Here is a 72,089-nt window from a genome sequence, read left to right as displayed (position 1 = left end):
AAAGCTCTGAGGCAGCAATTAGATTTGTAACAAGAGACAGTCTTGTCATGGAATTGCATCACCTGCAAAGAGAAACCAATGAGATAAGTAAGTTTGGCAAAACAGATTAATTAAATTTGCCTAACCATCCTGGCATGGATAAGGACATCCAAGAAAAGGTTTAATGCACCTTCCCCTTAAGTAATATTCTTATTTATTAAGGATGTACCGTAATTGTTGCTGTTAACTGATGTTTGCACTGTTAGTAAAGTATGTGTGGACTATGTAAGATGTATAATTTTAGTTGCCGTTTTTAGTTATAAATACTGCATTCTCAGTGTGTGTAGACTTATAAAGGATGAAGATTCAAAGAACCATTTTAAGACACTTTACAGAAACAACTGTCTTTACTGTTAAAAATGGCCAGAGGGAATTATTTCGAATAGTTTTTTCTTTCTAAATTATGTGATTGATGAAAAAAAAAAATCCATGTAATTGATGTAGCTTTACTTTTCAGCCATCCCAAATTTTTAATGTGTGACAGCAACATCTGAAGAAGCATGAAATCATCATCAAATCACACTCAGCATAAACACCATCTAAGAAAAAGGGTAGTTTATGATTATGTCTTCAAAATCCAAAATAGCTCAACTTGGTGAACACAGAGAGGAGTTCCGATAAAATATGAGATAAAGTGAAATAATGTAACTAAAATCACATGCTCCCAGAGTTGTGCTGACTCATGTAGCTGTGGGGTTCAGATCACAAACACTTCACAACAAGCAGTAATTCATGTTCTGTCTCAGCCACATTCAAGCTGGAAAACCACACTGAAGAATGTGAGCTTGCAATTAATGATTTCTTCCACTGAGTCTTAACTGTTTTTGTCCCATATGCCAAACTGGCATATGTCTAAAATGTCTACCCTCAGTAGAGCAATGTGATATGTACACCTAGCTTGGTGTTATAGTCACTCCTGATGCAAAAGCTGTGAACACATTGACATTACATGTAGAGTAGGAAGCAAAGCACTTCGATGGGCTAATAATGTGTTTAGATACTGATTATAAGGCCCCATTTAGAGTGGCAATGAAGAAGATTTTGTAGGCATAAAATGCCTCTTACATAAAGTGCCTCTACGTGGCCAGGTTAAAAAAAAATGTCGGTTCATGCTATTTAGTAATGTTATTTATGTGCTAACAGAACTGTATGTAAAACCGATAAAACTGTTTGGACGTAATGTTTTTACTTAATCACTTGAGGCTGTATTTTACATCCCTCTGTACAGCGGAGCACAGGTGGAATTTAAAGGCTGAACAGTCATTATACACTGAACATTTTATACCGAGTAAAAACCAGCCAGCAGAACTTCAGCTGCCAGGTATTCATGAAATCAGATCAGCGATCAATCAGTGAGCTATTCCTCCGCTTGCCAGGGGGTATGCAGTTTGGCTAAATTGACAAAGAAGGCCATATTTGCATGCTGGAGCGAAGCACAAGACTCATCTTTATGCAAATGACATGGCATTTTCCCTACAAGTCATCCAAAATAAACATGAGGAATAACAAGCAAACAACAAAATACAGGTGAGTCCAGGTCATTTTCCAGAATGACAAGCACGCATTTTCTGAATTGAAGCCACTATCAACAGGACAACATTTGTGTATGAAAAACTAAACAGTTCTCTGGTGTTACGCCTCTATGGTCAAGGTTCAGTTAAAAACTTAGTTAGGATTAGGGAAAGATCATGGTTTGGGTTAAAATAACTACTGGATTATGGTTAGAGGACCTCTGTCATCATAGTTACAACAATAACCACATGGGTATTGCTTACACAAACAAATGCTTATTTTATATTCTCTTATTTTATATTCTCCTATTATTTTAAAGTCTGACATTTTGTAGTCCCATCCAACCACCCCATCCTCTTGCCTTAGTGGACTTGTGGACGCTTTATTATAACGTCAAACTACTTCACTGAAACAACTGATGTTTTTATTTTTCTTTGGAAGGTGCTCTACATTTTCATTAGATGCAGTTAGGTTTTTTCCAGATGAGCAGTTTGCATTATCTCGGCCTTATGCATAACACACCTGACATTGCAGGTGGGCCAGAATACAAAACAATTTGGTCTGAAGGTGTCCTCCACATACTCAGGGCAGCCTGACATCAAAACCAGACATTTGATTTCCCAGAGTTCTTCTGTGCTCAAATGCCATCTGGGCTTACTGAAAGGAAAGACTTTCTTTTCAGGTGAGTGAATAGCCACAGCTCTCTAACTACAGTAAGTTCATGTTCTTAGACTCTTTTTCGTGGCATCTGCTGCAGCTTGTAGATTCTCATTCAATCTGGGATTGAGGTGCTCACAAAGGGGGGTCTCAGGGGAAGGTCTGTCAGCGACCCTGATCACTGTCAGAGACACTGTCAGACCTTCACCTGGCATTTAACCCAATGCCACAGGTGAAATTATGCCTCCTGGTGGCTCCCTCAAGAGTGTCAGACAAAGACCAGCCAAGGACAATGAATGTATGATAATATGACATATCCTACATGTCTGGCAGCTGTTGGTCCCATCATGTCTGAAATGGAATAGTAATGTGGGCTGTGATGCCTTATGCTGTGGCGTGACATTGACCCACATGCACAAGTAGGGTTTTTCACCAGCATTGTCAGCTGATCCAAGCGCTCCTTTACTTCTTCCTCCTGATCAGGGTGTGGAGGAGGTGACTGAGTTAGCCTTACGTCTGGTTGTTCATCAATAGCTTGTGATGACTGATGATGTTGTTTGTCCACCAAAGGATTTGGACAATGATTTCTCTGTGTTGACACATTCCAGTTTAAGCTAATGCATGTTTAACCGAGAGATGAAAACTATACTGTGAGTGATTATAACCCTAAAACAAGAGTGCAGCAAACTGAAGTGGAGATTGTGACGTTGGGAAACTTTGACACAGTTCCAGTTCTATAGCGACCTAATGACTATTAAGTTGTCTCTCTAAATCTTTTACCTATTTTCAGCCTCAGGCTTTTTGCAAGCGTCGGAATTGTACATTATCAAGCCTGGACCTCATGAGACAACTCTCGGGTCAAATATTGTCCATAAAGACAGGAGCAGGTGTTTTCAAAGTCAAATATTGTCTGACGCTGTCTGACAGCTCGGAATTGGTTGAGGTTTCTGTCCATGTTTCAATACGAGGCTAATATCATGCAAATGGAGAGAATTCCAGGAAAATAAGGTTTAAGATTCAATGCTCATTTTTTTTGTGTTTTTACAAGTGTGGTATTGTACATTGAAATGCAAGCTGTGGTCCCTCCATTTTGCATTAAAAAAAAAAAAAAAAAAAAAACTTATTTATGTGCAGAGTGCAGAGGATGAATTGAGAAGTCTTGCAGCCTGAGGGAAGAAGCTGCTATGTAGTCAGGTGGTAAGACTGCAAGTATCGATTGTCAGACGGCAACAGGGTGAACAAGCCGTCGCTGCATGGGTATTGTGTTTTAGTATCCATTGGGCTCAGCGCACACACCTCACCGTTATCACTAATGGATTTTGCCTGTTGGTCTTAAGAAATAGACATTTCTGAGGAGAGAGAGATGTGTGGAGAGTTGTGCCAGTTTGAAACCTTTGGTCTAGACCAAAAGTTTGTGTACACACAGTGCATTGTTTTGTTTTTTTACTGTGTGAATGAATCATCTTTATATAATTGTGTGTGTGTTTAAGGAGACCATTGCTGACCCTGCATCTTTCCTCACATCCGCATGTTACCACACTTCCACGTCCCTTCTGTCACTGTGACACCACCATATGTTTCTCTCCGTCCCTCTTTTCCTCCCCATCCAATTTCACCCCATAATCCCATAACCACTCATAACCCATAGCACTAATAAATCTCTAAATGACCTTCTCCCACAAAGGACGTTAACATGCATTCCAGTCATGATTAGTCGCAACCTGTTTTTGATAATATTTGGCCTATGATATCTACAGTACATGGAACCTAGAGTAGTTATTTATCATGTTCCTGTATACACTATTAAAAAGATTATCCAGGCTTATGATCACTGCCTTTGGCTGCTTGACATTTCTGCAGACCTCTATGATTTCTGAACTGACTGAAATGTATCTTAAGAGTTGAGTATAACCCCATTTGATTTAACAGATGCCTAAACACTGCTGCATTAACTGCAATGCTCCATTAATCACACGGTTGGCAGTTTGACACATTTCCAAAAGTATCTTGCCCATGTATGCTGAACCTCAGTTGTTCCTGATAGTTAATCCTTGTAAGGTGCATTATTGTGTGTGAATGGGCGAATGAAAGGTAAATTGTAAAGTCCTTTGGACCGGACCAGTATATGAATACATGGCAACAATAAGGCTTTTCGGTTACCAAATAAAATGTTGGGCAAGTGAGTTCCTTGATTTACTGAGCATGTGGTGAAAAACTGTTTTTTTCTGCTTTAGTTGTCAGAGTTCAGACAAACTTTACAGTGCACAGTGGTTTGCTCAAGGTCGGATGCTTTGGGAGCTTTTGTGGTTTATTTTGATAACTGACTATCCAATTCCATTAAAAGAAAACTGTACCATGCTCAGGTTTACTGTTGAATAAATGCCAGCAATACATTCTGAGCAAGCTAAGTAGCTGTTTTGGTATTTTAATTCCTCTACTACTCCTTGAAAAGTTCCTCGGTTAATTGCTTGTGCCCATATCAATTCATAGTGTGTTGAAGAAGTGCTTACAATTGTCCGCAGTTAAAGTTTGAGGTTTGTTACAGCTAGTGCAGACTACAACACTTTTTTTGCTTCTCATCTGTCTATTAGAACACATTTCTTCAGTTCTGACTTTGCGAGGTCAGAACCCGGACTGAAGCAGCGTTTAATAGCTTGCAAGTTTTTCAAGGTGTCGGCCTTTGGCTCTTCCTTGGAGCTGAGAGTGAGGTGGGAGTAACCCTTCTGTGATGTGACTCTGTTGGAGCGGGGAGGCTCCAAGGCACGACTTGAGGGTGAAAAGTGAGAGGGCAAGAGGACAAGAAGAAAAGAACAAGACAGCCAGCTCAAGAGAGCAAGCTTTGGCTTCTCCTGTGTTTTATAGTGAGTCAGTAAGAGGGCAGGGACCTCTGCAAGTATTTTGTCCATTGTTTTTCCTAATGAATTGAAAATAAAGAAACAATTTTCCCAAATGTCTGGAAACATGACTTCTTAACAGCTGAAAGGATACCAAACACTAAGAGTAATCAGTAAGAAATAAACATCGTGACTTTAAATAACATGGCAGTGCTTTTTTTTCTCCTTTTTTTGTGCCATAAAGCTTTGCTGGAACGCCTGGACACCAGTAATAAAAAACAATTTTTCCCATCAGCACCCATGTTCATCCAATTGAGTCACACTTGGTGGGTGACTTGCTGAGGACCCAAAGGAGGGCAGTGTCAAGTGTGAAGTCAATCAGCCTGCTCTGAACGGGCATGCACTGCAAACAGGCACACCCCCAGACTACACTGCAAGCAGCAATACTGGGAGCCAAGCAATCAGTCGCGAACAGGCATGTGCCACAAACGGCCATGTCCCAAATGGTCACTGCACTAGTTCACTAAAATGCACCATCATAACTGATAAATCTGTTCTACTCATCATATATAAAGATAATTCAAATAAAGTAGCAAAGTATTCCAGAGAGCATCTCATGTACGTGACTTCTCAAGTGTATGTTCTGATGTCATTCACCACCACATTCCTCATTTATCCTAATTTTCATGTTCTCTGTCTCTCTGTGTTCTAATAACACCAAATTAGGTAAAGTGGTATGACACAAAGACAAAGTTGATCACGATGTTCCTCCAAAACATATGGATGCCATCTTCCAGTCTTCTATCAGTCAGGAGAAATCATCCTCTCATTATTATGCTATAGTGAACTGATAAGACTTCCAGCTGTCGTACAGCCAACAGCTTATCTACCAAATAGGGATATAGTTTCTACCCCAGGCTGCTACACAATCACCCTTGTGGTGGAGCAATTCCTGGTCCTAATCTCTCTGCTCACTCATCAAGCTGTAGCCTATCTTGACGTTTCCTGGCTTGTCACTGGGCACGTCCATCGTCACGTTCATCTTAGCATCTCAACCACACGAAACATGGATGGAATTACATGTGAAGGAGAAGGAAGGACAGGGATAGGAGAAACCTGTGGAGTCAGAGCTAGTTTATGGAAGTTAGAATAGTGAACACAGAACAGCTATATTGTCAATTAAGCATGCAAAAGTTAAGGTGGGCTGATTTTTGGAGTCACTTCCCGACCTGCGTTGTCTCTGCTTGTGTTCTTGAGAACTCTAAGACTGTCCACACTGTTCACATTCAAACCCCAAGAAAGCCTATTTCCTGCGGGGATCCTTAAAGAAATCCTCCAAAAGTTTTCTACCACTAGTAGTGCTATGGAGTAATGTTTCACACTGGTTGGCCATTATCATGGCTGACTCGGACACTTTGTAGAAACATAACCATCATTAAAGTGAACACCAGTGATTTTCTTACTGTAACAAGTAAAAATGTCTAATGTGAAAAAGGCCTGCTTTACTGTTTCTCTGTCTCTCTATCATCATCTGTGAGCTACCGTATTTATTAGAAGAGGCGTATTTATTTTTTAAGTCTTACACCTATTTAAACCAGATTCACCTGCAGTACTTGCTGAACACAACCGTCGCAGTCGCACAAGACTTGCGATGCTTTGCGATGGGCCAGTAATAATGCTGAGGTGAGTCTCTCCGTCGCAGGTCTGTTCTACCAATCACCTAAGCACCATGGCTGCTCACTGACAGCCACAAGGCATCAGTGCTGCTGTCATCAGTTAAAATCACTCCACTGAGACAGTTTGAATGGTTACATTCAGGTTATAATTAAAATGAGTTACAAACAGTAAGACAGTTACAACTAAACAGCGTATTAATCTATTTGTGATAGGATCAATAAAAAAAGAAATTATTTTAGCTGCCTTTGACTGGTTGTGTATTTGTGTCAGAACTGTTTATTTTTGCTTTTCCTATCAAAACATCCATGTCTGATTTATTGATAATGTTGTTCTCCTATACGTATTTCAAAAGCAACAGTACACAGTGCATGTTGGGTTTATTCTGGGTGTTTGCTTGTGAATGCAGTTTCATGTTTACACAAGACTGCAAACACTCGGCACAGAGCAAGTTGTTGAGCAATGAATGCAGAGCTGGTAGGTTAAGAATAAATGAAGTAGGATGTGAGCATTGAAGACCATCTGTTATCTCACAAGTTCACTCAGACTGCTGAAAACCACAGTAAACAAATTTAAAATCAAATTTTTTATCAAAGTATAGATTAGGTGCAAAAGAGACATCTGCTGTATCGCAGAGAGTTTATATTTTGTTATTTAGTATGACTTGTGAAAGGTATACAGTACTTTACATGTGGTTTGCAAATGCAAAGAAAAAACCAAATGAAGTTTCCTGGTATGGTGTTGGGCCACCAAAAAGAGTTTCCCTCACATGGTGTTTTGATGGTGGTAGTGTTTTTTTTCCCCATTTAGGTTTAGATCTAGTGACTGGAGGCAATAACATGTTTCACATCATTTTCATATGCATTTCCACTTGTTTTATTTTTATATAACAAATGTGGTTTTAATTTAGCAAAATAGATATATATGAATGAATAAAATCTTCACCCAATCATTCAGTTCATCAATGAATGTGTTCAAATTGTGAGTAAGATCCTTTGTTTAACCATAAATAACATTTTCACTCTCTTCAAAAGGCACCAGACTCCATAGACAAATACATTCTTTTATTCCTGCCAGGTTATTTTGACTCGCTGACTCACTCTTAGTGGCACATTTCTTGCACCAACATCTGAATGAATACGAATACATAAGCTGGTGCCAGCGGCTTAATGATATCAAATTGCATTCAGTATTCTCAAGGTTCAATCCATATACTCAAGTTTCAAGCACCTGACAATTTCAATACCACAATTTTTGATATTTTATTTAAAAGCCAATATCGCAAATGGGACTATGGATCAATGGTTGCTAGCACTTAACTAAACAACTGCAATCTAATGCAACAGCCCTGCAATAGATTTCCTGAATGTTATAATGTTAAGTTTTTGTTGAAGCCATTTCAAAAGGTGCAGATTTGACTGTAGACTATAATCATTTTGAAGGATGTAGTTTGAGGTGCTTTTGACTGAATTGCATTGTACAGACAGGTGTTTCTGTTATTTAGCCTAACCTTGTTGCTATAAATGGAGTGGGCAAAATATAAGAAACACCTGCCAGTATAACACAGTTCAACAGCACTGCAACCTACATCCTCCAAAATGATCACAGCTTAAAGATGTTTGCAACTATATCTTGCTCTTAAGCTACATGAGATACAATTTTTATCCAAGGGAGCACAATGAAGTATGTATAAGAAGCTTACAACAGAAACATCACACTCCCATTTTCACGGAGGGAACTTAGGGCTATTGTTTATCATGCTGTGTGACTCAGCTATCAGTGCAGCTGGCTTCACAGCCACGAGATTTACCTCTCCCCCACCTTCCCTGCCTGTTTTTCTCAGACAGCCACACTATTTCCTGCCTACCCTCAATCTCTCAGTCACTCTCCCAATCTCCTGCCCTCCCTTTCTCGGCCCTTTTCGCTGTCACCCCTCGTCTCACTCTGTCCACACATCTGTCCATCGCTCGCTCCATTTCTGTGAATCACTCAGACCGCTCAGCTCTCCTGCTGACTGCTTCCATTGATCTTCATCTCCTCCCTGTTCCCAGTCTCTCTGTTCCTTCTCATTTTCCTGCATATTCCTCAAATTCCTTTTCCTCTCTGTTGCATCACTGCACTTTATCTCATCATTTCTCATCACGTCATTTTATCAGCAAGTGTCTCCCACTGGCATCTTACCCATCAAGCAACCCCAAGACACAAGTCTCGGTCTCCCTCTCACTGGTTCATAAACATATATGCACAGGCACATAAACGTACACTTGATCTTGTGTTCACACACACTGGTCCTTTAACACTTTAAGGCTTTCCACCCTGGTGTGTCCTCAGAGGGGAGCACTAACATAACAGTATGTGTGCTCTCCCTTAGCACTTACATAACACGCATCTTATATAACCAATTACAAAACATTTCTCTTTTTTCCTTGTTTCACTCAGAATCAGTGTACACATGATCGAACCACTTTTCTTGCCTTTGCCACTGTGTGAAATTAAGAGACAATCCAAATATGTGGGTTTGTGTGTGTGCAAATGCTGGCACAGTGATTATATGTGTTTTCCTGCTAAAAGTTCATTGCAGCACGCATGGCATGCAATGTATGGTCCATGACTTCTTCATTATGTATGATACATGGAGGCAAATTCCCTTAACAGAGCTCAGCACAAATCGTGAAGGAAACACGATTTAGAGGTATAAATCTTCTTGTCATCCAGCACTATGCGCATAACATATAGTATATATTCTCACACAAGGGCAGACCAGATACAGGTTTAATTACACATTTCTTTTCTCAACATTAAAAATCAAATCAGCTTTAATTCCTGCAAACAATCCATCAATTGCTCTTTAATGCAGAAAAAAAATTGCTTTTTTTCTCCTCAAGCACACCAGTGCCACAGATGTTGGCAGAGAGCTGTTTGGTGAAGTAAATGAACTGTGATGGGCTGATCACACAGCCTAACAAACAGACATGAAGATCAATATGTCAGCAAGAATGATGAATAAGAAGGCAGAGACCATCTGCGTGTGTATGTGGGGCCAGCAGTCTGTGACTGACAGAGTAGCTGATTAACTGATGAAGTTACGACAGCCAGCCGGGTTTCTCCATTGGCTGGTTCTCTTTCAAAATGAATAGGCGCTTGAGTATCGCAAGAGCCTGACTGCGGAGGCGAGCGGGGCTAAGCCAGACATTTTGTACAATTATTGGACTAATCTCCTGCGGTTTACACGGAATGGATCAGCCTTACAGTGGAGTATTTACTGATCATCTGGATTTTGATGTGCACCTATTCATATCATAAATTACCATACCAGTGCTTGAAGAAGCCAAAAGAAAGACTTTCAGCAATAATTTCTCACATATTACCGAACTAGTGCATAGCCCGTTTGGGGTGTGGCCATTTGGAGTGGATGCTCATTCGAAATGGCGGATTACTAGTCTCCCAGTATTGCTGCTTGGAATTTTACATGGCACTAATTGCTAAGTCAGTGGCGTTTAAAATAGCAAAAATTTGCAACAGGGCTAGAGGACATTTTCTGTAATTAGTAGCTTTGTCAAGCTTCCTGAGGTCAAGCCTCTTGAGAAGATTGAACACACACACAGCCAGAGCTTCCTTCCCTTATAGTCAGATAAGGACCAAAACAACCAACCATCTGATTAAACCCTTTCCTCCTGAAATTTTCAGTCGTCTTCAGAATGACCCTGGCTCTGACCCTGTGAAAGTTGTGTTACTGTTGAGAAAATTAAAGGGAAAAATCACCTCAAATTGTGATACATTGACAATTTTTTTTCCAACCAAGCTTTTTTCCCCATTGTATAATATATTGACCAACTAATAAAGGACCCTTTACTTCATTTTGCTAAGTTCTTTTTTAAAATCAAACATCTTAAGACATGAGTGGAGAATAGGACTATTGTTCATGTAACTGCATTTACATTTGGTTTTATGTTCCCATGCCCCAAGTGGTTATGTTTCCTGCAGAGAAAGAAATCTTCTGGTAATAGAAAGTTCAGACAAAGATGGGGAGGTGTAGAAATGGGCTGCTAATTATGTAACAATGTAATAAAAGAAATTAAAAAAAAAAAGAAAGTTATATCAAAGAGCAGTATGTAAATGATACTTTTAAATGTGAATCTTTTTGGTAATAATTTCACTTTCGAGGCATTGTGAGAGATGAATCAGTGTTGCAATTATTTATCAACATAAATAATATTCTTAAAGGTCCCATATTCTGCTCATTCTAAAGTTCATACTTGTATTTGGAGCAGGTTACAGCAGGTTTCCATGGTTTAATGTTTAAAAAATACATTATTTTTCTCACAGCAAGCGTGGCTGCTGCAGCTGTTCTCAGTTTTAGAAGTATAGAAACAATCTGTTGCTTTGCTTTGACATCTTGCATTAGCAGAAATGGGATACAATATGGGACGTTTAAATGAATCCCCTGAAGACTGGAGTGATTTTGGTTACTTTTTGCAAATTTCCTCTGCATTCACTTTTGTATTTGTTTAGACCACCCAAACCCTTCTTCAGCTATAAGTCTGACTTTGCATTTTGTCAATTTAACAAAGCGTAAAGCTTCCAGGACAAAATACACGGAACTGACACAGGTGCCTACAAATTTTTCATCACAGAACTCACAAGGTGCCCAAAACCTTTTGGTCAACACGTTTGCGTGACCTTGTTTGAAAAGGATATTTGATCACTACTTAGATTAATTAGAAAACCAAACAGAGTACAAATTCTCAAGTTTACACTACAGAGTTCTGAAATCAGTACAAGTTGTGACAAGGAGCCAGTGGACAAGATCCATGTGAGAAGAGAATAATGGTGACATTGGAAAAATTGAATAGATAGAGCACAAAGTGTGCTGCCTCATCAAAACATAAAGTATGCACACACAGCGTCTGAAATAAGGCCTTAAGGCTGCAGCCAATAGAAATTTCTGCATTCCTGACTAGAGCTGCTTAAATTATGAATATGAAGGTGAGCAGTAAGAGTGTGATTAAGTATTAAAAGAGTACTAGACTCTTCTGGCATGCTCCAAGAGCCAAAGACTCTGTAGTGAGAGATTGATGATTAATTTCTTCTCAGGGTCACAGAAGAGCTCTTGAAATTCACACTGCACAGTTCAGAGGCACAAAGTATAAATGTGTCTGAACATTATAAGAAAGATCATGCCATTTCCTTTTCATCTCCCACTGCACTATGTCACTTTTACATCACATCACAGAGATGTATGGCTGTCATCAAGGGCGCTGGAAGGAGGAGCTCTGAGGGGCCACTGGTCCCCTATTTAGGTTTAAGACGGGCACAGATTGATCATGATGCAGGTGGATATATCTGCCATCCATGTGTGCGTCTTTTCCTGCTGAAGAACTGGTGCTGTTCATTTGCACACAGTAGCGGGACTAAAACCCTTTTATTATGGATAGATAAATAAATTTTAGCCAGTGTTTTTCATTTTAGATTATTTTAATATGTCCATGATTTAATTTAGGTCCTATGTCATGAATGAAATTGTTGTGCAGTTTGATGAATTTAATGTTTCATTGCAATGTTGAGTACTAATGATTACTGTTTGACATCTTCTGTCTGCAATTACATCCTTAAAAATGGCTTTGCAGACTTTCATTTTCATATATCTTTATTCATACATACTTAACAAGTCAGGTCATATAATGTATTAAGATTTTGCCTTGTGTTTTGAATTAATTATACAGTGTACGAGTAATGAGTGCATTCATTTGAGATGAATTTGAAACATTTTTGGGTGTGTGTATTCGAGGTGTATTGTGTTCAGATAATCTAAATCTAATTTAAAGAATTAATCTCTAAATTGAATTGAGGAGAATGTGTCTTTTGTTTCTCACATTTCTGTTCCTCCCACTGTGCACCAGATATGTAGTTTAGATCATTTTGTTGGTATTGCCGAATTTGTACTCTTTTAGTCACAGTTCATATGTTTGTTATGACATAAAGAAGTTATATTACATCCAAATGCAGGTTCAGACTTATTTTTCTCCTCCCATTTTACACATAGTAATAATATTGTACGTGACAGATTGAATAAGTAGTTTCATTTAAAAAAAATAAATAAAATGTTTTACCCTGTGCTGCAGGCCGCTGAGGTGGCTAATCAGAATAAAAGACAACCATCACATCTCTATCTCTTTTGCAGACACACACTATCAATAATTTTAATAGGGATCCTTTTTTCATGCATGTCTGGCATATAAAGGAACTATTTATGTAAAATTTTTTATTCTATGGTTTGGCGAGAGACATCTGTCACTGTCAAAGTATGACATCTCTTGGATAATAATCTGTTTTTCATATTAATGTGTCTGTGTTTGAAGTAAAAACGTAGTCAGTATGAAGTGCTTTCATGCTGTTAGCTTTGTGCACAGCATCACATCCCTCTCAACACAACTCATTGCCACTGACATATTTGCATTTCTGTTGCAGCTCTATAGAGACAGTTACGTGTAAGACCTTTTTTGCAGTAACAATGGCCCAAGGATATTTTATAATTTCTAGGGAGAAGACTTGGAGAGGTTGGAGTCAGGAGTGAGCGGCTGACACAGAATTTTCTTAAGACTTAAGGACAGTGTACTGGGAAGAAAAAGTGGAGAGGGGACAGAAAATACTGCAAACACTTGAGTTACCATGCAATTCTATAGTACTGTTTTTTACAACCTTGCTTTTCACAGCATATTCTCATCAAAGAAGATATTCAAAAGACAAGCCATAGCTCAGCCTTGAATTCTTGTTGAAGGGAATCAGAAGTGTGACAGAGTGTCATATGTGGGGCAACACTCTTCTCCCAACTTTGCCAAGGACAGTCAGGCAGCTGTGGACCAATAGCTGCTCAGCCTCATGAATGTTACAGATGTTTGGGCATTTAATTTCTAGTTCAAGTTCTATTTCAAGTCCAAAACAAGGAGACCCCTTCTCACTGCATGAAGTTATCGTACTCTTAAGTATTCGTGCTGCTACCTGACCAGATGACTCTCCTTGCATATGGCAAACCTCTCAGAACCTTCTTATGCAAGTCTTGCCATAATGGACACTCAGACTGCGGTGCGCCCTCGTCTATCATAGCTGCAGACTCCTGTGTGAAAGAAGAACTGGTGGCAGCTTGGGACAAAGTGTGAGGCACTGGAAAATTTGGCACCATTCTCGTAGAGACTTGGGAATGCTGGGGCATTTGATTGCTTGATATGACTCGTGGCCACTACAAAGGGGCACTGGACGTCCAAATCTGGAGTCAACCAGTGAAAACTCAGGCAAGCCATGGAGCACCTACATGATATTAGTGGTTGGGGTCTGAGGCTTTTTAGGGAAAACTCTGATAAATTAAACACAAAAAAATTTTAAAAGCACATGTATTAAATTCATTGTCCTTGTTAATTTACTTACTTTTCTGGCAGTGGTTCAACAGGCTCTGCTGTAATGGGTTGTTCGCAGGACCCAATAGCAGCACAGTTGATGAAAGAGCAGATGAGTAGCTGCTGGCTGGGTAGATGGGAGACAACAGAACCAGAGAGGGACAGGCTAGTCTTATAGTCAAATCCAGAACCAGGGTCGGGAACAGGCAAGCAGCCAGCAAAGCCAGGAAGGACACAGGCGAAGCTTGTGGTCAGGAAAAGAAGGCTGAGGTAGTTACCAGGGCAGAGACGAGGAGCGGTAGTCAGGGGAAAACAGAGTCGGAACCAGGAAATCAGTCCAAAGAGGAGTGCTGGAAGGTCAGGCATGAAGCTAAGACAATCTGGCACAGCTGGGGAACCAGGTGAGGGTGATTGCCACTGATTGGAGGGCGTGGCCAGGCAAGTAGGTCAGAGAGTGGAATATTACCAGCAGCAGCAGACCGGCACAGCGGATTGTGACATCTGCGCTGATTCCTTGAGAATGATATGAACAAACAGCAATGATTATCTCTTGGTTTGATATGTCATCAGTTATTGTCATGGAGTTTTACACAATGTTACACAAAGTTACCTGTGTCCACAGCTGATTCCACGTTTACAGTGTGGTTGTGCAAGGCCATAGATGGTGGTACCTCCTTCACCTGTATCATGCTGTAACGGGCACTCTGAAACAGCTTTCCACCAGCTGGGAAAACTATCTACAGCAAAGGCATCATAGAATTGGACTAAAAGAATTATCATCTGTCATTTTTAAATTTCATAAATATAATGCTAAAATCATAATGTGCTTATATTAAGGAGCACAACATTGTAATTTGATCATACAGGGCAAAGGATAAATGTTATTAATAACTGTTCCAGTTCTTGTATAATGGAAATATGGCATTTATGTTTGTTTCATGTATTAATGTGAGGAGGGTCGCAGTCTCCTCATCACTCTATACAGAGAACTGATGCTTTCATCTGTTGCTATTATTAAAATTGGAAATGTGCATAAAAACAGGTGAATGGAAACCCTAGAGAGCTCAGCTAGCGTGATGGGCTTTAAAAAATCATACAGCACACCACAAATACAATATAAACTCATGTTAGATCATTGAACACATACAGTCCTGTTAACTAGTAGGAAGGTAACATAACATAACGTTACCTATGACAAGCAAGTGACCAGTTAATTGAGCTAAGCCAACAGCTACAGACTACAGACAAAATAATAAGCATCTTTAACCCAATACAATATCACAGAACATTTAACAGCTATCAATGTGAGCCAGTTCAATCATAGCATTCTTGCAATGACTAAAAGAGAGATTATTTATAAACATACCTGCATATTGATTATCTATTTTCTCCATAGACTCCCTCCTTCGCAGTGGACACTGCCAACATCACTCCAAGTGACTGACCAATAGAGACGTATCTTACATCTTTCAATGTATGTCCCGCCCATGAGATTCAGCTCATTAAAACAGTTTTTGATTGCAGTGTCAAAATTTGCTCACAACTCTATTTTTTGATTGCGTAATAAAAACACATCATACCCTTTAAGGTCAGTAGCCAGCCCAGCCCACTGGGAATCTTCCCATTCTTCCCAATCAGCAACTCTGTGCTTGATCACAAATAATAATAATTTAAAAAAAAGATTCAAAAGATTGGCCTAATTAACAAAATGATGGCTTTGGATTATAATGTTTTCATGGTTCAAAGTAGTTTGATGTCCTTAATAATCAAGTTAACAGGGATTTATTCAATAAAGCGACTGACGTCAAGAACCATCTCTATCAGTACTTGTCCTTACTTTTCTGTACCTGGTGACCTTTATCGCATGCACAGCTTGAAAAACAAAGTTAAAGTAATCTTTCATCTTTCAATCATCTTTCGCTGCAGTTACAAGGGTGGCAAGAAAATAGTTTAAAGGCACTTGATGACTTGTGCGACATGAAAAGCTTCTTCTTCCGTTCATTAAATCTCTGCAACCATCTGAAGGCAGCAACACACAATATGTTGACCAATCAGCAGCCTCTGTTTTAAGACGTACCACTCCAGGGAACAGTGCCATTGCTTATAGAGCTTCACTGTGTTTATCTTCTTTAAAATCACGTGCAAATGAAACCAGACTGATACAAAATAACCACACACACACCTCTACAAACACCAGAATAGCTCATTATAACTTGAGATTCTGCTGCTTATGCAGGAGACGTCGGATTACAACAAGAATTGAATTACAGTACAGATCACAGTAGAATTAAAACTGAAAGAGCGTCGGATTGAGGCAGTCAGATAAACAGCTTAGAGATTTTTTATTTTTCATTCATTCTGGCATTATTGTACAAATTACACTTGAATTATCGCCTTATGCTTGTATGCGTCCGGCAACCAGTCAAGTTACAATTTACATCCATGTCTGTCCACAGTCTTTCCAGACTCATATAAAGACTTTGACGATTTTTCATAAAAACTGGGCCCATTAAGTGTTAAGTGGAAGTTATCACTACATCAACATGTATGCTTTCAGTGAATAATTTCCAAAGAGAAACACGCTGTCTTCACTGGAGACAATTTTTACAGAGGAGAACAGAGGACTGATAGAGAGCTTCATCACATGGCGCACCAACAATCACCTGAAGCTCAACATGAGTAAAACCAAGGAGCTTGTGCTGAAGTTAATTGAAAATCAAATTCCTTGTACGCGTAAGTGCTTCAAATATGGACACTGCTGCAAATAAGCTACAAAATCTAAAATGTAGATGCTTCACACACACCTTCTACCAGGCAGAACAGAAGATTTACTCGGCTCTCTGGTCGCCTCATTCCTCATCCTCAATCACCACATGTATAATGTAACGGCTTTGTGTTATTGTTTGTATTTCTGTCCATTATGTCTATCTTATTTACCTCTATCTCTGTTTATCTATGTTTTTTGTCACGCTTTTTTACTGATAAAAAATTTTAAAGTTTAGTTTTACCAATTCAGTGTTCAACCAAATTTGAAATACGGTCAGTGTCCCCTTCTGTTACTGAGTTATGGCGTTGAATAATGTCACAGTGAAGTTGATCTTTGACCTTTTGAATATAAAATGTCATCACTTCATCATTTCATCCTACCAGACAGTTTTGTCATAATTTTGTCATAATTAGTGCATTCATTTATTAGTTATGGCCAAAACTGTGTCTTGCTACGTCACAGTGACCTTTGACCACAAAAATCTTAGCAGTTCATCCTTGAGTCCAAATGGACGTTTGGTGTAATGTCGTTATGACAAGAATGGGACAAATGTGCTGTCACAGCGATCTGTGACCTTTGATAACCAAAGTCTAATCAGTTTATCCTTAGGTGGATCCAAGGTCTCTTAAATTTCTTCTACATTTCCTTTACATGCATCTGTTCCTTGTGTCTTAGTCCCTCCCACTGTGGATGAATGGAGAGAAGGAAACCATTTGAGGAAGCAAACAAGAGGAAGCAAAGATATATGTGTGTATGTATACATATAAATATTAAGATGGAGAGATGTTCCTTCCTCTGAGGCATCACATGAAGCAAAGTCCGTTTCTGCATACAGCAGCAGCTGATCACAGCTGGATCAGCTTTCCATTGGCTTTAACAACTTTTTTTGGAGGCGTTTTTTGCTTTATTTGACAGTCAACTGTAGTCTTGCCTACTGGTGTCTTTTGAGCACTAGAAATGATCTATTAGTCTAGATACATCAGGGAGAATTGAAGTGATGTGACTCATATCAAACCCGCAATTATAAGCTCCACATGAGACCATAGGGAAATGACGATAAATTATGTAAAAAGTGTTTCTTGCTTGCGGACAGACTCTGCTGCTCTCTCTGACTTTCACTGCATACATAATAAAAGTTAATGGGAGACAGATCATGAAAAGAAAAATCTGTTGTTTGTGATCCTTTTGTTGTTCAGACCTACAACAACCACAGATTTGTAACTAAATGGTGGATCAGAAAAAAACAAAATTTTAATCTTTAATCGGTTCTCTGTCTTAATGAAATCCATTGTTGTGTATCAGAGCAGTCCAGTCAGCTGCAGCATCCAATCAATAAGTGATATCCAATAAGGTGGCGTGCGGTCAGCTGGTTGAAGACTTCCCTACATGCTGCTCTTGTATATCCTCACTGATGGATCCTCAGAGATCCCCACTAACTCTTCTCGCTCCTCAGAGCGGAAATAAAGATGGTCTTTAAGATGGTGGACCAGACCGACTTCTTAGTCAAGAGAGGAGTGAGAAAATATCAAATAAGACACTTTAGATGTGCACCACAAGTCCCAGTGGACACTTGTGCCAAATTTGTAGAAATTTCCACAAGGCATTCCTGGCATATAGCATTCCCAAGAATGGGATAAATGGATGTTTGTACATATGTATGTAAATATGCAAGTTTGAATGGATGGATGGATGGACAACATGAAAACAACCCCCAGTGCTGAAGAATAATAAAGCCACATATCCTCTGCCTTTGGTTGCAGATATGTGGTTGTGTGTGTTCCGTCTGGTTGAGCTGTTGTTTCCAGGTTTCCCTGTGATTGGCACAACAGTGTCAGAGCGGTGAGACCAAAATAGCAGGAGTGCTTGGAAATGCCCACACAGTCCATGCACCTAAGACCTAACACTTGATGCAATGCAACCCAGGAGCACATTTCTCTGTGTCGTACAAGAAAGTACTGTTTGTAATTTGATTTCAAAGCAGGGATCGGCCTTTGTATCATGTTGAATACTGGGAATTAAGCTTCATTTTGACCCCTTACTCTTAAAACACTCTACAGATGAAGTGTGGAATCTGTGTCTTTCTCAGATGCTGACCTCAGTTTTCCACAGGCCTTTTATCAAGACCAGACACGGACACACTTATTGACACACACAGTAAATGTTCCTATAACCTGTAGAAGAGACTACTGTGAAGGCGTACTGTCGGCTTAGATCCTAACCTTCAATAAAAAAAGAAAGCACATTGAGTTTGTCCTCAAATCATTGCTTCCAGTATAGCTCTTGCTTGTCTATAAAGCTTTGAATGGCCATGCTCCACTATTTAAGACAGACATGCTTTAAAGCTAGCCAGACATCGCAGGTTACCTGGTGTCCTCGTTGTACTAAGGATCAATTCAAAGTCTGGTGAACCTGCCATTAGTTGTTGCACTCCTCGTTGCTGAATAGCTTTCTTGAGGACCTGAGATGTGCTCAGACTCGCTTCTTTCAAAAGCAGCCAACACTGCACCTTAACAACTGAATAGTTTGAGTGTAAGTAGTTCTTGTGACCAAGCAACTGTGAATTGCTCGCTCTAACTCCTTGGATCGTGACATACATGTTCCTCTATTTTGTTTTGTGTTTTTTAACTTTAACGTAAAGTCCACTGAGTTTTCCCTTGTATGTTGAATGTGACGGATGTTACATGTGTGACCAGATAATCAAGTGGTAGAATCATCGTGTTCGAATCAAATCAATACAACGAGACACTGTAAAGGTAAACTTAAGGCACTGAGCTGCTGCCAGCAGGACTGTCAAGGTTGTGTGTCGGTGGCATGACGGCATGAAGCACGATGAAATGTCAGAACACCTTACTGTTACAAATAAACACTAGAGCAGGACGAAACGTTTAAAAGAATTGTTATGTAATCATTATATTCAACAACAATTTCCCATAGCTTACTTTTGTAATATTATTTTAGCCTACTGGCTTGCAGCTCCTATTGTTAATCATTTTCCTCTGAGGAATTTGTTTCCAGTTGTCAAGGTTAATGACCGTTTGTCTTACAGAATATTGAATGAGTACAAAATATTGATTAATTATAAGAATTAAGGCCTTGTAATGGCAAGGACATCAACAGGGTGAAGCTTCAAAGTCAAGGGAGGTGGATGATAATGGCGCCTTTACTTATAAATTAAAAACAAAAAATACACATTATCCCCAGGCGATAATAGTGCTATGTAGAAGAATATTTATGGCAATAAGTGCTGGTCTCTGCATTTATACAGTATGTGTGTGTACAGTCATGTACTTGTTGAGTTGTGCGTAGACGCCTCACCTCACTTATATCACTGATGCTTGGTAAATGGGTATTAATGATGTACCGACTGGTCTTGATCACCATGCAGAGCCCTCCTGGCCTGGTGTGCTTTCTATTACTCCTTTGTAAAAAGAGATCCTGGCATGGGAATTTTGCTTTCTTTAGACTCCTTAACAAATACAGCCGTTTCTGAGCTTTCTAACCCGGGTGGGGATATGTAATGACCATGACAGGTTTTCTGTGACGTTGATTCCAAATAACTTAAAACTGTTCATCTGTTCCACCTCAGGCCTACTGATGTAAACAGATGTGTGTGTGTTAACCTCCATTTTTCTAAAAATCAACCAAACTCCTTGGTTTAGCTGACATTGAGCCGTAGGTTGTTCTCTCTGAACCACTGTGCAAGGTTGCTGATTTCCTCCCAATATAAATTTTCATCAAGTTCTCAATCCATCCGGCTGATGATGGTGTCGTCATCTGCAAACTACACAGCAGAATTCTCTCCACCCAGGGATTGTAATTGTGGGTGTGCTGTGTGAGCAGGAGTGGGTTGAGCACACAGCCCTGGGGGGACGGGCAACTATAACAGGGGGCATGCGTTAAACAGCTTTTTTCATTGAAGAGTGGCATTTAACGTAATTAATCAGAGTGAAATGTTGAGTATGCATTCAATTAATGTGTTAATCAATTGCCAAGATAAGAAATCACGTGCAGAACAAGAGCGCAAGAGAGAGAAAGAAGCCCTTCAAGTGACACATAAGGAGAGAAACCATCACGATTCTCCTCTGACATGTAATTAACCCTCAACAAAAGACTTTCAAAGGTCTAAATCTGATCTTTAACACACAAGTATTTGGCTTCGTTCTATAATAACTGGCTCTTCAGGCACCGCTCACCTCACTCACACAAGATGTGTGTCTTGTCAGAAACGCATGTATGTGTGTATGTGCAAGTGTTTATGCATCACTGTTTGAATTATACTGGGCGTAGGTGCAGTGTTACATAATGTCATTGCATGTGGGTGGAAAACAAGTAAGTCCATAACATACAGTGCAGTGCAGTGTATCTGTTATAGCCCTGATTAGGAAAGATATGCTTTCAGACTCTAAACGTAGCCCATTAAAGACTGCGCTCACTTACCTTGGCTAATGATCAGCTGCTGCAGGATGTGAAACGTGGAACTTTCTGCTGCTGGAATCTCAAAATGCACATTTCTAGACATCGGTCCATTCTCTTCAGCAGTTATATCTAAATGCCACCAAGGAAATGGTCAAATAAGTGGAGAACATGGAAATAAAAAAGGAGGTATTTACAAGAAAAATGTGACCTACTAGATAATGCAGTAAAAGTAAAACAATGCATTTTCTACTATGAAAACTCAACATGTTTTGTCATAATGCCTGCGAGACCATTAACTAAGATGGCGTTAATGCTGCTGCTGCTGGTGGATTTATTCAAAGGATAAGCAGTGTGCCACCAGTCAATATCTTTCTTCCTGCCAAACACAATGTTCTTTACTCAGAATGTCTTAGGCTCCCGCAGGGCTGGTAAAGGCTGCTAGTCAGCACAGCTCTGACATGTCCCAGAGGAGAGGGTGATGCAGGGTGCGGGACCTGGCGTTCACGAAATATTTCGGTCATTGCAGAGGTCCAGCTGATGCCCATCTCTGCCATTATCCTTTTGTGGATAGTCTCAGCTACAGATATCTCATATCTATCATTGGTCTGCTGGAGGCAGGCGCTGGTCCAGAAATTCGTCCAATTATCATACCCAATATGGAAGCTAATTCAGACTAGTGATGACTTCTCCAGGACGACTCCAGTTCTCATTTGTTCAAGCACTGTGAGCCAAAACAAGCATCTGCAAGTTTATCCTAAGCAGGTGTCCATTCCAAAGTGATCCTCTTGTAGTTGGTGAAGTAACACCATGTGTGAGATACCAGCTAAATAAGATTCGCCATGCATTCCTTAATCAATCATAATCGTTAATACGACAAGTGCAAATTCACAATAGTTGCAACCACGCATACAAATGCATCTACGTGTACGTGCATTCATTAACACACACACACACACACACACACACACACACACACACACACACACACACACACACACACACACACACACACACACACACACACACACACACACACACACACACACACACACACACACACACACAAGCACACACAAACAACCTCACAAACACTTGACCTCCATGGCAAATGTGTACTAAAGCTTGATTAAAAGTGGAACACAAAACAGACTTCCTGCAAACATTTAAGTGTGAATTTGTTGTGTTGATAAAAAAGACAACTGATAAATGTGATTCAGGATTAAGTCTACATAAAATCATATTGTAAACTAGGAAAGCTACCATTGCTTTTGGCGTGTAAGCAGAGCTGATAACATTAGTCAGATTTAAAAGGTTGTCTCATTTAAGAGAAATGTCAGATTAAACGAGGAAGTAAACACTGCATCTGAAGGTTGTAGTAATACTTAACCAGATAAAACAATTTTAGAAACAATTCAGTCTTTGTCTTCATTTTTCTTCTCAAATAATATTTTCTCATGTTTTATTACCTGCATCTAGTGGGACTTTACGGTTCGAAACCAGCAGGTCCATCAGCAACAACTTTGCAACTAAATTATGAAAGTTTAATCATTCATTCAGAATTGTCAGTCATTTTCAACTCTCATTTGTAAAATTGCCATTGTATGGTGGGTTTAAAGGATTTTCAGTCATGAAGGCCAATATATTATATAACTGTAGTAGGTTTCTGATATGATACTCATTTTGGTTTGAGACAGTTGCGTGGCTGCAACATTCATGTGCAGATAAATGGGAAATAAAATCTAAACCCTTCCTTCCCCCTCTAATGTTGCCATAACATGCAAGAAGAAAATGCATGTTAACTATGTCACTAATGTCTGTTTATGTGCATGTCTGTCTATCTGTGTGTGTTTGGCCATGTTACATGAATCTGTTCATAAGTAATGTGCCTTTTTGCAATAGGTCGCTCCCACTGTCATGCTCCCTGTTAACCAATTGGCATGATCACAAACACACACCTTCACACACACACCTTCACACACCTTCACACACCTACACACACCTACCTACACACACCTACACACACACACCTACACACACCTACCTACACACACCTACACACCTACACACCTACACACCTACACACACACACACACACACACACACACACACACACACACACACACACACACACACACACACACACACACACACACACACACACACACACACACACACACACACACACACACACACACCTACTTGACCTCAATGGTAAATTCCAGCCTCCTATGGCAAAAGTTGTGGACCAACCAACAGAGGAAGTTATAGAGCTGCTGTTCACAGCTGATCTTCTACTGGTGCAAATGAGGAATTTAGGGAACTTGAAACTCTTTCTATGAATCATCTCATGAAGTAGTCTGTATTTAATGTCTGTTCATTGGTAATTTTAAATCCTGCTCATGTGCAAACTCAGCCTCATTGGCCTTTTATGACCTCTTCAATACTTTGTACAGACATTGTGCCATGTCCTTCAAGCTCTGCGTGTCAGATGACCCTTTTCTCATCTGGTTTTCTCTGTGTGGTTGTTGTTGTTTGAGTAGTTTGTTGTAGCCCATATGACAAATATTCTCTTTCAGTAAATTCTTCTTTCTTTTTCCTGTCTCTAACTGCATGAGTCAAACTGTTTTATTGCAGTGTAAAGTGATGTCTAGACATCTCGTCTTCTCCCCATTTAAGTAACAGAAAATTCAACGTGCACATATCTTATATTCTGGTATGCAGAGATGCACTATTCTTTTAAATGCATTTACACTTTCATCTCCTTTTGCTGACCCGGTTGAGCATGCAAAAGCTGTGCTTTGACCCTTTACTTTGCCTGTGTCAAAAACAGAGGGGCGTGACATTCAGAGGAAAAGGGACTGCTTCTAGTTTGTCTTTTTACTCTGCAGTTGACTTTGTCTGACGTTAGTTTCAGATGAGGGAAACAGCAGCAAAAGCATAGGAAATATTAGACTGCTTTTGATATCTGTATAAGGTATACCTGAATTTTTTTTGGTTTTTACAACAAACTCATACAGCTGCTCATAAAAGTAGTAAATACTGATTAAATACTGTAGAGCCATCTAAGGAAATAAATCCAGCAAAGTCCTACTAAGAGACATGCATTCTAAGATAAAATGTTTTTTTTTTTTTTTCCAAAGGATTGTGGTACTTTATGCAGCCTCAGTCTCGTCTCTATTTATGGGCATATATCACCATCTGCTGGTCATATATGAAAAAGACAGTTAGTACAGTTGTCCTGAGTACAAAGGTATTAGCAGAAATCACAGACGAAAAAAAAATAATTAAACCATAAGCCTGGAAGTTAGCAGAAATGGGCTTGTGATAAGTTATATACAAAAGTGGCAGGAGGTGAATGGATAATGACCTTCACTAGTGAAAAACAAAAACAGATGGAACTGTGCACAGCTCAGCAGTACAATAACAGCACATACAATCACCAATAACTCAAGGCAGAAAACATTTAGAATTTTTTTTCAGAATTTTATTCTTTAAATTATTTTATAAAATCTCATTTACGTTTCAATATATATATTTTTTTCACCGATTAACAATTTTGGCTATTTTCCCTTTCCACCCCCATGTATGCCCACATATTGATCGTAAGGTCCATACCCCTTCACGTAGACATTGTGCAATGATCCTCAGTGCCAAGTGGAGGGGAGGAGGGGAGACAGTGGGTGAGGATACATGTAGGGTTGCGGGAGAAGAGGTATGGGCTTGGGCCTTGTACAGAGCATGCCAAGAGAGGGTTAGGGAAGTAGGGAATGGTTACGGGGCTGCCTAACTACACCACCACTGTTAACATCAGTAAGATAACCACACAAAGAGGTAAAGGGAGTTTTTACTTCCACAATGACTTGAGTGTGTCTGGTGTGGGTTAAACCAATCATGTTCAAATGGCTCGATGTATTCCATGACACAAAATAAAAATAGCTCTTTTGTTTTTCCAACTTCAGTAATTCATACCCACTGATGAATATAAAGTAAGCTCCACATCAGATATTTACCTATGACAAGTCAGTTCACTAAAAGATTAAAACAGTGCCCACAAACTTAGCAGCAGCCCTGAAGACTGTTTAGCCCTTTGTAGTGACCTACACAAATGACCAGTCCACTGACCCAAGGTAAATCCACATCCCATGGTGTGCGAGTAGGTATCTATGTTGATGATTCCCTTTCTAGGCTTCTTAAAAGGCCAACATCTACGTACACAAGGCTAAACTTTAGCAAAACCACAGATTTATGTTACATTAAGTGTACAGCCGGGCAAGCAACAGGACTTTGTTTTCTACTCCAATGAGATATTTGTTCTTCATTTGGCAATATGATCAGTCTTGCAACATGGCTCAATACTTCTGAAAGTCATCTTTGTTGCTGGTATGATCTGCGATGAACAGACTGGAGTTAACTGAAATATATCTATGATAAATATTCAAACTATTTAGAAAGGCTTCATTAGATGAAAACAAAACAATTGCACACCTCCCCTAAGGACACTCAAGATTTTTTGTGATACCCAAGGTAGCGAATCCTTTAATCCTTAAGCTACATCCTAACAGTATCAAAACATCCCTTCTTTATGTTGTTTAACATGATAAAGACAAAAGCGCAGTTTTAAAGGGAAGGAATGAACGGAAGTGTGAGATCAGATGTCACTCCCTATGACCAAGCACGTGTGTTCAGGTAATATCTGTAAGCAAAACAAAATACATATGCAATTGGACTTCCAGGCAAAACATGGTAATTTTTACAGACATTAACCCCTGTAAGCACAAAGTATATATATTGGTCTACAAAGTGAGAGTTGCTGCATAATTCTGTTAATATGCATGGTTCAATACGCTCCGTCTTAGACACCCGGTGTGGTGGTAATCCATACTCTTGTGTATATTTGAATTACTTTGAATTTTCTCCTTAGCTGTGATAGAACAGGCTTAGGTATTTAGTTCATGTAATCTCCAAAAAACATGTTTAACCAACAGGCTAGTAAAACACAAAACAATGTAGATGACGACACTGCAAACTTTAAATACGCTACGATAAGACAGCTGAATGAGCTTAAGGCATTTCGAGGTTATTCCTGACAGAGCATAAAGGCTACACTTGCCTAAAAGGTCTGCCAAAATAACTCAGACTTTTTTAAAAAATGAAATGTGATTTAAAATTAGCCCTTGGTGACTATTGACTGCAATATACTGCATTAACTTTCCTCCTGCACGGAAAATCAAAGTGTCACTAAAATGTGCCCTCGAAATTTCCAACGATCATTTTACATGTTAGCAGAGATTATTTACACAACGGTTTTGAACTATATCAATAAGTGACTTCAATGAAATTTCCACAGCAAATGGCTGTGGCTTGCTTATAGAAACTCATTCAGACGACATGCACCAAATCCCTCCAAATTAAGGGCATGTCATATATAGTGCAAAACATGTGATAAATACTACCTGCAAAGCTAAAATGTTAACTTTTATTAGCGTTGGTCTAATGAACTGTACCATATTATACAGGGTGTCTGTCTTCTGTCAAAACAAGAACAACTCAGGCTGTCAAAATCAGCCTCCTTCTGAAAGTTTCAACCAAATTTAATGTTTAAGCTTCACAAACATAATATTTGCTCCAGGGCTGTTGTATTGAATTGCTTTGTAATTAACGTGTTCATATTTTTGTGTCCACACCCTGTATGTACAGAAACTGTAAACAGCAGCAAGACAGAAAACCTTGTGCTGCGTCACTCAGATGACAAAGCCCTGGATTATGCCACAAAATAAATAACCTCTGCTAACCTTTGGAAGCGACTCACAGCTAAAACACAAGTTGCCTATTGGAGAAGAATAACGCAACAAATACTGCATTTCTAAGGTTTTAGGGCTAGTTTGAAACCACAATGTCGAACTGGGTGTATAAGCTGAAGCCATTTGAGGTAGACAGAAACCGTGTCAGAGTACACACTTTCATACTGTCTAAAACCAATCAATAGGCTCACACACTGTCAAAGAACTTGATTTGTGGCCCAGTGTGAGACTTCCTGTGACTCCACCTGAGACTGACAGGGAACCACTGCTCTGGTAAAGGTGGACTACAACATCATGGACCATGGTGGCTTAAAGGAATACTTTGACGATGGCTTTGGGTCATGACAATGTTAGTAGTATGTGCAAAAATGAATACTGTTTAACTTATGTCCATAATGCCTGCCCCCAGAGCTCTCAACTCTAGGTATCCACCAGGTGACATTTGCCAGCTATAGGACCGTTGTTCAATTGAAAAACTGACTTAACAGTATAATAACAGGGACATTTTATTGGCTGGAAGATTTTTGCCAGCTTTATAGCTGGCAAAAATCTTCCAGATCATGGAGCGCAGAGCTCTTGGTGCAGGCACCACAGAGAAAAGTTAAACATCGTTCTTTGGCATATACTACCCACATTGGAACAATATAAAGCCAGCTGAAAACCGGCAAAGCATCCCTTTAAGGAGCGTAACGAAAAGGGATTGGGGGGGGGGCTTGGAACTGACACAACTCAACAGGCTGTTTACCAGAAAGAAGTCAACGCCACACATCTTCAATGTCTCAAGTCAACAGCAGCATTTAAACCTCAGTCATATAACCAGAAACAATTGAGGGTTAATTTACAAGGCATAATCTTTTAAATAGAATATATGGCATCTGACCATTGTCTCAAAATGTCCCTTTAAGATATCTCCCACCCCACACCCACAGACACAAGTTTATAATCCAAAAAAACCCAATGACAGATCTCATGCCCATTTAACAGTCTCACATTGTTCTAGAGAATAGAGATTAAAAATATATACTATTGACTTATTGACTTCCAGTGTATGTTTTCCCTACTATTTTCAAGTTTAAAAAGATCTCCTTTGTCACAATGCAAGCTAGGAGGTCTTTTCTACTCACACTCACACACTCTCTCACACTCACACGCACACACATATATACCATATATATATATATATATATATATATATATATATATATATATATATATATATATATGGTATATATGTGCATGTGTGCGTATATATTTATATATTAGAGGAATTTTTAGCTGAGTTAGGCAAAGTATATATGTTCATTTGGACGGAATTCATTCAAAATGAGAAGGAATTGAACTCTTTTATCCAGTTTCCCTTTTAAGGAGGACAACATTTTAGGAACTTGGGAAGCGCTACAACATCACGACTACTCAAGAGCAGGTAGCAGGGTAAAAGGAAGAAGAGATAGATAAAAGGCTCGAACTTGTACAAGGAAGAGAGATGGGCAGACGATATGGCTCTCTGTGGCATGTGCATTCCATGGCCCTACTGAGAAAATGTACAAAGTTCAAGAGAGGGTTACAGAGAGCGAACAGACCATCAGATAAAGGGGAAGGTAGTGAATGAGTTGTTTAAACAGGAACAGAGCTAAAGCAATAGTGCAATACTACGCAGCGGGTTAAAGGAGGGGACTAGAGGGGAGAAACAAATATTCAGTCTGCCTGATTCATCGGTACACCAGATGAGATATGGTGCCAGATTTGAAGTTGAGCTGATGGTTGGGCACAAAGCTGTGCTGGGGATTCTTCCGTGTGCACATATCCTTTGCATACAAGCCCATGCACGAGTCACATGATACCTTAGAGCAGTTCACACAGGTGTGTGATGCACCTGGCTTGTTGCAAAACCCGCATCGTGATCCCCCCAAGCTTATTCGCTCACTGCTGCCTCCCTTTGGCGTTGTCAAGGCAACAGACTTGCTTGGAAACAGCTTAGTGGACATGAGGGGTTTCTCCACCATCTGGGGGTGAGGGTGGGGATGAGAGTGGGAGTGGGTCAGTGTGAGCGGGTGCGGATGGAGATGGGAGTGAGAGTGAGTATTAGAGTAGACAGACAGCTTTTCCTTGACAGGAATGTAACCATCAAGGGGTCGTGGGGATTTGGGGTGGTAGTCCTGGAGGCCACAACAAGGGGACGGGTCCACATCATGACAGGCAGAACAGAGGATCATGTCACACCTCTGGCACGAGGCCATAGAGGAGCAGCCTAGCCCACAGCCCTGACACTTCACACTACCATGAGCTTTGAGCAGCCACCCATCCCTAGCGTCCCGCGGCTCTCTGGACGGAGGTCGAGAGGGGGTCTGCCTTCCTCCCGTCCCAGCACCACCCCTCTCTGTGTACAAGTCAATCTCATCCAAAGAGGACAGGTGGTAGGATGTGTAAGCATCAGCTGGGGGAGGTGACTGAATTGGGAAGAAATCTGCGACAGGGCTATAGGAAGGTGGAGCTGCCACAGAGAAGAGAGATGCCGACGTACTGGGCCTGATGATCTCATCCTTCATATCCTCCTCAGCATCCACAAACAGAGGCTCCTTCCTCAGACTCAACGAGGCCTTTAAGACAGGCTTGTTAACTGCTGCGTGCCAGTGACCAGCCCCATCTGTAACATCCACAGACTTAGACGGTCGGCTACCTCGCCTCAGGTGGTGGGCATGAGGCCTCTCTATGTCCAAAGGCCGCACAGACAGCCGAGCCATATCTGCCCCAAGGCTATCCCGTCTGCGGAGCGCCTCGGCGCAGCCAGCTGCGTCATCTCTGCAACCTCTGCGAAGTTCCAAGGCCTCCAGCTCTGAGGCTGAACCACGGGCCAGGGCCACTACCTCTCCCAGAAGACGACACTCTGCCTGGGCCAGGAAGAGCTCAAACGCCAACTGGCGGAGGTGATTCGCACCTCCTGGGTGCTCCTGCAAATGGAACTGCAAATCATGGTCACAGGCGTAGCCAATGGTGCGCATTAGAGATCGGAGTTCAGCATCAGAAATGGCAGATTGCAGATGGTACACGTATGGGCCAGTGAAGGTCTAAAAGAAAAGTGGGTTAATTAGTATTAGTGTCAGTCAATTGGCACATTATACAACTACAGGCAAGACGCATAAAGACAGATATGGTTAAAATCTCCCTTTTGTTTACATAACAATGTATGGTGTTATGATTAGAAAATAAATACTCTAGCAAACTAAATACTAAATTAGAAAAGAATTAAGAGCATGGGTATATGTTTTAACTATACAGTAGGATGTATATGTTATCAATAGTAAATCAGTTGCTAATGTTTGGTAGCCTTTAGGAGAAGCGAAAAACAATTCAATTAAGAATCCTGATTCTTATCTCCTGCACTTCTGAATCAAATAATGTCAAAAATCGATTTTCTAAATGTTAGTTAACATGATGTTGACAATCAAAACAGACAGTGAAGCATCTGCACAATCTAGTTATTGTGTAATTTATTTTCAAAAAAGTCAGAGGTTGCAGCCTCTTTTCATTTAATGACTAAAAAATTACCTGTGAGACAAACATGAAGCACATTGCAACTTTCTACGGCGTCACTCAGAGGCTTACTTTAATGAAGCAGTGACCAGCAGTGATAAACAAGGCCGAGTGACCAACAAACACTGCAGCATTAACAACTTAAACCATCTCTGAGGGGAAGAAAATAACTTGGTGCTCAGTCTGATTCACCTCAGAGGCCCAGCGGCCGCTCAGCACCCGGTACAACAATGACTTTTCCCCATCTGAAGCTGCACTCTCTCCACTGTTGGAGATACAACATTAATAACGCAGTGGCACCCTCTCCCTCATTTTATTATTCCCATGCAGGTGAGACACTTAAGATGCCTTCAGACGAATTAATTCATTAATTAACAGTCTTAACTTTTAATGGGAAAAGCTGTGGATCAGTTATCTTCATTTCTAGTTATGTTTTTTAACGTGTTTCAGTGGACTAGGGACACAAGTGATTTATTTTGCACACAGTATAGTGGAACGAGCGATCAAAAACATTGCACCCTTCCCTATCCAATTGAGAATCGGGTTTGAATCAACAGTGGAATATGAATTGATAATTATTTTGAATCAAGAACTGGTTCTGAATTGAATCAGACATTCGAGAATCAGAACTGAATCAAATCGTGAGAGATTCAGCCCTCTAGTATCTTTTATACCTCTAGTATAAGTTACTGTATGTTTTGTAGTTGTTAGTAGGTACTTGGAGAGGCAGACATATTTAAAACGAACGAAGATAATTTGCCGCCTACACATTATTGCAAGCTTCTGTACTGCCTGTGCATATCAGTGCTCGAAGATCACTGCAATTTTTGTGACCAGTGGCACAGCTGCTATAATGGAGGCACTAAGAGAAGAGGTGAAGAAAATCCTGTTTCTATGGTTTAACCTATACTCTTTTTGAAGTAAGAATTCAAGATGTGATAATCCTTCTATCTGGGCCTATGTCACTTGTTTTGTTCAAACCAAGAAGCTGCACAACAAACTTCTACAAATTAAATAAAACGAAAATAATATTTTATTTAGTTTATATTTAGTATTATACTTAGTTATTTTATTTACAAGTTGCTGTATTTTTCAGGTGGTCAACATGTCATTTTGAAACGGTTTACACAGAGATTTGGAAACTTATAGGGTGAATATACACTTCATTTGTATTTCTCTGTGTGAGCTTTAAACACTGCTTTAAGGAAGAATAACATGACAACCCATGGCATAAACTCACCTTTATACATCTGAACTCCTTCTTCCAGGGGAAAAGCAAAAGGTTGGTGCAGATGGTTTCCAGTGTGTGAAAGGCTCTCTCCAGGCTCTTGAGGTTGCCCCCTCTCTGACAGCGGAGGGAATTCTCCACCACTTCATAGAAACGCACCATCCGAAAACGTTGTCCCGGATCTGGCTGGTAGGCCCCTAGCAGAGCTGTGGCTGTGGACAGTAGAGCCTCACTGTCCTTGTGTCTCCCTTTGTCCCCCTCTGGTGCAGTTCCAATCAACGTGTACTCCCCTCCATCCTCCAGACGCCTCTCCAGTGCCGTCACATACCTCCGAAACAGGTCCTCTTTTAACTTGGCATCCATTATCGCCAGCAGACTATCAGTCAGCTGTTGTACTTTTCTGAGAGAGCCTCACCCCTTTTAGCATACCCTGCACCAGGATGCCACATTCAAGCACCATTTTTGGTCACCATAATTGACTGTACACGCTGGCACACACTCAACGGTAATAGCGTTTTTGGAGAGGAGGAAGAGGAATGAGATTTTGTGTCCAATCAGCAGCACATCCTTCAAACAAGAGATGCAGTTGTCCGGTGCTTTTAGTTGGCGTAGCTAGGCTGCAGCCTGTAGGGATGCCTTCTTACAGGCATTTCTGATGTTGGCTCAAAGCCTGACTTGTTTCCAGACAAACAGTAGTGCAAGATGAGGTAAGGAGGAGCTTTTCCTTCGTGTTCTGTTAATGCAGAGTTGTATCTATTCCACTCCTTGGATTCAGCACGTGCAGAGTTCAAGGTCACTCATCTTGAAGACACAGTCATGATCGTGCGAGTCTTCTGAGCCGTCTAAGCTGTAATGACACCAGACAGCCTCGTAAAAATGGAAATCTCATTCTGACAAACACAATTAAAGAAGGAAACTTTGGCCATATTTCTTTCTACTGACTCAGTGTTAATTTAAGACAATGCATTTGTAACTTTCACAATCAAGAGCATTTTAAAAACTAAAGGTTCAGGTAGAAATAGAGGACAGTGAGAGGATGTTTAGGCATCACTATTTAGAAAAACAGCGTTCTGTGGGAGTGGGATGATGTATCACATGGACTATTTTATGTCGGTCTTGTAGCTAATAGGTTGGACTGATAAAATTATTATTATGAAGTATGCAGCCCATAACCACAATCAGTACTTAATATTGACAGACATACTCCTTTTGTCTTGCGCTCCTGAATGCGCCAGTGCATATATGAGCTGGCGGTGGTACATGCGTGTAAATCATGGTAGCCTGCACTTAGCTTAAGTTATCTATGGTTAAGGTCGCAAAATTAGACATGCGGATGTGTGGGCAGGGATAGATGTAAGGCTTCAATTTTAAAAGCTTGAATCACAGAATATGAACGCTTCTGCTCTCAGGCAAGCTGGCCGGCTATTCCAGTTACCTCACACATCAACCTCAGCGAACATCCGTTTAGCCAGCTAGCAGGCAACATGCCTCAGCTAACAACATCACCATGCACTACTATTGCGCATCAACTGCAACTGAATCGGTCAGTCACGAACGACGTTGATAATAAGAGTGACGCTCAGAGGACAGCTTGAATGTTAATTGTTCATGAATCTCCAAGCCGAAAACACCCGATGCTGTCACTGGCATGGGCCCCCAACTGACTGTAAGCTAAGCAGTGAACGCCCATTTCAGCGCAGCTGGCTAGCTAACAATTGCTTTAGCTAACAGGGCGGTCCTTCGCCGGACAGAAATCTTTGGCGATTTTAGAGCCAACTATCTATACTATATACCGCCATGGAGGCTTGACTCTTGTGCCACTAAGTTTAATTCTGCATCGGCAAAGAGAGCACAGCGTTTTGTAACCAGAAACAGCATCACCCGCACATCTTACCTTTAACAAGTGCTAGCAGTGACTAGCTACGCCTCCTCAGCTGTTGGAAATTCCCATCATCGAAACGCGCATGTGCCAAAGTCTGACAGTTCATCGGCATCAGGAGCCCACGTGCTGTTATAGAGGAGGAGGAGAAGGAGGAGGAGGAAGAGGATGGGATGCAGAGTCCACCAACTACATTACCACCAGTGTTCAATACGTGTGACTTACATGAAAACACAGCTTTCTCAATAAAAGGGCTAATGCACGCAGTTGTCATTCACTCTGTGGTGCGTTTTTCGCGTATGAATTAAAGGATGTGACAAACAATTAATTACAATATAGCTTAATGTACAATTACAACGTCCAGCAAGTGACCTGTTTAAGGAAACTTTGTGTTAAAAGTAACAATTAAAGGTTTCACTACCTGCACCTTTTCCAAGTCCATAGGATGTTGTCAGTGAGTAGTTTAATGTAAATCGTACAAATGGCCACTTTTCTGATAAAGTTTAGATCATATATGCAATAATCCAGCTCCTGTTTTTCCAGTGTCCAATTGTTGCTTTTCTCTGTAGTATATCAGTGTTTTAGTTTTGAAGTACTCAGACAAAACAAGATATACTCTAGACTCAGAGAAATCATATTTTCAAGGACAAAACATTAAAAAAGCAGATTAATAGATTTTTGAATCTTGAACATGCATTGTTAGTTGCAGCCTTAAATCATCTGTCTACCTGTAACAATGGCTAACAATAGTAACAACGTTACTGTTACTTTACAGCTGCGTGTCTGTTTTTACACAGTGACCATGAAGGTGTTGTCGCGTGTTGTATTTTCAGCGATGGCTCCGCCCCCGCGCACGAGAGAAGAACCCGAACCCGGTGACGTCGTCACGGGAACGGTTGTTGGGGGACTGAGTCAGTGAAGAAAAGAAATGGCGATGCTCGGAGGGTTCAGCGCCGCTCAGCACAAGAAAAACGTCTCTGACGGGAGCAGCGACGTGTCGGAATTCCTCTGTCCAGTTTGTCTCGAAATTTTCGACAGTCCCGTAACAACACAATGCGGACATACGTAAGTATTTTCCTTTCTTTATTGTTTTTTTTTTAGATCGCCCTCCCCTCAACCCACGTCTACCACCAACAATTCAATGGTATTAATAGCGGGTGGCTTTAATTCCTGTTTTTAAACATGTCGTGCCGCCACAGTTGCAAAACGTCGACCATGCGTGTGCGTGCTTTTGTTGTGACCCTCTAATTCTGTTTTATTCACTTGAATAGTTGGCAGAACTAACACCAGCTTGCTAAATCAGTTTCAGTTTTGTTTACATCAAAGAGCAGGCCTCACCTGGGAGTTGTAGTTCAAATCTCTATTGCGCGGACTCGTTAAATCTCATTTCAGGACTACAAGTCCCTGCGCCCTCTTGAGGTGGGGGACTTTCCGTCGGATATACAGGAAGCTTTAGTTGGGAGCTTTACAGGGACCTCCCAGAGAATATCAGCATCTGGGATCTGGTGTATTTTAATGTCTGCCTAATATGTAGCTGAGATACTTGCAAAACTCTTTGTTCCTCTGGTCACCAGAGGCCAAAATAAAACTCAACAGTTTAAGTAAATTGTGTACCTTGTTTACCTTCACGCCTCTCTTCACAGGTTCTGTCAGAGCTGTTTGCAGGAGTGTTTGCGTCCACAGAAGCCTGTTTGTGCTGTATGTCGGGCCGGTCTGGGCCACTGGACTAAAGCTGCTGAACTTGAGGCCCTCATCCAATCATCTGTGGCATCTTGTAAGGGATGTGGAGCTCAGGTTTGTTTTATGACACTGATCTTTAGAAACTATGGTTTTAATAGGGTTAATTGTTATTGTTTTAACAGAATAACCACAACTTTGCCTTTATGCAAAAGCCACCATGATGCATCCGAATTACCTTTGCTGGTTTGTTGTGAATTGGATTTGGAAACATGCAAGGATTTAGACCAATCACTACCATGCACAAAGCAACCACTGAGGCATAAGGTATCATAACTACATATGTTTAAACTTCAAAAAAAATATATTCAGACAGTAGCAGAGTTCATACTGTAAACATTTGAGAACAACTGTATTATTGTGGTTGTGCACTAGCAGTTACTGATGTGTGTTTTCTCACCATTCAGGTTGGGCTTTCTCAGATGAGAAGCCACACAGCTGCCTGTTCAAAATACCAGGAGTATATTGAAGAGGGAGTGAGGACCACTGCCCAGAGCCAACCTGCCATCATCAGGTGAAACAGATGACAGACTGTGTCTGAAGTCACCCCCTCGTTTCCTCATTTACTATTACCACCATAATTAGCACTCGAGAGTTTAGGCTGTAGTGACCAGTAAAGAAAGTGAGACTTTGAGCCATCACTGATGGGTTTGGGGTTGCATGAGCATGTCATAAGACCTATAACAGTTTCAGCATAATATATTTTCAGTCCAATCTGAAACTGGTTCTTTTAACACCAAATTCATATGCCCTTTTTAAACAAAATATGTGACTTGTCAATAGGTTTGACTTCCCAGTTGTCTTACCATTTCCGCAAAACCCTTTTGTAAACAAAACAATCAAGGGTGGCTGTGGCTCAGCGGTAGAGTGGGTCGTCCCTCATTCAGAAGGTTGGTGGTTCGATCCCCCGGCTGCATGTTGAAGTGTCCAAGCCTGGCTTGTGTGAATGTGAAAGAATTGATTGGCTGAATGATGTGATGCGAAAGAGGATGTAATGTAAAAGCGCTTTGAGTAGGTGAAATGACGAGAAGGGCGCTATACAAATACAGACCATTTACCATACAGAAGCGCAGGGTGAAGCCATAACAAAGCTGTAGTAATGGATTATTGGAGTAAAACCTGTTCACAGTTGCCTTCATTCAGATGTTTTTATTTCCTTGGTTTTACAATCAGACTGAAGTGCAATTTTGGTTTCACCTCATCAATATCGGAAGCAGAGGTGTTTACGATGGAGCACCCACACTTGGATGTACAGTGATGGGGGGGGTGACTTCTTTGACTGTTACACTAGTAGTTAAACTAACAGCAACACTGAGAACCAGGTTGTTAGAAGGGGAATGGCTTTTTTTATTGTGTCAATAATGTAACATGTTTGTCATTACTATTTATGCTTCATGGAGATTATCACAAACAAGTCTTTGTAGAAAAAAAATCAAACACAGAACCAGTAGAGTGATACATTCTTTGTTTTGTTATTATTCTCCCACAGTCCAGTCCCAAATCGCTACACCTTCACCTGCCCATACTGCAACTGCCAGAACCTCGATCAGGACGGCCTGGTTGAACATTGCACCTCCCAGCATGCTCGAGATGCACGCCAAGTGGTGAGAAATCCACACTGCACTGTGATTCGATGAGTCACTTTTTAATAATCATGCTGCACACATTGTTTGGACTTAACGAGGGTGAATTTGTTCATACATGTTTTTATTACTCTCACCTTGTTTCTGTCCAGGTGTGCCCCATCTGTGCCTCAATGCCTTGGGGGGACCCTAACTACAGGAGTGCTGACTTTTTCCAGCACCTGAAGATCAGACACACCTTCTCCTATGATACCTTTGTTGTAAGTTGAGGCCCTAAACACTACCTGGAGTTTTCTTTTTATGATTGATTATCATTGATGCCAATGATCAGTGAACTTACCGGTTCTGTTTTCTTCTCTCTCTCTCCGCCCTTGTCTTGGCAGGATTACTCCACAGATGAGCACACAATGATCCAGGAGGCTCTACAGCGTTCCCTTTTGGACAACTGAAGAGTGAAGAACAATCCACCGGAGGGGGAATCTAGTGAAGTGAAAGGGAGCTGGTGATGTGAAGTCTTGAGAAGACAGAACACACTGTATCATCATTCATCTATCATGAGGATGGTGGTACTGCATTACTATGGGTAATCAGTTTCACAGGGAATTGGTCTTGTTACTATGAATCTATAGGTTTATTATTCAGAAAATAAATCACACAATATGGTTAAAAAAAAAAGCATATTGTACTGTCTGATTTAGGCGTGATAACTGTGTTTCTGGTGTGATAATCTCTTATCCTCCCCCCCAGTTAAGTCTGTAGACTTGATAGTTTGTGGAATATCTATTAAACCATGTTTGTTAAAGCAATTTGTTCATTGATGACATGGTGTCATATAGCCAAAAACTTCCAAAGTTGTAATTAAATTTCCCTGTCGTCAATGCTTGATGTTATAGGAGGGTGCGACCACTAGGTGGCTAACTATTGCCAGCAATTGACAAACTTCACTCAGTGAAGTTGTCAAGTAATGTTAACAATAATATATATTAATCTACTCGAGTGACTTTGCATGTTTACTCTCAAAAGAGGAGAGGGAGTTTTTGTTTTTATTTTTGAGTTTATTAGCAGATGGAAGCTCTGTCTTTTTTTATGCTGTCTGTGGGTGAAGTGTGTGTTTGTGCGAGAGAGTGCGTGATCATTCTGTTTTCAGAGATCTACTGGAAAGAATAAATAATATGAGGGTCAAACAAAGCCAGAGATGGCTGTTTGCTTTATTGTAATGTTTCTCCCTTATGTCTTTGTGCCTGCTGGTAGATCTTGTTTCTGACTTCCAAAACTCATAGGGCTAATAGTACATCCAGTGAACCAAAAGATGCAAGTAGGAGTCCATCGGTGTGTCATCATCAGTTAAGTCAGTCCTGTGATTGTTTATTTGCATGTTTATAGCCATAAGGGGGCAGTAGAGTTCCACCGTTCTGTGGCCATCCATGACAGCCACTGGCCCTAACCAGCCTCCTGGCACTGTTGCAAGTCATAATTCAACACAGATCTCATTCTATAAATGTTCTTTACTCTATGTGTTGTTCTCCAGCTTAGTTTTTAAACTGGGTTTTGTTCAAATGCAGCACACAAAAATGTCACTGATCTCTAGAAAGGTTTTAGTGGGGTTATTGTAGTTTTACAGAATAACCACAGCTCGCTTTTAGACACTTGATGACATGACATGACTTAAGACTTTAAATGTAACTTACTGTAGTGTGTTTTTCATGCCCAGTGTCTTGGATGCTTCATCACAAAAAACTCCAGTTCTTTTCGCTGGCTTTCATATTTCTTAACAACACTGCCAACCGATCTGAAAAAGAAAAATCAACAGTTATTATTTGTATGCTTCCAAAACTGACAGCATGTGGAGTAACAAGAAAATTCAGTTTGACGTTGCTTGTTGTTTGCTGGATGTTTTTATTTCAATTCTTAAAGTGTGAATTGTGTCATCGTGTCTCTTAATTAACACCAGTGTTTTCCAATGACCTGTAATTGTCACCAACCATATACAGTAGTACAAATCTTAACACACAGTTGAATTGCACTTGTCTTCTACCAACAGGTAAATAAAACTTCATACACCCAGATCAAGTAGCTCTAGAGCAGAACCTTAATGCCTTTTCACGTAGTCTTTGGTGCCACTTAGCCCTAGATGTTCGTTTTTCTCTCCAGTAAAATGTGTAATGATTTTGTATGTGTATCTCATGTATAATGACCTTTTTTTTTTCTTTCTCAATATATCTCTCATTCTCTTTTGTCAGCCCTACTGTTAGGGGGTGCTAAATCCTGATAAATTAAAGCTCTTTAATTATTTAAACCCTGGCCCCAGAAATCAGGCGCTGTGATTTATACCTGTGTGTATGAGACGTGTGGGGGAAGAAACAACACTCGCTGCTTTGATGGATGACCGGTGTGTGTGTGTGTGTGTGAGCAGTTAAAAGGACGGTAATGTGCGGCGTGCATCAATCGGAACTCTGGATTTGCTCAGTTGTCATAATCAGGCAAGGGGAAAAATGTTGGTGAAAAAGAACTAATTGTGGAATATATTAAATGAGCCAACCTTTCTTCAAACCTTTGTTCATACATTAGATATCAGGGCAATGCCATATCATTCCAACAATGATCTTGCAATGTGTTTGTGCATGTATCTGTATCTGTGCTAATTTATGATGAAACTTGGGCCCTTCGGTGTACATTGTCCACAGGGAGAGAAAACCCTCTCATCTCTCTTCTTTCCTTTGTGTGCTTGTATCTGTAATTACTGTAGCTAAATGATATTACAGTTTCTCACCTACCTCTATGGAGAGTCTCACCCACCAAACTTCTTGATGTAGTCCCCCCTTTCGTCTCTTTTCTTTTTACCCACCCCCCCATCAGGTTTTTGCTCCTGGCAGATAGAGGAGAGATGTTAGCTGTGAGAGAACTAACGAGATACTCGAGCGCTTCTGGGCAGGAAGGAAGTCGAGCCGAAAAACATGGCAGAGAGGAGTCTTTCTTGTCTGTTTGGTGGCGAAGCTAAAAAGGGAGAGGGGGGCCAAGGTGGGGAATAGGAAAAGGAAGAAAGAGAGGAAAAAGGGAAGAGAAGTGAACACACTGAATAAAAATTTCATAAAGTTCAGCGTGTGGTTTCTTTGATGCGAGCAATAGATAGTGTGTGCAGTCTGCAGGCTCTGTAGAGGCAGCAATTAATGCTACATGTGCCCACAGGCGCACTGTGAAAGGCGTGGGGACGGTGGCTTGTTTTAGAAGTGTGTCGCACCATCACTCTACCCTAGACACCCTTCCACCAGCCTTTTGTTTTCTTTCAATGTATTGTAAACCTCCTCTCACACCTACTGCAAGTCTCTTGAAATTCATCATCCCTGAACTTGTAGGCTCATGCCCCTCGGTAGCTGTCTGAGCTTTGAGTCACTACAGGTGAACACACCATAGGTTCAGTTAATATTTTTGTAAGGTTGCACACTTTTGAGTCACAAGTGAGGGCCTGGCATATCCCGCAAACTTAGAAAAGAGAAGACCCCTCTCTGTTTGATTTTTGGCAGCAATCTGAAAATATTTCCTTTTGGACCAGGTCCAAAAAGACGGTTGTCATCGTGGTTTAGGCTCCTTGGTGATGCACATCAAAGTCAGTCAGGTAGAAATGAGGAGGACTGATTCGTGTACATCACCTGGTGCTTTTAGTGGAAGAATATCAAATGTAAAAAAGAGTAAGAGCATAGCTGTGATATTAAAAATAGTTTTATAACATTCTGTGCGGTACACAGAAAGGGTGACAAGAGACAGGAACTCCTCAAATGCCTGGAAAGTTCTCTCTCGGTCTCTCTCTCTCTAGTTCTGCTGAGGCAGGTATCTGTGGTGAGGTGTGGGGCATGAGAGAAGAGCTCTGGGAGTTTGTTCACCGTAAAATTCCTCAAAGTCAGGAGAAACAGGAAGAGCGGGAATCCTGCCACCCGGGCGCTACAGCTCGGGCAGGTCGGTCCTTTCAAATGTTTGAACAGAAAGTGCCAGTGGGCTTCCCCGACATCAATACTGGTTCTACACAAACTCCTCTTCCGCTTTTAAACTCTTAACAACCGACCCCCTACCCCACACACACACACACACACACACACACACACACACACACACACACACACACACACACACACACACACACACACACACACACACACACACACACACACACACACACACACACACACACACACACACACACACACACACACACACACACTTCTGGTGCTGGTAGCCTAAGAGCAACCAGACTTAACTTTGATTTAATAATGCCTGCAACCAACTTGGCCCTGTATCAGCTGAAGTTAAACTTGCACATCTTGTGTTTGTGTGCATCTATTTTTGTGCCCTCTAAAACACGACTCCTGCCAACATTATGCCAGAGGTACTCAGATCTGCAAGGATAACACAGTTTATCTTTGCTCTTGTCCCTAAAAGCATTGTGTGTACTTTGTTACTGTAATTCAAATGCAATACATTAGAAGAGAAGAATCATTATTTGACGTGTTTTGTGTAAATCCAAGCAAGGCATTGAATTCCTCTTGAAGCTACTCTATGCGACTCTGAATCGCAGCAAAACAAACTCCTCACACCAGTCCCCTCTAAAAGCTTGGAAAGTTCTCAGAATCACTGTTTCTGCAGAAATATTCTCCTGAAGTGAAAATGAATATGAAAAACATTGATAGAACTATCAGGAGAATTGCTAATCATTGCTTCCTCATTTATTTATTTATTTGAAATCCGCACAGCCACTGTGCTAATATTTGAAAGTTAAGCCCTCTAAGGTGTAAATGAGGGGGGGTAAGGTCCCTGGTGTGTGTGTGTGTGTGTTTGGGTGTGCTCATGCACTGTGTGTGTGTGTGTCTGTGTCACAATGGAACAGCGAGCCAAGTGAGGCGAATGGATCTAAATTTTACTCCCCCTCTGTGTACCCCTGTAGACCAACTAAGATGTGTGTGTGTGTGGAGGAGAGCGAGGCCCAAGGCTATTATTCTCCCATTAATTTTTCCATTTGAAATCAAACCTCAGAGGGTGTGCATGAGGGAATCAGAGGAGGGGGAGAGGACTAGAGTTGGGATAACCTCATCACAGTGGGGGGGGTACAAACGTTGGTTGTAGCAGCGTTAATGTCCAATAGGGGAGGCAATTTCACTTTCAAAGGAATCCTCATTATTTGTCAGCCTGCCTCCCTTCCTCTCCTTAGTCTTCCTGGTCCAGCGTCCCCCCAGGGGAACAACTGCTTACCATTAAGACATTGTTTAATTTTTGTTTTAAAGCTATAGTTATAAGGACAGTCATACATTTTCTGCCATGGCTGTTTTTACCTGCCCGTTGACCTCCTCACAGATGCACAGCCCTGTAAATGTTCTCACTTCACCTGTCTGTTCCACTTTCCACTGCAAAAAACCTTCACTACATACAGGTCTTACATCCTTACATTACTCAGAACACATACAGTTGAGAAGACCTGTTAACCTTCATTCCTCCACCCTACCCACACACACCTCCTCTTCCTCACACTTCCTTCTACGGTCCCCTTCAATTCCAATCACTACTCACCACCCTGTTTTCCTCTTTCTTTCTTTGAAAAAGCGCCAATGCTTGCTAATCTGTCAATCAGATGTTGTCCTGTTGTGGCAATGACGGGGGTCCGTAACGGCGGACCATACACCTCCAGCAGCTCGCAGCTAGGAGCCGCTCGATGATTAACCAGGCAGGTAGTGAGTCAAACTGCTGACAGCAGAAACACACTGACAGCTGATTTGGAAGACAATGGTCCCGTTCCCTCTACTTAACTTGTCATGGCAGTCAAAGCACCTTCTCCATTAACTTCTGACACATCTGGTGAGATGGAGGGAAAACCTCATTTACTCCAATACTCTCATATATATTTAGACATGTTTACATGGGCACAAATACTTACAAAATATCCAAACAGATCTGTTTTGGAACACTGCAAAAATTGTATCATGTTATTAATATGTCATTAGTTATAAAACAATCAGCTAAAGTATAAACTTGATGAATCATTGATTAAGATGAAAAATGCAGCACAAAATGCAGACATGGAACTGATTAGAAACCAGCGAAAGCTTCTTCTAAGAAGTTCTGATTTATTGCCTCAGTGTTTCATTAGAGGTCTATCAGAGCTTGAAAGTGAATAACAGTATAACAGCATTATTAAAGTACTGCAAGTCAACATCGTGGTTGTGATATTATTGTAAATGGCTTATAGAGAACATAATGAGATCCTTTAACTGTATATTCAGGAGTGAAGGTCGTACTGTCTGGTGTAAGAGTCAAGGCAGCACAAGAAAGTGAAACCCAACATCGCCTTGTCTCTCAGATTAATAGTCCAACACTTCCCAATTATTAACCACCCCTGCAGTGTACCATTCATATTCAGAGCTGTTTACCTCCCTCCACTTCCTGTGCTTTGTGTCTTGTGTCTTTACAGGAGGGAATGGACAACGCAGGCAGATCTGTCAATCAAACAGCAGCCCCCAACCACCGGTGGCTGCCCATAGACAGCCGTCCATACACCTCCACCAGCTCCGGTCCTTCCTCAGCTCAATGAGTAACTAACCTGCAGGTACTGAATCAAACTGCTGACAAGCACGTGGAGGGGAGTGGAGGGGTGGAGAGATGGGGGCTGTGTAGGTGGATGGATAGAAAGAGAAGGGAGGATGGAGATGACAATAGCATCATTTTATAGCCCACCTTGGTGATGTAACCTTTACCTATGCAAACAAAGATGGGTTTTTTCCCTGTCCATCCAGTCTTATGTTTTCCTTTTTTTTCCTCCCCGTTTCTCCTCCTCACTCTCTAAGTGGCAACCTTTGATGGGCTGTCCCTCTCTCACATCTTGTCTTCTTAGACAGATGAGTCCTGTCAGCGCTGCCATCACTGGCCAGCTAAACATTAATGACTCCCTTGCCTGACAAGTGTTGGCGGGGCAGAGGAGAGGTGAAAGGGGGACGCCTCTGGACAAAACCAGGGATGAAAAGGAGAAGTGATGGCTTTATCTGCTTGACAGATTCTCTTTTGTCTCTCTGAACTTGCGTATATGTATGTGTGCCATCAGCAGATTCTTGGCTTGACATGACGGTTTTATTGCCCTGTTTTTCCTCCCCTCTGAGGAGATGGACCTCTTTGTATTCCCATTGCCCCTCATCCTTCCTACTGGCATTTCTGACATTCCTTCAAGTATCTGTGCATCTGCAAGTGTGCGTTTGTGCGTGTGTGCATGTAGGATTGTGTGTTTATCTGTGGGGCTACTTATTTGTAGGTCCACATGTGTTTCCTTGATTGCATGTTTCTTGGAGAGAGCATCCTGGACTTTGATGTGAACAGTGATGGTGGTGACGGCAGGTCACAGGGAAGAGCCATCCCAGAGGGACGGGTAGTGAGAGGAGAAGAGGATGGAGAGGAGGGGAAGCTGAATGGAGGGAAAGGTCTCTGCAGGTGAAAGAGTCAGCGTAGTCTGTGGGTCAGTTGAGATGTTAAGAATAACACATGATTTCATGTCACGTTATTGTCTTGAGTGATAAAAGTTGCCCCCTGGAGGCTTTCTTTCTTGTATTATTTCTCCATGGATCTTCGACATTCCTCCTTCCCACTGCGGTCTCTTTCCATGCGCTCACTGGTCTCTGTCTTGCTCTCTGTGTTGTCACTCAGGCCTATGGCCTCTTTCCCCATCTCTCTTTTGAATTATTAACTCCCCAGCTCAGGGGAGTGAATGGGTACTGCTGAGTAGACACAGCACAGATCCGGCTTCACATTGCCCACATTTCGGAAGTCCGTCCATTTAAGGGGATTACATTGCTGGTCCCATCAGCCCCCACCCCATGCATACTCACACACACACGTCCCAACATATAAACCTGTGCAGAACCTTTTATTATTATGAGCTGCCAATGGTTGTATAGTGGGATAAACAGACAAGTGGTTATGTCTTCCTACTAGCATTCCTTTACTGTAGAGCTGCGGACCTCCTGTGGTGAAGCCGCCCACTCTCCTGGCTTACTTCTCCCCAGGCAGCCTCTATCTCTTCTGGGTTCCTGGAGCAATGATTAACCCTGGTTCTGATCAATGCTTCTGCTGACTCTGATACATCACTGGAGCCTTGCAGCTGCCATGTAAAGGAAGCGTCAACTCTGCGGTGCTTGTGACAGAGCCTACCTACTCCATCACTTACATCGGGGCGCACTCACACACATGCTCACGCATGTGGGGTGGTCAAAATACAGAAACACCTGACAGTACCATGCAATCCTGTATAATAGCCCTGCTATAAATATTAGTGCTGCTGTAAAGGTTTTTGATTGACAGTTTTTGTTGAGACTGTTAGAAATGCCATTTTTCATTGAATTGTACTGGATTTTATTACATATTCAAGTGTTCCTGTTATTTTGTCCACCATTTGCATGCGTGCATTATATCTTAGCCTGGTGCCGTGATTAGAACATGCATAGTTGTAAGACAATAAAATAATAAATAAAATAGTTATGGAGTTATACGTCTGATTCCAATTATTATTGTAGGTGTTTAAATGTGCCTCAGTTGCTCTGCTGAATCCCAGATTCTACACAGGTATTGGATATTTTACTAATAGACATATTTTTTGTGCGTAAGCAGTTTTGTTAAAGACGTAGAGAGAAAGATAAAGAGATAAACATAGAACCAGAAGAGCAGAATAAAAGGAGGAACGAAGAAGAAAGATTGGCATCACTCATCACCCAGTGGTGCTTTACCTCGACAGCAGGGGGAAGCCCTGATTTCCTGAAGATGACAGGAAACACAATAGCAGAGTGTTCTGTCAGCACATCCTACTATGAGAGCCAGGTTAATGATTCTGTAGCCACAGCTGAGCTGGAGAGAGGGATGAGCGGAGAGGGAGGAACAGAGAGGAAAAAGAGGTGGAGGGGGCTGGCATTCAGCTACACTTAGGCCGTCATTACAGCTGCATTAGGAATGATGGTGTGTTTTTGTCCTTTTAATTACCTTTAATCTGATCTCTTCATACTCGGGCCGTTCGTTAATGAGGCAGAACAAAAACTACATGTCAGACATGTTTAGCATGCATCGATGCCATCAGTCATACAGCTAACATGGTACAGTAGTTATTGTGAGGGAAACCCTCGACTTCATTAAGAGTTCTGCATCCTAGCAGAAAAGTATAAAAGATAAAATCTCTATAGTGCTGCGAGTCCTTTGGAGGTAAAAATTACAGCAAGGCAATTAGATTTAATATTACAGTTTAGCACTAATGTTATGATGCATAGAACTACTATGCTTAACAGTTTCAGATACTGTATATATATGTACACTGTGTATACACATATGTAGAATGATACTGCAAGTGATCAAAATAAGTGAACTTGTATTTCACTATATTTCTGTATTTTTAATTATGTTTATGTCTTTCTAGTCCTTATTTCTTTTATTCAATGGCTTTCTTTCTTTATTTAAATTCTGTCATTTTACATTTGATTCCTTTATATTTGCTATTAATTTTTCTGTCTTAATAACTTGACACCTGATTTGTTTACATTTTCTGACAATGGCAATGTAGCTTCCTTCAACTCTTAAACTTGAATGATTTTGATGGCATACAGTAAACAGAAACAGGAAATTAGACAGACATAGGCAGGCAGGATAAACTACTGTCAGAGTGGGGGGGGGTCTGCATACCAGGACTCGGTTAAAGTATTAACCAACTGCTGCTTAACAATATTGCTGACTGGTGTGTGGAAACAGGAGGGATCAAAGTTATCATGTAGAGGAGAAAGGCACCTTTCACTGGGCCCATACAGCCTGTCCACTCCATCTTACCAGCCCATTCAGAGCGGCTATCCAGAGCAGCACTCAAGACACTCCCATCCTCCCACTCCTCACCTCCCTCATTCAACTCTCATTTTTTATTCCTCATCCTTTATTTTAACACTTCCTCTCCGTGCTTTACTGCACTCATCATTCCTTCGTGTACAAAACATTAAATAATTATTTATTTCCACCAGAAATGCATCTGCATTTTCCCTCCTTGCACTTCATCCCTCCCATCACTTCTGTCCATCCATCTCTCCATCTGTCACCTGGCAGAGTAATCACATCCACATTTGATAAGGCTGGTTAGGTGGGTCATAAAAAGTTTATGCTTGTGATGCCGGAGTCTCATTTATTATCCCTGCTAATGTAGCAGTTGGGAGTGGGAGGAGGGAAGGAGACAGAAAGAGTGCGAGAGGTTGAGAGAGAGAGGCCACCACATTAAGGGATCATTACTCCTCTATAGGCTCTGTCCCTAGCTTTCAACGTTAGATAAGTCCTCTTCATGCTTTATGGCCTTGATGAAGCCAGCGCTCTCTGTATTTAAGTGTTCCATAGCCACTAAGAGTTCAAGATGCTTATGGCACAGGAGGTAGTTACCGTTCTCTAACCACAGAACTATTGGCTCAGGCCCTAATGCGTGTATCTATTTCCCCTGCATTTACTTCACCAGTGAATGTGAAAATGTGCTGGCTTTTAATTGACATTGTTTAGCGTTTTGTGCTAACAGAATGTGGTACTAATCTAAATAGTAATCAGAGCACACAATTTTTTTGATAAACATTTAGCATGAGTTGCTTAATCACTGACTTTACGCAATGGACAGCAGCTCTGGCTGCTGACCAGCCTTCATGTAAAAATGCAGTCTTTTGATTTCTCAAGAGGAGTAAATGTTTCTCTTTAGAAACTACAACATTTTCACATGAGGCTGTGATATTATAAGGCCACGCATGAAGACGGCTCTATTTCCTGCGAGGCGTGAAGTGTATTAAAAGAGAAGTCAGGTCATATTCAGTATTTTTTTAAAGGTCCTATTGATCCTTCAAACAGGTATTGCTGGTGTAGCAAATTCTGATAATGCTTTTTCCTCTGTGCCTAGACCCCTATTGTTATCCAGAAATAGTTAAAAACACATTATAGAGCCATACCACTGAACTGGCTGACATGTTCCTTTATCACAATGAACATGGGCCCCGTGGTTTATTTTCAGTCAATCCAACATACATCATCTCTGTACTGTAAATGGCCATCAAGCGCAACCAATCTGCCTCTGAAAATAATCCCCAATAAATACACTATCTAACCTGGTTTAAGTGACATTTGCAAAAAACATCAGCTCCCAGCTGTTTCAGGGAATTATTTAGACTTATTTTAAAGGAAAATACATATTTGTGAGGGATATTTAAAGAGTTTGGTCCTGAGGATTAGCTAATTGGCTTTGGGCCTAAATGCCACAGAGAGAAATCAGAGAAAAGTCAGAAATTATTGAGAGGCTAAAGAACATTTTTTTTGTCTTTTCATAGGATTTGTTGACAGTAACAGAAGTATAGAATATTACCAGACTTATCCCAAAGATAGATAAACTCAAATGTGCAAATATTATATAGATTATTGTGGATTGTTTCCACATGCTACAACATTAAATATAGAAATATGTAGCTTTATATCTAAAAAAAAAAAAAAAGAGAGCATGATGGGAACATACAGATGGGACAGTGAGGGAGTATGAGCATGTATGAGTGTGTTAGTGTTGGGGGGAAGCTACCCAGAGGCATAGATAGTGATAGATTGGCCTGGGAGAACTGTGATGCAGATCCACTCATCAAGATTGATGTTCTGCCATTCTGCTTTAAGTGCAATTAAATTGGCCCCTGTGTTAAAAAGCCCAGCCGATAACGTGGCTGAGGCTGAGATTACGCTACATTTCCCCTGCGCTTTCCTCCACCTGCATCCCTGCCACAGCCACTCAGAGATTTACTTTACATTCTCGGCCGCCATTGGACAGGAACTTTCCCGGCATCCCGACCTGTTCGTCAGTCCTGATTTACAACTTTATGTACAGCTCGTGTGTTTTTCCACGCAGCCCGCAAAGTAGTTTTTAAATCAATGCTCCCTAAAAGTTTTTAATCACTTTCTGGTTGTTGTCTTACCACAGGATTGATGACTTGTACATTAGTGCATGTTTAATGTGTAATAATGCATGGTGATTACTGAAAGGAAGGAAGTTTAATGTCTTCATGAACAATTCTAACATAACTCATCTCTGGCAGCCAGGTTGACATGCTTATCTTTTTAGTCCTAAAGCAATACTCTGTAGTAAGGACAAGGTCATGACGAGATACATCGCTGCTTGTTTCCACTTCTGCTGCATTGAGCATTCACTGGAAATGGATGCAGTTTGTGTGCAAACAGTTTTGATCAAAACGTTTCTGTGCACAACACTCTGGACAATCACTCTCACGTGTCCGACAGCATGTACACTTCATAATGTACTCAATTTTCTGCTAAATGGGAATATTTGCAATAATTCAAATTGAATGTCGATCACAGTCCAATCCATCTCTCTCTCTGTCTCAGCCTCCATTCTGCCGTGGGCCTCGCCCACCTCTGTCAGTGTCAAGTTGTTAACCCCGTGTCAACAGTGGCGCAGGGCGTATTTGGACCTGGTTGATGGATGGGTCTTGGTGGACTTGTCCCACGCAAACATATTCTCAGAGTCAGCTGAGAGAGGTGCAGCGCGTGTGTGTCAACCCCTCCACCCACACACACATGCACATACACACGTCCATCCGTGATCAAGTCCCCAGACTCGGGCACTGTGGTGCCCCTCTCCGTCACCTACTGACACCCAGTGTCTCCAGTTTAGACCCATATGGGTGGAGCTCTGACCCCACTGTCACAGCACGAAGGAAAACAGATTCAAGATTTTTTCCCCTGCAAATGGTAAGTTTGACCCATGTCCTTAGCATGGGCCCATTACATTTCCTTGTGAGGGCTTGACATCCTGTTCCCTTAACAAACCAGTAAAATTAACTTTGCCAGCTCACCAAGGGAAACGTGTGATAATCAACGGGAGGACCATTACAAATTAGCATGATTTTTCCTTCTTTGTCATTGTCTGAGCAGTACTAAAGAATTCACTCTTCATATATTTAAGCCTTTATCTGTTTTTCATTTACTTGTCTTATTACATTGTAACAACATTATCAAAATTATGATTTTGCCTCATTACTTTGAGACACTTTTTTAAGATTGAAGTGCTGAATTGTAGATGCTTTTGTTGCTAATGTCAATGAATTCAAAAGATATTTTCTTTTAGATCTCTTCTGCTTGGAAAGCTACATCACACCCACCGAATTAGAAAAAGTTGTTAAACTGTCATCATATGGACAAACAAATTAATATGAAAGAACAGAAATAACATAAATAAATGTAATTAATTAATTAACTAATTAATTGATTGTTTATAATCCACAGTACTTTGCCGTCTTAAATTGAATTGTTTTGCTTTCTGAGGCCATTTGTAACACTTACCAAATGCTTCAGTCTTCAGTCTGATGTATTAGTATTATTACTTTTTTTTTTTTTTTTCTTTCAAGGCAGAAAAAAGAAAGAAATAGCGGCAACATTACAACACCCTGTGCAAATGAACACATGGTTTGGGGCAGAGATGGCATCAGTACATGACTGATCACTCGTCAATATCACGAGTTCATCCAGCACCATTAGTCATCCGCACTGCATCCTGTCACTCCACACAGCTGCTCGCCATCTCTCTCCTCCACCTCTCATTTTTCTCTTTCTGCCCAACTTTGTCTGTTCTTTTTATACTCCTCACCAAACACACCCGGCTTCTAAAGCATTCCTGTCATGGTTTATGGGGGCTGGGGCAAAAAATAGGCTGAAAAAAAGGAGAAGAGAAGAGTGCTGTGGCTCGTATGTAGGCGGGTTAGTTTAGTTACATGCCATGTGTTCTCTTTTTGCTTTTTTTGGGGGGGGTTGTCATAATGTGTTGCGTTGTCCACTCTAGCTTAGCGGGTCAGATTAACAAGGAGTCTGGGTCCCTCTTTGCAGTGGTCCCCTCACAGAGCACAATGACAGGGGCGATCCATCACTTCTGTTCCTAACAGGGTGGGGGTCAGTGGGGGTGGAGGCCGTGGGGCTCGGCCCAGCTCTGGCTGGCTGATGGAGGGTTGCAGAGAACAGGATGGGGCTGGTTAAACTTTAACCAGCTCTCTTCCTACACACTAAAGACCACATTCAGACACCATTCTCTGCTGTGGGAGACTCTGATGTTTCGTCAACCAAGATCCATGACCCGCCGCCCACTGGGACCCCCTCTCGCCCACTCATGGCCCCCGCGCCCACCTGCTTCCATATGGATCACTACGATAGAGCGGCAAAGTTTTGGCTGTAGCGTGGGAAGAAAGTGACTCTGAGGTCCCCTCTCCATCTGTACGTAGAGCAAATGGCTATATTAACCCAGCCCTCTGCACACGCCACACAGACCTGATATACTAACCAGGACTTCATATTCAAAACTGCCGCCTCTGTTAGTGTGTCATATCTGGTGTCGACACTTTCTCACAGCAGATCAATAGCCTTCTTTGTGACTGTAGAGAGGTTAGACCTGGGGCACATCATGGTTACGGCATGAAAAATGATGGCTGGCCTTTTGATAGTCATTTAATACACAGTTGCACACTTTGATAGAATTTGGCAAAAGCCTCTCCCCTGTGAGTTAACAATGCGTACTGAAAATCATATTTCCATGGCGGCCCATTCAATCTTATCCCCCTGTTCCAGGAAAAACTGCAGTGACAAATGGGATGTGAGCACACTCTGGGTGGCTGTGGGTCACATCAGGTGTGGAGCAGGTTGGAGGTGTTAACCCAATGTGTTCCTGTTCACTGGTCCAATCATCTTCATTGATTGAGCCAATGATTGAGGGGGTCCTACCTTTCTTTACGATGTCAGCGAGGGGAGGTGAAGGCTCAAGGAAGGGAAAACCCATTTCTGCAAATACAGAAAAATTACTAAGCAACGCTTTACTATTTATGTGCAGCTTTATACATATAACTCTATATACTATATCATTGTGTGTAAGTTATAGCAAGGATCAAAAACCAGAAATAGACAGAAATAGGTCAGCCTAATTCTCTGTCATTTAAGACTTATAGGACATACAGTATTTGTGCATCATGTTCATAAGAGTGGGAGTCACGTGACAGCCAGATTCAATTAGATTTGATGAAGCTCAGCCCTTCACACACACTTAATAATGCAGTAATTTCTACCCGTTTGACACGGGGAGAGTGAGGGAGTGACACTCTTAGGGGAAAGGGTGAGGACGAGACATTTGGAGAGTGGTTGAAGGTGTGGGGGGGGTGGGTTAAAAAAAGAATGGGGGCAGAGAGGAATAAGGTGCTGCCGGGTGGAGGAGAGAAGAGGTGAGAGGTTTGAAGTGAGAAGGAGGGGAATTGGGGAGCTGTCCATTTGTACAAACCTAAGAATCTGTCATGTGTCGGGTTGTGTTTTCTTCGCTGCACCGTTGAGGTGGAGTTGACAGCCAGGACTTTCTCTCCTTCATCCATGCTGCAAATGACATTACAGAAATTGTGTTTGTGGCGTTGCCTAGGCCAGGGACTCCTGGGAAACTGAGAGGGTCACAGGGTCAGAAAGAAAGTGAGAACTAGAGAGACGGTAAGAGGGCAAGGGAAAGAGTGAGAAACCAAGAGAGAATAAAAAACAGACCTGATTTAAAGCCTCAGAAAACTTAATGGGAACATAATGATTTTGGAAATAATGACCTGGTTAACACTGTGATAATAGTGCTAATTATTTAGATAAAAACAATATGTGACAATAGTTAAATCATTCCAACATACGTGTGTGCTGCTGGCTGTAATTTGTTTTACCATCAACAAAGTTCACCTGGCCTGAGTTGTGCAGGGATTACTCCTTCCAGCACATATACAGGGTTATGTCTAAGATTTGCTACTTCTAGTCTCTTAGGGCATGCTCACACTCCTAAATATTTCAGCAGTAGAAATGAACTGCTCTCTCAGGGGGGCAATCCTGTGCCTGATTGCCCTAGCCTGGCGTTTATAGCCTGGGTAGGTCTGGGTCGACCTGGGCCAGGCCATGGTTCCCACCATGCAGGTCTATACATCCCTAACCTTCACTAACAAGGACCAGGGGAGCAGCAGGGAAAAAAAGCTCCTCCATAAAGCACAATTACAAGCTAAAGGCAGGATTTTGCGCTCTTATATGTGTGTGATTTCCCCCTTTACAGCTCACAATCAATCTTTAATGAGCCATTGAATATTAACTGGATTTGTAAGAGCCGAGTGTCAACTCCCATGAGTGTAAACTGGAGGACCAAGGTTTAGCAGACAGTGAAGATGAAGGAAAGAGGGGGGACATGCAGCATTTGCAAAGTGGGGGATGAGTGTTTTACATGGGGTTTATATGCAAAAAGTGGTTATAGTCAATTACAATTACAATCATTCACCATGGGAAGGACAACCAGGGTAATTGTAGTCAAAGTACCCCCCCCGGAGCCCCTACAGTAACTGCATTACAATAGAGCAAATACTGGTGCAAGAAGGATGAGAACAAAAGTAACGGGATCATAGATCGTAGCGACTTCAGAACTCTAATAAATCTGTAACATCACAACACAGTTACAGCAATTGTTGATTAATAAATCGATCACAACAGAGCCCCTTGTCTGGTCCCTCATGCAGACCTCCACAGGGTTGGAGCGCAGCCTTGGCCCTGCAGCAGGACCAGGGTAATCCCTGGACCCTAACCCCCTGCCAGGCAAGCTCTTTGTCACTGTGCTGCCTGCTAACTGATTAATGGACGTAGTCTTGTGATCAGTAGGCTCGGACGTTGCAGAGGTCCTGATCTCTCTGTGTCTGAGAGCTGCAGATGGATCTGGCAGACTGAGACAGATTAGGCCTTGATGCTGACCCCTATGGAGAGACCTCTGGGGTGGAGGAGCAGGCCAGGAGGCCCGGGGATAATGGGACCCCTCTCACACCTTTTAAAAGAGAACATGTTTATGGCTACTTAGAGGAAATTGATTTGATTGTGCCAGAAACGCATGTGTGAACACCCCTGGCACTTTTATTGGCTATTTGTCTTTTAAGTCACAGCTGGAGAAATTTATGCGCACGTTGGGGTTTAGGAGAGTGGGTGCACGGTTGTGTGTGTTTGTGTGTTTAAGAGAGTAAATATTAATATGTGTGTCTGTGTGTGTGCGTGTTTGCATACAGACGTGTGTGCATGTGTGTGCGGTGCATGAGAGCAGGTCGTGATAAGCGATGCACTGAAGGTGCACTTTAACTGGGTGTCAATCATTAAGTATCAGCCCTAATGACTAAAAGCGCATAATGGAGGCACTGGCGGAAATAAAACAACAAGATTTGTTGGGGCACATTAATTCTCTGAATTGATGTCAACAGGCAGCTACTTTGCCCCGCTTGTGTTTTCTTGCTCATGCATCTTGGCTCTATTAAATGACAAATGTTTGAACATGAATTTCAGCTCATGATTTCATTGGGCCATTGAAAGACAACAGAGCATTTTCTTTCTGCCTTCAGTGATTTCACTGAATTGTTAGTTTAGTTTGTTAAAGTATGAGGGAGTGGGGGATTATGAACATATGAACTGCTAATTGATCGTATCATCCAGCTCTTGAATAGCATACAGTTACCAGTAATGATGGACAAACAAAGTACCAGTGAAGTGTGAGGCTGTTTTCAAACCACAAAGGCACACATACAGGTTAGACTCTGCTCTCTCCTTAGCCATTTTCCTACACTTCTCTCTCACCTGATTACTTTACAGTTTCTCTCAACTTTTTTTGGGATGTGATTCTTTAAAGTGAAGCTACATCACCTCACAAACCATAGGTTGCAAATGTCTATGAGTTGCACGCATTTCAACCAAAAAGTGGTGTTCCTGTTTTGTTATTTCACAATAACAACTCAAAGGTATGAGAAAAGAAAGAAAAAAATATAATTTTGTTTTGACGATATCTTGTAAATCATCCCCTTCAGATTCATCTTACACCCCACTGAGAGGTCCCAGCGTCAAGGTTTGGAACCGCTGCTTTACAGTCATGGGAATATTGCAAAGGAGCCATTTGTTTATTGTCATTTTGATAATCTGGTAATTAAAGTTATTCAACTTTTGCTCCCATTGTAAATCAGTCTGGAAAAGAGCCAGCAAAGGCATCTTTATCTCAGTTTGTTAAATATTCACTCTGTATGTACTGTAGAACAACATGATAGACTGTTGCAGATCTCTGTCCTCAGAGCACATCATATTCATTTATAAGCAATGTCACATCAAAGTCAAGGAGCTTGTGTGGAGATGGAGGGATGGCAGAGTAAAAGACAGAGGATGAAGGTGAAGAGCATGTCTGAAACACAAGAAACAAGAAGGAGGGAGAGAGCTATGCTGCTGAAAAGAGTTTGATTCATGCAAATTGAAGAATGTTATTGATTGGTAATTGATTTACTTTGATACATGCATTCACGGCTGTAGTAGTAATGCACTGATGTAGGGCCCCGCCACCTCGCAGTTCGCCTGCATTAAGACAAATCAAATTCATCTGTCCATCCTTTCTCTCTGCGCTGCCATCAGCCTCATCGCATCACTGCTGACAAAACAAACGTGTGCGTGTGTGTGTGCGAGGAAGTTGGGGGAAGGGGGGCTGGCAGCATGTTTGTGTGAGCTCATGCATGGGTTTAGTGTGTGCAAATTTGACCTGATCATATGTAACCTCTACCTATCTCTGCACAGGGCGCAGATCTCTAACAGCAGATCAGCTCAAACATGAAGATAATGGAGACAAAGAGACTGAGAGCGGCACATGAACACAAGACAACATCAGACAGCATAACAAACAGACACATCAAAACCACAGGTAGAAAGGTTATTCGCTAAGTCTTTGTGATATAATGTCTTTCACCAACTTTATTATGGATCTATTTAGTTGCCATTTATTTACATGGAGTATTGATTCTATTATCCTGCTGGTAAATAGGGTTCATAGAAGCCTGTGTTCATCTTAATGATGGAGCGTGTTTGTGTGTACTTCCGCGCACTAAAGCTAAAATCTATTTAAGCCCGAGAGTGTATGTTAATGTTTTCTGTGTGTGTGCGTTTGTGCATGTGTGTGTGTGTGTGTGTGAGAGAGAGAGAGAGAGAGAGAGAGAGAGTTATTTGGCTATCCCCAGGGGGACAGGGCTTCTGCTCCTCTCTCTTAGGTAATGGAAGCAATGTGTCCATAATCCCAGTGAATGACTAATAAAAGAGAGTAGCGCCTTGGGCCTGTTCCCTCAGCAATATTATGGCTGGGTATTAAACTGAGTGCCTGTGTAATACTGTCAAGTCACTGTTTTCTCAAACACATTCCACATGCACTTCATTTATTTATTTATTTATTCATTCTTGCATATCTCTGTATTCGCAAATGAAATCAAAAGCGCTCTTTATGAGGGGAGATTGTTCTCATCGGTGTGAGAGCTGTTTGTAAAGTCCTGGATGCGTGAATCATCACATCACTGACGCTGGATCTATCGAGACACCTGAGGCGCTTGTGAATGCTGCCTTAATGGAAACCAAGCGCTGCTTGAATACTAATAAGCCATGACACCATAACCCGCAGCCCTCCACCCGATACCCCTGTACTCTCTTTAAACGCTCTTTAATGGCCGTGTTAGTGTTATACAAGACGCTCATTAGACACTTTAATTGGTTTGGCTGATGTTGACAGCAGTGTTGATTGGCCGAGCCAGACTACGGAGTTAGCGTGGTGGTTTGTGAGGGTCAGTGGTAGGGTGCTGTTGGTGACTAATGTACTCATAGTGGACCGAGTGTCCGGGCTGAGGAGCTGATTAGGGCGGGAGGCGGGTGGGGTGTCTCCCTGCGGCAACATGAGGTCATAATGTCCTTCTCCTACCAAGTGAGGTCTATGAAAATCAAGGCCAGGAGGGGCCGGCCAGTGTGTACTAATTAGGGGACGGCAGAGTTTTAAAATGATAATGATGAAAATTGTATTGATTATGCCAGTTTTGTGGGGATGATGTCACTTTGCCTGGATCTGTTGTCATAGCTGATATTGGTGATCAGGGAGGTGTGGCATTTCTGCTTTCTGACATCACTCTCATCAATCTGTTTCCCTTGTGGCTTATAGACCAAAGTTAGAGGGGAACTTTGACATCTGTTTACAGGTCCTGGGGAGGACAAATGTACATGTTAAAAAAAAGTTGTTTGTTTAAAGCCTTTTTTGGTTTGAAAGGGGACTGGGCAAAGTCTGATAAACTGTCTCACATGACATCACTTGAGGCAAGGTTGGTTGGGACTGAAAACTACAAGTTTGAAAATGGAAAAAAAAAAAGAAACAACTGGCAGTGAGGAGTTAGAAAGACGTGAGCTTAACAGACCTCTGTAGCCCATTCTTGATCTCTGCTCAAGGCTACATCAGCCGCTACAAGCAAAAACACACCAAAACGTCCAACCAAACTGTGGAATAAAAACTCACCAGGCATCAGTTTTGATCCTGTGATTCCAGCAATGTTACAGAAGTGCAATGCTAAATCAGCGAAGTTCTCTTTTAAAGCAACAGTCTAGCATTTCTCAACCTCTGACTGACCTAACTATTGGCTGTGCATTGAACGCACCACATCCTTCAAAATCTCCAATAGTGTCACTAGGGTCAAACAGCATGGACCTCATATCAATTTCTAAATGAATTCAATTTAACAGAAATTCTCTCAAACATTTTTCTTTGAGGCAGACTGAAAGCAAACAGATAAAGTAAACCCCCTGGAAGCACAAGTGTTTATCTGCTTTGATTTAATTTCTTACTGAGACACTTGAACACAACAGATTCATTGTGACTGATATAACTAAGACTAATGCTTTTCCTAGTATGACATGTCAAAATGTCTGCCACGAAAAAAGCCTGTGACCATTCTGAGTACATTCAAGTGCAGAGTAGATGCTCTTCTGTATTACTGTTCAGTGACTGATATGCAATTCTCTTTTTACTATTCATCTTTGATCAAACTATAAAAAGGAGTGAATGGAGTCCAGTCAGCCCTCTGTCCACTCACTGCACCGTCCCAGCCTGGCCCTCCTGTAATTATGATTGATTTGGGTCTGGGACATATATTGCTTGGCGGGCCTATTCTGACTGTACTTCATCACCGGGCATAGCTAAATGCTTTAAAAGCATTGATTTGCCTGAATTACAACATGGCATCAGACCTCTCACCTGTCTGTGGGAGGCTGTGTGTGTGTGTGTGTGTGTCTGAGTTAGTGACTGTGTGTGACAGAGAGAGAGGGTAAAGACAGATCTAACCTCCACATATCATAACACTCAGCTCTCCTCTCCCTCTATCCCCGTCATCCGCCCCCCTATCATCTCCGTTCCATCGATTTGCCCCATAAAAGGTGTTTAATTCAATCAAGGGGAAAGTGAGTGCCTGTTTTTCTGGGTCCCTGTCGATAGCAGTATAATCAATTAGAGTGGGCCTAGACCTCCCTCCCTCTGTCTCACACACAATCACTACTACACTGGCTCAGTTTCTAAAAACTCTTGTGTGCTGTCTGTTTCCGTTCTGCATGTCCTACACGACTACATCACCGTCTCTACACACACACACCAACACATGTACAGATCCATGTGGGATAGCAAATAGGATTTGAGGTTTTAATACAACATCATTGGGTCTAGACTGCAAAACAGTTTAAGTTGTTTCAACTAAAAATGTTTCCCCTCTGCGTTTTAGATACCTGAACTAAAGAGACAGGTCACCAGTGTATCACTGAGAAACTGTGAAACACGGGAATACAGCCGTGTAAGGTCAGGAAAGATAGGCTGGTCTTAGACAGCGGTTGGGACATGTTACTTGTAAAAACAGAATAATTTGGTAGAATAACGAGAAAAGGTGTCTTAATAACATAAAGTGTGTTGATGAGCAATACAAGCGCCGCTGTAAACTCCACTAAATTCTAAAGTTTGTCATGAGCCCTGGTCCTTTGAGCAAGACATCCCTTACAGTATCTCTACTCTGAGCTTCCGTGTATCTAATATTTCCACATATTAAACACATTTCTATCCTGTGCAGCTATAACACTGTATGTTGTAGTTCTATTCACATGGGTACAAACACTCAACACACTTGAGCGCACAAACACATGACACCTAACCACTAGACAATAAAGGGAATGAAGAAATAAAGGGTCCGATTCATCAAAATCACACAAGACTCTACCACCCAGTAAATTAAACAATATTTCATAATCACTCTGACAATGAGACAAGAGGCAGCAATTTGGGCTGAGCTACTTCTCAGCAGAGGAGCGCACACAAATACACACGCACATGGACACACGTAATTATCAGAGCGGACATGCTCTGGAGACCCCAGACACTCCCCTAGTACCTGCCCAATCAACTGTCCAACAACAGACACCCACCCTGCCTTCATTTATCTTGTCTGTGAGTGTATGTGTGTGCGTGTATCAAGCTAATTACCACCATGAACCATCCCACACACAGACCTAACCCAGACATTGTGGCGCTGTCCAGGGACATGGGAGGTGGGTAATTAGCCTTCCATTATTACAACACACACACACACACACACACACAAGCAGTATAACACACAGACATATACACTCTTAAGAGTCAGTGGAGGGGCAGCAGGAGGGTTGGGAGGTTGTGTTTCAGGACTTTTTTTGGGGGTGTAAGGACACTGTGGGAGGTCAAAGTTAACAATCTGTGTTTAATATTTGTTGCCATTTAACAAAGCATGTGATTTAGTCATTTTTCTTGACCTCATTGTTCAGCAGACAACAGCTCTGTGGAATGAAATACTTTTTGGGACAGCTTGGAGTTGTGAGACGGAGAAAGTGGACAGTGACATTTCACGGTAACTGAAATTAAACAATGGGCAATTACAATGTAATGGAGTAAATAAATAAACAAATAAGCAAGCATGCACATGGGGAACTTACATGTGGAACAATGTTCATATGGAATAAAGAAAAGTCTAAAAGGAGTCATGACCCAATGACACCAATATTATTTAGTTATGATGTGTCTCAGGTTAGATTTACTAGATTTAGGTCAGAAAGTCTCCTGACTGACTTTCAGTAGAAAAGTCATTGCAAAATGGATAACTCATTATATCATTAAATCAGTCGTGCACATAATCAATAATTTTCCGCTTGTCACATATTGTTAGCTCTGGACTGGTTAGGGCAATAGTTGCGTTTATGCTGTAATTGTGTAACTGTGTCCATTACATGGTCACTTTTCGTCTGTATGAATGGAGAGCAGAGAATCAAGGGGGATGCAAAGAATGACACATTTGTCATCTGTGCTAAAACAGCCAACAAAAACACAAACACAACACCTGTGCTCTCCAGGAAATCTCCACTTTGCCAAGGCTAACGCCACCTTGGGGCCCACATGTAGTGTACAGGGACAAAGTGCAGGTGGGTTGAAAGTGTAAAAAATCTCATAACTCCAAGCTGGCCCAAAAAGTACTCCATCCCACCGCTGGCCCAGCTGTTGTCTGGGGGAGTGTAATTGTGTCAAAACCTTCTATTCCCCTCCAAGAGTGCCCCCCTAAAGCAGTTAGACGCCTACCCCCACATGGTCCTGGGCATCATCATTTTCCAGCAACCATCCATCTTCGGCCTGCGATTAATTCTCTTCATTTCCGAGCACAGGCCATAAATCCTGGCACACTTAATTAATTTCACGGCCAACGCGGGGCTCCCGTAAAGCGGGGATTGTTCTCGCAAAAGCCCATATTAATTATGCTATTTTACAGCCATCTCATTGAAGGCTGTGTTTCATCTTTCATAATTACATTTTCAACAACAACGGGGGCAACAAAAGGAGTCTAATTATGGATTTGGCGGCACGCTCCCTTGTAATAAGTCAATGTTAGCATCGAGCCCGCGACATGGTGCTAAGGCATTGCGACACACAGCGCAGAGTAGCCCAACAGGATCAATGCTTTATTACTGTTACTGTAACTATGATTTTAGCTGAGAGGACAATCATAATGCAGAACATACTGAAAGCATTTGGTGGCCTGCTGGCATAAATTGTGTTGATGAAGTTAGAGGAGATTATTGTCACATTGAGGCTCTGGTGATCATTACTCTTGTGATGGAGCTCATTGGGTCTCTGTAGTGGAGCTCGTCATCTGCTCTCCTGATGTTCAAGCAGCAGCATCTCCCTCCTGTCAACGCCCCAACGCATCGTGCAGCACACAAGTGTCTCTCATATGTCCTAAGCATGCTTATGGACCCACAGAGAAGCACTGCAGATTGAGTAAATGAAACAGAGCTAAAACACAGTGGTAGCAGTATTTGTTTAAGAAATAGTGTTCCTCTATTCAAACTACGTGAAACCTGAAAAAGATCAACAGCACCATTTTCATCCCCAAGTGTCACGTTCCCCGCTGTTGCACTCTCCCGCTGGTCTGTGCCACAGGTCATCACCCAGTCATGACGGGTGACGGAGCCTGTGTTAACAGCCACCTACACACTTCATCCGGTGTCCAGCCTTCCACCCACACACTCCTGGAATTGAGCAGTAATAATATACTCTCACACACATGCTGATACAACGCAGAGCTGCCATAAGTATGCTGTGATGCATGAGCTGTCACGGCAGCCTGGTTGGTGGTGAAGTTGAGGTAGAAGGCGCTTGTTAAGTCACAATGACGGGACGTCACCTTTGACAGAAATCTATTTTTGACAAGTGACATGCCCTAGTGGTGAGTTAGTTATTTAATTAGTCAATTAAAAAATTTAAAACATTCATTGGTTTCAGCTTCTCTGTGTGATCATTTGCTGGGTATCTCTGTTTTATGTATGAATTTGTGTTTTTGTGTGTTGGTCAGACAAAAAAGCAACCTGAAGGAATCAACTTAAAGGATAGGCCCATAGATACAGTGGTGTGAAAAAGTATTTGCCCCCTTACAGATTTCTTCTGCTTTTGCTTTATTGTCACACTTACATGTTTCAGATCATCAAACCAATTTTAATATCAGACATAGATGACCTGAGTAAACACAAAAAGCAGTTTTTAAATGATGATTTCATTTATTAAGGGAAAAAAGCTATCAAAACCAACCTGGCCCTATGTGAAAAAGTAATTGCCCCCTCCTTGTTAAATCATGAATTAACTGTGATTAACCACATGTTTGAAAGCTGAGTTCAATTTCACTTGCCACACCCAGGCCTGATTACTGCCAGAGCTGTAGAATGAAGAAATCACTTAAATAGACAACATGAAGTAGGCTGAAAGATCTCAAAATGCAACACATCATGCCCCGATCTAAAGCAATTCAAGAACAGACAAGAAACAAAGTTATTGACATCTATCAGTCTGGAAAGGGTTAAAAAGCCATTTCTAAGGCTTTGGGACTCCAGCGAACAACAGTGAGAGCCATTATCCACGAATGGAGAAAACATGGAACAGTGGTGAACCTTCCCAGGACTACCGGCCTACCAAAATGACTCCAAGAGTGCATCAACGTCTCATGCAGGAGGTCACAAAAGAACCCCAAACAACATCTAAAGCACTGCAGGCCTCACTTGCCTCAGTTAAGGTCAGTGTCCATGATTCAACAATAAGAAAGACACTGGGCAAAAATGGCCTCCATGGGAGAGTTCCAAGGTGAAAACCACTGCTGACCAAAAAGAACACAAAGGCACATCTCACACTTGCTAAAAAAACATCTTGATGATCCCCCACACTTTTGGGAAAATATTCTGTGGACTGACGAGACAAAAGTGGAACTTTTTGGAAGGTGTGCGTCCCGTTACATCTGGCGTAAAGCTAACACAGCATTTCGGAGAAAGAACATCATACCGACAGTCAAACATGGTGGTGGTAGTGTGATGGTCTGGAGCTGCTTTGCTGCTTCAGGACCTGGACAACTTGCCGTAATTGATGGAACCATGAATTCTGCTCTCTACCAGAAAATCCTGAAGGAGAATGTCCGGCCATCAGTTCGTGACCTTAAGCACAAGCGCACTTGGGTTATGCAGCAGGACAATGATCCGAAGCACACCAGCAAGTCCACCTCTGAATAGCTCAAAAAAAACAAAGTGAAGGTTTTGGAGTGACCTAGTCAAAGTCCGGACTTAAATCCGATTGAGATGCTGTGGCACGACCTTAAACAGCCCATTCATGCTCGAAAACCCTCCAATGTGGCTGAATTAAGACAATTCTGCAAAGAAGAGTGGGCCAAAATTCCCCCACAGCGATGTGAAAGACTCATCGCCAGTTATTGCAAACGCTTGGTTGCAGTTGTTGCCGCCAAGGGTGGCACAATCAGTTATTAGGTTTAGGGGGCAATTACTTTTAAATAGGGCCAGGTTGGTTTGGATAGCTTTCTTCCCTTAATAAATGAAATCATCATTTAAAAACTGCTTTTTGTGTTTACTCAGGTCATCTTTGTCTGATATTAAAATTGGTTTGATGATCTGAAACATGTAAGTGTGACAAAAAAGCAAAAGCAGAAGAAATCTGTAAGGGGGAAAATACTTTTTCACACCACTGTAAGTCTTTAAACAATAGTTTGGTGCCTTTATAAACGTTCCTTCCTAATGTGCTTCCAAAATAAGTGATGGGAAGAAAACCCACAGTCCTCGAGTTGTGCAGAAGTTAATTGTAAACTGTATCTAAGGGCTTATATGAGGCTTCAGCAAACCGAGTTAGACAAACCAAGTGGCCATCTAGCGAAATTAGACCTAAATTCCTTCATTTTGTTACAACCACTGCAGCTCGACGGGAAACGCAAAGAGGAAAGACTATTTTCACATGGTAGAAAAGATCACTAGTAGAAAAGAAAAATGTACAATGAATAATTAACAAACATACCTCGTGGAAACCCAAGTGTGGTTGAAATGTTGGTTTAACACATTCACTCAGTGGAGCTGCGTTCAGTCACCTTCTCTTCTTCTAGAAGGAACAGAGGACACATCAAGCTATAAACATCATTGGTTAGATGCTGAAAACCAAACCATGTGTTGTGCACCTTATAAGAAGGAAGACAATAACCCTAAAAGTGAATTTGTGATAGGGATGGTAGTAATAATGGTTGCCTGGCTGACCTGAGAGTGCAGCTATGTCACCTCTGATCAGTGGTGTTACAGTCCACTGCCGGATAGTCCTTTCACTTCCCATTAGGCTCCTCACACTGAGAGTCTGTGTGCAGTGGCAAGGGCCATAAGTCCTTTGACAGCGACCTTGAACATATGTGTGTGTGTTCAACCATGTGCAACAACGACCAGCATCTACGCCCATGTGTTTGTGTGCCTGTGTGTGTGTGTGTGTGTGTGTGTGTGTGTGTGTGATATCTCTTCCTCTTCTCTCCACTCCTTCCTTGTCAAGGCCATCGGTGATCAGTGGAGGTTAAAAGTTACAAATCACCCCTCCTCCCCCACTCTGCCCTGCATCCCACCCATCCCTTCATCTCCATCCCCTCCCCTCCCCACCTGTCCTTACGCTCTTGCCCAGGCGAGGGCCTCTGGGGGCCCAGGTCTCATTTGTATTTGGGGCCATGGCTCCTGTTGAGGGTCTGCAGGGGATCAGAGGCAGCGGAGGGCAATTACTCCTCTGCTTTAATTGGCATTATCATTTTAGCAGGCTGACAGAGATGGATCACCCTGCAGGAACCTGCTACTGTCGGTACAGGAGCAGGGGGGTGGCGGCAGGGGGAGAGGGGAGGAGAGGGAGAAGGTGTTGGCCTGGTGGGCGCGATGAGAGAGGGGATAAGGGGAGAAGAAATGTAGCTGGAAGAGAAGCACACAAAATGAAGGGCAGAAGCAAGAAAATAAATCTGATACGAACATCAGCCGAACAACTTAAACAAATAACCCCCATTATACAAGAAAGGTGTATGGAGGAATTGTGTGGGCGTCTAGCTCTCTGGGTGTGTGAGGATGTGCTAGCTCTAAGAAATGTGTGTGCGGCTGATTTTATGTTGATGTGTGTGCAGGGGGAAAGGGCAGGGGAGGGGGAAGGAGGTGTATTAGTGTAACCCAGTGTGAAGCCTGGCAAGGGCCTAACGAGCAGCATGGCTGTGGCTACATAACTCAGGTCCTGTAAAGCTGTCAGTGGAATTAAGAGGCACCCATTATAGGTGCCCATACGAGTGCCTCAATGCAAAATACCAGTCTTCTCCCTGGGGCCGGCAGCGGCAGATAATTTTAGCTACTTAGTGAATCATCTTCAAAGGCAGAGCTGAGTTTTTTCAGCTCTGTGGATACAGCTTCTACTGTAAGTACATATTCTTCTATTCTGTTCAGCAGCTTCATTTGTGCTTTTTGAGTTCAAGTTAGCTTTCTTTTCTTCGCTTTTTTTCGTCACAGACTCCCAGGTCTCCCATCTAAGAATACCCCAAGATCCCCAGAGGCTGAACCAGCCAACATGCCAGAAAAACACAGTGATGGATCGATGAAAAATTATTATGAAGCTGTCCAACCTGAATTATTGTGCTGTCTGTTGATAATCCCTTATTTGTCTCATCCTGGCATCCAACAAAATCTGTCAGTCTGACTAAAAAAAGCGAGGGACGGTTGATGGAAGATGATGAAGTGAGTGGAAGGCGGGGATGTGGGGCCCTCGCTTCCCGCCTCTTTTAGGGAAGAACATACTTGAAGAGAATGCTGTGCGCTCTCTCTATCTCTTTCTCTCCCTCTCTCCCTGATATGAAAAATGAAAACTATAAGGGAGACAATAATAAAAATAGCAGAATGAGTGGACAGGCCGGAGCAGTCCATTACTCACAGCTGCTTTGGGCTGCGTGGTAAAAATGTGCTGCTTGCTGCAAAAGCATGCATCACCGCCGGCACAAAACAAATGGGCTGTCTCCAACGTATTTACCTCCAATTGTTCAAGCGTTTGTAGGGAGAGCTACGGCCTGTCCAGTCAACTCAGGCCTGTCCATCTGAGGGACAAGAGAGTGTGTTACTGGGAGACATGATGAGAGGGATGCCGGATGCACTGAATGACAACAACACAGAAGATGAGGGACTGAAATAAAAGGTTTAAACTGCGAATGACAGGGGAAGTAGTCATAACTGAATAAACTACATTGATTAGTCAGTCGATGGAAAATTGACAGCAATTTTCATGATGGATTCCATTTTTATCATTTATAAGGCAACACTGAATGGTTCCAGCTTGTAAAATGTGATAATTTGCTGCTTTTTACTGTTGTCATCACAATCATCAATGCCATTGTACATTGATGATCTTGGACTTGGATGTACTAGAAGTATTGAAGGTAAGGTAAGCAGCAAAGGAGAGAAAATCAGAACACAGAATGAAAGAAAGGTAATCTTACTTGAACCCTAAATGCAGCTTTAAAACTGAAAAAAACTACTACTCACATTATTGTCAATGTTTTACTAAGGCTTAGGAGGCTGTTAAGATATTTCTTAATGGGTGGGAACTCGGGAAAGGAGATGACAGTGAATAAGCTGAAAGTCGTCCTGTCTACAGCTTGAAGATATTACTGAAGATATTTGTCTAAACGCTGAGTTCATTGACCTGGAAAGACAAGCATATCCTCCTTTAAGTTATATTTGTGTTGAGTGTGTGTATATGCATGTGTAAGTCTGTGTTACAGAGGAGTATCTCATGATTACAGATCTATTTGTTTTCCACTGATGATTTTGGAAAGGAAGACGAGTAGAAAAGGGAGTGTTGTGTATAAACAGAGTGGAGGAGACAGAAGGAGCGAGGGAGTGAGATTCACATCAACTACAAATTCAACTTATCTCACCCCCCCCTCATGCTATTGACTGAAGTTGGTGAGAGTCCCTGGGAGGCTGTGACTAGAGACCATCAGTGGTGGGTAATAATTTAACTTAGCTGGATGTTTTAGGCAGTTATATTTATATTCTTGATCATCATGGATTTAACAGGGCGATCAGAGCAACACTGAACCCCAATGGGGCTCGAGGCATGGGTCTGAGCCGGCGTCACAGTACAGCTTTACAGCTCACCATCTCCCATATCCTGGTGTGATACAGCTGTGCGTAATGACAGAGCCCCACTCTTAAACGGCCCTCCTGATTAAGATGGCTCTCCACATCGCCCCAGTTTATCTCCAGTGTGGTCGTTAGCCGGGATGGGCCCACTAATGATGAGTAGTTTACAATATGGCACTCTGGCATAATCTGCCTCCTGTCATCATCTTGTGACAGAGAGGAAACCGCTCAGCTTCAGCCTGTAGCTCTTTCTCCAACGGTCCATCTGAAAAGCAGCAGATTTAGAGAGCATCACAGTGATGAAGACAAACAGGTAAACATATTTTTAGTTATGATGATCCGTCCTTAAGTACGTCAAATGTGGACTGATGATGAGTGCATCGAATAATATGCTGGAGGCAAAGTGGTAATCAGTGAAAAGCACCTTTATTGTCTCCATCACATTACATGGAAATTTGCGATTGAGATGTATGTAACAACTGCATTGTTATTACTCCCACAACATGAGTGCTGACTGCTGTAAGGTTGATGGGTGGTTGTGAGTGTTTTTAAAACGAGGTATCCAATATAAAACGTACAAAATGTAATAAAACGAATAAAGCTAAAAGGAGTAATGAAAAGGGAATTGGGGAGTATGGAGGAAGAGAGAGAGAGAGAGAGAGAGAGAGAGAGGGAGATGGTTATTTAATTTATGTGGGGAGTAGGAGAGAGTGGCAGTGATACATGGGTTTGTTAGTCAATTGATAAAGGAGAGGAAATTTCTAAAAAACATTCAGCACCGAGAGATATGGCCACCATACATCACCTATTTGCAAACAACGAGGGCTAATATTTATCCCTGGGAGAGACATCATGACCCACACACACACAACACACACAGCTCACCATGACCTAATTAAGCCAAAAGAATAGACGTTAATTGGAAAAAGAAAACAACAAAATGGCAAACATCCCTTTATTGTAAAAGTGACTGCCTTTATGCTAGTTATTTCTTTTTCTAAGTGCAGATACATGTTGCCCCATGTGTGAGCTTTTAGTGCTGCAGTGGTTGTAGTAATGGAAGTGTCTGGGAGAACAGGCCCAGATAAGGAAGTGAAGAATAATCTGGTGGACCTACATGGTTAGTTGAATGTACTTACTTTAGCCTATATGTCAGAAAAAGACAGTGGAAAGTATGTGTAGGTGCACGCACATAGCCTAAAAACAGTACAGCCCTATGCTAACACACACGCGCACGCTTTCCCCGGTAATGTATTAGATGCTGAACCCTTCTGATACATTGCTGCAGGCCGAATCTTTCATCTTTCCCTCCTTCCTCATTCAGTCAGATACGTGCGGGGAGACTTTTAAATTGTCAAGGCTGAAATTTAATTATTTAATCCCCCGTGATCGATCATTAGTTAAAACGCCCCATCTACAAACCCTGCACTCCCCCACCCCCACCTCCAAACCACCCATTAAGACACAGACAGAATCTTATCGTGAAGGGGGGAGGAGGGGGTCATGTTTCATTCACAAAAAAAACAATAAATACACTTTCCAATCACCCACTAGCAGTTTCCATTTAATTTGACAAACAAACAAATAAATAAATGTGTAAATAAATATGGCTGCTGTGTGGGATGGGTGCTGGGTGTATGTGTGGACATGTGTGTGTGTGTGTGTGTGTGTGTGTGTGTGTTGGGTTGCGTTGGGGATGTATTGGGGGCGTCTTTGTTGCGACTCATAGTCCAGATGGATGACTTGTACGGGGGAGTGTATTTATTTTGCGGCGAGGTGACATCAGGAGATTTGTTATTCCCTGGCGTTGCCGAGTTTTTCACATTGCTCCACATCCCTGGGACCATATTTCATCCCCACACCCCCAATCCCCAAACAGATTTATTTACAGGCTCTCTTCCTGTACATATATACCCCCTTCCAACACATGCATACATACTGCTACAGACACGTATACTCATGCATATGCGCTATAAACAGCAGACGTGTTCAAGCACTGAGGACCACAAACACACCTTTTCTGAAATCAAATGTATGAACACACACGACACACATTTTTTATCTCTGTGTTGCAGTGCTCTCGATGAGTATCCAGTGAGGCTATTCAACAATATTGCCATTTTACCATTCTGTTTAGGTCCACAGCCTCTTCATGATGGGGTTATAATTGCTCTCATATATTCCACAAAGCAAGGGCTCTTCCTCATCCTGGAAAGAGACAAAATAAGGAACCAAGTAAATGTGCAACTTGGAAAGATTGGCTATAAATCCAAAATGATGATTATAAATATGGCAAGGGAACTGTGCCAGAAACTTGAATTGCTCTGCTAAATTCTACATTCTTATATTCTGCAACTTCACAAGAGTTTCTCTGAATGTTTCAGCTCCCCTAAACTGCTCCCACTTAATGAAGTAAACATGGCAGCATTGATGTTTATGTGGGAGCATGGTGAGCCTGCCTTCTATGCTTACTGTTATTAATTATGCTCATTAGAGGGCATCTCCACCTGCACAGCCAGACTGAAGTACCAGAGTTTACTTAAGGCTCATTGACTTTTCCAGGAACTCCCTATGTGTCCCATCATCAGAGTGAATTCTGTCATGAACGTCAGGCTGGTATAGCTGCTCATAATCAATATTAAGAGACTTAAAGTGCGTGTCCAAACACATATTTTAAGTTAGCAGAGGCATTTTTTCACCTTTACCTTTAGTCTTGCAAAACAAGTAGCTGTAAGAGTGGGCGGACAGTTTCCCTAGAAAGAAAAAGAGACAAAGAAAAGAGAGAGAGGGGGAAAGAGATGGAAATGAAAGATTAAGAGAAATGACGAGAAAACGGGCAAAGAGGAAGGGTGCAAACAAAGAGTATGAGGCCCAATCGAAAACCATCCCTCACTCGCCCTTTCCAGGAGGGAACCCAGAGTTTCAGTCTCTTAATAAAGGGGGGTGGATGTGGTGAAATGCCAGGCACTCTGCTTAGAAATGAATAACCTGGGGATATGTGTGTGCGTGGGGGGGGTGTGCGTGCCTGTGCAGGAAGGAGGAGGATGTTAGGGGTTCCTCGGCCCTGGGTCTCTCCCTATCTTTGTGAGTAATGATTCAGACTGCCACTGTGGTGGTGTTGCCCCATCTATAACCATTTACGCACAGACACACATACAAACAAACACACACATGCACACAAGCACACACATACGCACACAGAAGATTAATCAGAGAGGAAACAGGGCAGGTGGATGGACACGGCAGCAGGCTGGGTTCATCCATTCAGTCCTGAAACAGACACACTGTAAACGCTCAGGGAGAGTTTCTGAAAGCAGACGCTGACCAACCAGCAGCCTTGCTGACAGCTTCACTAACACTGAGGAAGAATATTTTATTTTTACACACACACACACACACACACACACACACACACACACACACACACACACACACACACACACACACACACACACACACACACACACACACACACACACACACACACACACACACACACACACACACACACACACACACACAGTTTTTCTCACTGCTGCCCACACACTTCACAGATGATTCCAGAGATGAAACAGATCCTGTTACCATGTAACAGTAACATTAATAGCAGTGTCAACTATGAAATATATACAATACATATGAGTTTTAATACAGATCAGAGGTTAAGGCATTTTTGAGAGCTTAAATGGCATCAGCAAATATATCTTGTTCACATTTTTTCAATAGCTATCTCAGACCATTACTCACATGCCCATATATCCAGTGAAATAGTTGTCATCATTCCTCCTGTCCATTCCTCCCCATTTAGGTGATGGGAGACACGAATATATTCCAAAGGTCAGTTGAGGCTAAAGTGAGGTGTTAGTTGGTCAAGTAGGTATTTTTCGTAGTTACTGTCTGCCAAAACCAAAAAAAATCAATTTTGCTACCTTGCTGAGCTGCAACTAAAACAGAGAGGTGGGACCTTGGGAGATTTGTAGCTGTTTTGTTAAACTCAGACTGCTGATGCCTCATTTTACCTTCACCTCAACTGTGGAGTGCATTTTTGCATTAGAACGAGGATTGTTAATTTTGTCAACCATCACTGGAATTGAAACTGTTAGGAAGGGATCTCTTCGTGGCCAGTGTGGACAGGAGAACCAATTACAGCAGCCAATAACCGTACATATCAGCACATGACTGTTGTTTTAAGACACACTTGAAAAAATGTGAATCTATCCTTTAATGTTCGAAGTGCCATGACAGACACTAACGGGGGGACAGAAGATGTGTTGCAAATCAAAATTTGCTATAAACTGCTTCGGTCCACATTATCTAAACTTAAAGATCCTGTAACTGCTCATAAAGTTTAAGAAAAACTGCTATATTTTTGAACAACAGAAAAAATGTGTGTATAGAGTTCGGCTAGATAAACATGTGAGTGAGAGGCTCTGTCTGAAAAAAATCCAGACAGTAAATAAAACAAGCATTACATTAGATGATGTAAGTGAACATGAGTCCTGCGTAAATAGTGCTTGTCCTGTGGGTTTAGAGTAGGTCGGGGTGTGGTCCAGCGGTCAGGGAAATGGCCGGATGACCTGAACTGTGCTGAGTCATGTCCCAGGTGAGGGATAGAGCTGCCTCCACTGGGCTCCGGGACGTGCACTTAACCTGCAGTAATTACTGGAAACAACACTGAGAACATGGCAACATGGAAGTCGTGAAAGTGGCTCGAAGATTTCAAATTACGCTGAGCCTCTTGAGGCACACTGCGGGGAAGTCTGACAGGATTTAATGTGGATGTCTGAGTTGGTTTCTTAATATCATCTGGATTTATCAGGCAGGAGATTATCACTCCAAAACAAAAACCCTGAAATAACATATTTAACAACTGAAATTTATATCTTTTGTATCATATTATTACATAAATATGAGACAACTATTAGAGGCAGTCACACTTGTATGGATAATGGCATTACAAAGGGAAGACACAAATGGTCAACATTGATTGGAGTAACAGTGAAAGGGAGGAGGAGACGAGTAAACCGGAGAGCGAAAAGCGAGAAATCAGGAGCTAGAGTGGTGGAAGAAATAGGTTAAAGAAGAAAAAAAAGACGAAGAAAGAATGAGTGAAGAAAAGAGGAAAAAAGGCAAAGAGAGAGAAAGAGAGAAGGACCCTGCGAA

The 72,089-nt window shown here is 41.7% G+C and overlaps 2 protein-coding genes across 2 annotated transcripts; one reads left to right on the top strand and one right to left on the bottom strand.

Moving 5' to 3' along the window:
- Positions 1 to 28,330: 28,330 nt before the first annotated feature.
- Positions 28,331 to 33,777, bottom strand: spata2 (spermatogenesis associated 2). The gene is made up of 3 exons (XM_070839893.1): positions 33,745 to 33,777; positions 31,863 to 32,697; positions 28,331 to 30,156 (listed from the first exon to the last, which is right to left on the bottom strand). Exons 2-3 carry the CDS (start codon positions 32,211 to 32,213, stop codon positions 28,801 to 28,803), a joined length of 1,707 nt encoding a protein of 568 aa, XP_070695994.1. The 5' UTR covers positions 32,214 to 32,697; positions 33,745 to 33,777; the 3' UTR covers positions 28,331 to 28,800.
- An 859-nt stretch (positions 33,778 to 34,636) lies between these two features.
- rnf114 (ring finger protein 114) lies at positions 34,637 to 39,345 on the top strand. The gene is made up of 6 exons (XM_070840125.1): positions 34,637 to 34,794; positions 35,373 to 35,523; positions 35,874 to 35,980; positions 36,956 to 37,070; positions 37,202 to 37,309; positions 37,433 to 39,345. Exons 1-6 carry the CDS (start codon positions 34,658 to 34,660, stop codon positions 37,496 to 37,498), a joined length of 684 nt encoding a protein of 227 aa, XP_070696226.1. The 5' UTR covers positions 34,637 to 34,657; the 3' UTR covers positions 37,499 to 39,345.
- Positions 39,346 to 72,089: the final 32,744 nt, after the last annotated feature.

The sequence above is a fragment of the Pempheris klunzingeri genome, chromosome 11, assembly GCF_042242105.1.
Source record: "Pempheris klunzingeri isolate RE-2024b chromosome 11, fPemKlu1.hap1, whole genome shotgun sequence".
Lineage (NCBI taxonomy): Eukaryota > Metazoa > Chordata > Actinopteri > Acropomatiformes > Pempheridae > Pempheris > Pempheris klunzingeri.
Note: the sequence above shows the minus strand (reverse complement) of the source record. Positions and strands in the feature narration are given on the sequence as shown.

Excerpts from the sequence above, each read along its gene's own strand:
- rnf114 (XM_070840125.1), top strand. The coding sequence starts at position 34,658 with ATGGCGATGCTCGGAGGGTTCAGCGCCGCTCAGCACAAGAAAAACGTC. Across the intron at positions 34,795-35,372 it reads ACAACACAATGCGGACATAC|GTTCTGTCAGAGCTGTTTGC; the intron begins GTAAGTATTTTC and ends CTCTCTTCACAG. Across the intron at positions 37,310-37,432 it reads TCTCCTATGATACCTTTGTT|GATTACTCCACAGATGAGCA; the intron begins GTAAGTTGAGGC and ends TTGTCTTGGCAG.
- spata2 (XM_070839893.1), bottom strand. The coding sequence starts at position 32,213 with ATGGATGCCAAGTTAAAAGAGGACCTGTTTCGGAGGTATGTGACGGCA. Across the intron at positions 30,157-31,862 it reads AGGAGTTCAGATGTATAAAG|ACCTTCACTGGCCCATACGT; the intron begins GTGAGTTTATGC and ends CTTTTCTTTTAG.